The following is a 72,089-nucleotide window of genomic DNA, read 5'->3' on the forward strand; positions in this document are numbered from 1 at the left end:
TAAACAGGTTTTGTTTTTTCGCAAAAACCTGTTCAAGTAATAATATTTAAAATTGCTTACCTAAAAACAGAATAACTTGGATGTTAATACTTGACGTAGTGTTTCAATTGTCACGAAGGTGACTGGGTATAGTGCCTTTTGTTTGTGTTTGTTTGAAACTGCTTTTGAAACCCACCGAAAGTCATAGGCCCTAATGAAACAGCCAAAAAAAAAAAAGGTAAAAAAAAAGTTTATAAAAAACTATTAAATAAACTTAAGGAAAAAAAAAATTTGTGGCAACAATAAGCCTTGCATTGGAAGTCATGGTTAAAGTGTGTTGAGTACCACCCCAAAGTTTCCTTACATACACCTCACTTCCACCTCACACACCTCTACCCACCCCACCCCATAGGCCTACATGCACTGATATTACATAATAATATATAGCAGCTAGGTATACGCCTACATGTCAAATTAAAAACAAACCCGAACACAAGTCTGAAGAATTGTAATGAAAATAGCAACCCGCAATGGGGGCCGGGGGGGTAAGGTCATACAAAAATTCACCTGGAGATAGGAGAGGGACAGAAGGTGTAATCCCGTATAATAACACCCGCACTAATTTTCTAGGTTTCGACCGTGGATTTTCCATTGACCTCAAGCGTGCGTCTCTTTTAAATACGGACTAACCTAGGTAAACAAACAAACAGACAGGACAAAATGGTTTTCATAATCATGGAATCCATATAAATTGATGCAGACTATCACGGGGGCGATTTTTAAGTTACCTCATTTACCAGAAAGACCCAATTGGGGATTTGGGCTACTAAATTGTTGAGGTCAGGCAATATTTCTTTCAATGGAAAATTGCCCTGGATGACAACAATGAAAGTATCGACTATTTCTGCTGGATGCGCACAAGATAACAGCACCGAGTTTGACATTTTCAGAGCATGAAGGGAAAAAAAGGGTAAAATAAAAACGAGAATTCTGACAAAACTATAGACCTGCACGATGTGCATTACAGAATTGGGAAATATCTTTCTTTAACAAACTATATTAGTTTGAGATGCTAAAAACCCAATCTGGGTAAAAGCTCATGGGCGAACTCAAGGCCTATAAAAAAATCAAAATATCACACTAAAAGCACACAATTTGATGCACCAGGATTTTAAATATATATATATATCCAAGCACCAAGGTTTTTAACTGACATTACAAAAAGAAAAAAATATATTGCTTTAGATTTGACCGAGAAAATTAATTTCATAGCAAAAAGGTGTATCTCTGAATTGTGCTGATTTTAACATGTATCGTGGATCGACTTTAGCGCGACTAAGCATTTCTAAAGAATCAGTTGTCCAGGTGGCTGACTGATTATACTTTTGATTTATATATACCCTCTTGTGTCCCTCCCAGCACAATAGTGTTATGATTGCCAGACCAGTTCATCTCCACTTTTAATCCCTTGATTTTTTGGTTTCTGAACAAAAAGAAAACCAAAACTAATGATGACCCCGAAATGAGGGAATGTTTTACTGACCGCGACCATGCCGACCATTGCCAGTGTTGGGCCAATGTCTTGCTATCTAGGTTTAATTGTCATAAAGCAGACTCTCTTGTGTAGACCTATATGGCAACGCATAAATTGTATCAAATAGCTCAATAACGGATGAATTTGTTATGTGAATACACATACAATTTTGGACCAAATTCAAGTCAAATCATTTGATGTTATACGTTGAAAACTTAAAATGTTTTTGAACTAAAAACAGTTATGTTCCGACAAACATGTCCGTTGCATAGTTTTGTCCTCATTGAATATATATTACGGTGCTTTTATTTTTGTACAATACACAGGACGCGGTAACCACCCAGCTAGATATTCACGTACCTGGTGGCAAGAACGCGAGTCAAGACGAAGATTCGTTCTCTGTTACCCGTACTTTATATCCAAAACCCACAAGATGAGTCTACTCAACTACAACGCATATCCAGATACGGTCCATACAGAAGCATGCGCAGACGAAGGCGTTGACATCAAACTTTGCATTTGTTCATTGATCTCGACCAATCAGCAGACCAGATTACATGTCCATCCGTCATTGGCATTTAGGGTTGCCAGATGTGTTTCAGCACAACAGTACCACGAAAGCGTTGCATAATAGCAGCTGCCTATACATATTTGAAAGAAGAACACAATCGGGTATGACCTTGGAGGCCCCATCTGGAGTGCTCAAAGAGACCCTATTTCTTGGAAGTGGATGCAGGTACTCTTGATAATATTTCCATTTCGGTGCCTTTGCCGTATCGTGTAAAAGTAAACCCTGGTGATATGGTGTTCCTTTTAGTGTTTAATCAAAAAAATAAAAAAGCAGGATGGAATGTTGAATATACTGTTAATATGAATAAATACTTGAAACAAACAGTCGGTCATAAACGATTTAGTTTATAAACAAGTCACCACTTTCCTATTGTAGTAACTAAATACATAACACAATAAGGCCCCCCGAATTATGAAATCAGAAAAAGTACAATTAAAAAAAATAATAAAAAGTGGGGAAACAAACCCCCGCCGCTTTTAAGAGGCTTTCGTGATTATTGTTTTTAATAAAACGTATTTGAAAAATGCCCCACAAACAATGTATTTTTACATAATAGACTTTAAATAGTCTATTTTTTTCATTTGAGCATAATCTAGCAGTTGATGTTGTTGATGCAAAATGTGCACGCAGTAATAATACAATAATTTATTTTAAATATTTTGTTTTTCTGATGAGTTGCATGTTGCAGTTAATATATGATTTCTATTAGTGTGGTTGTAGTGGTAATGATGGTGTTGATGATGGTGATGATGATGATGATGATGATGATGATGATGATGATGATGATGATGATGATGATGATGATGATGATGATAATAATAATAATGATGATGATGATGATGATGATGATGATGATGATGATGATGATGATGATGACGATAATGATGATGATGATGATGAAGTTGGTTAATAAGGAATTCAATTAGATTTACATAACACGAATAAAAACAAGCAAACGAAAGCGTGAGTCGTGTCAGAAATAGACATGATAATTAAAGAGGTTCAACTTAAATAAACACCAACCAATAAGTAGTCCCCCTTAATAAATGACCATTATTCCAACACGGTTGATTGCATGCCAAATTTGGGATATGCAGTCAAACAAATTTTATTTTTGCGCATTGTGACACCCCATTTGTTGCAATGATCTCAATATTGATTCCGCAGCATTCATTTAAATGAGCGTATGATTTTAAAGTTGTATCGAAATCATACTGCCCTGTATTCGGTATCCATAGAAAGAAATCTCTTCAAATTGCATTTGATCATCCTTTTTGTTTCATGCATTCCGAGGGATCAAAATTATGTGATAATCGATACCAATTGTCATAATTCACATCAGTGATCATTATTCACGTAATGGCAAATGGAAACATGAAGATTTCAATATTTTTCTGACCAACAACTGCAAGTTGTCCGTTCAGTGGTAAAGCTAGATTCTCATTCATTTGCTGAAGGGCTATCAACCAATGCTCGTACTAGTCATCTCATTTCCACACACACACACACACTAGGTTTGAAGCTCATGGTAGAAATCTCCGCAATTCAAGTGCAATATCAAAATTCCAGTCAGAACATCCAGGTTTGCTAATAGTCTAGTACCATATTTTATTAATTTATTGAATCAGTAGTTATCCTTTTGCACTTGCCATTTTTAGTGGTTTTAAACAGTTTTGATGTATTCCATGTATATGCAGGTGGCATTATTTATATAATTTATATACGATATCTTTATTTGTATGTGTGAGTGGGAGCACGAGGGAGTACCAGGTGTTTTTGGAGTTTGTTTGAGTCCTGTGATATGTGTGGTGTGGCTGTGGTGTGAATTGGAGTGTGTGGGGGGGTGTGTGGGTGAGTAGGGGTGTGCAGGTGTGAGTGGCTGTTTTTCTGTGGTGGTTGGGTGTTGTATGTGTTCAGAGATGAAGGGACCATGTGTGCTGGCATGCCATTGTTTGTGCATCTGCATGCGTACGCTCATGCACCCTTCACCTATGTACCCTTTTTTCCACCCACACCGACTCCTGGAACTGACTCACATCTGCATGCTGATGTTTTATTATAGCAATATCCATTTATATGTGCAATATGTTTCATCTTTTATCTTGCATTATTTGAATTTAAATTTGTTGTTTATATATTTTGTATTTGTAATATTTTGATGTCTTTTAATGAATGTCAAACAATTGCTCAATTTGGCCTTAGGGCCACGATGCTTTTTCTAATAAAAATGAAATGAAATGAAAATCTCCTGATAGGGAGGTGTTACTCTACCGAAGTAACCCTTGGTCTTCTGCTTCTTGACGTTTTTGGTCCAGAAAACATTGAACTTGTCGTGTTTTAATATGGGATTAAGTAAACAATGGTTATCACATGTTTTGACTCCTCCCGCAAATTCACAAAACAGGAAGGATATCCCTAATGGGAGCCGAAAAATTTCCTTCCATTAATTGTTCATGATACTGAATATAAGTTAACATTGATTTTCTGCAAGTTTCAAAACGTGTCGAGTGACTTTCCTAGCAAGATGGTTGTTTCAAAGACACTGATGATTCTAATAGAAATAAAATAATTGTTGTAGCGATATATTTTTTTTATATCCCGTGCCCTTCTATTTTCATTTATTTATTTAATCAAAAGTATGGTGTCATTCACCCCGAGTGAGAAATCACTCTCCCATATCATTTCGATAAGACTAAAATCGTAACAATGGTCTTTTGTAAACAGAGGTCTTGTGCAAGACGCAAGCTGAGATTTAGTTGTAGCTTGTAGCAGTCACTCAGAGAGATAACACCTCTCTATAAAATTTCCAAGTAAGTGCGTCAAGATTTGGAAACAACCTCTTAGTCTAGAGCGAAAATAATTGTCGCTAATTATTACTATGATAATGGAGTTTGTTCTACCCCAGTTTACTTGTTAGTTTTAATATAAAGATACGAACGATATGAAAAAAGATGTAGTAAGGTAATAAATAACTTAAATATCAGTAAATTGTGGTTTGTTTGTCTTGTTGTTGGTGTGATAATATTCGTGCTTGGCTGAGTCTGAAAGCCTAAATAAGACCCTGGTCGAACCTCTAGTTCTCTATTAGCGCCCATACCAATGCCAAATCTATGATGATGAGCCGATGAACAGAACTACCAATCTGAGGGACTAGCCGAGACGAGCGGACCAAGACGCATCCACCAAGCCGTGTGATTTATCCTGGTACCTACCTCGCCGCCTAAAATATTTAGCCAGTCCTAATCCCAAAGCTCTTTATTAGATGATGTATCGTTCCCTTTTCAAATACTGAAAGATTTTTTTTTAATAAAGTCACTTTACACCTACCATACCTTGTACCTTGTACGGAATTATTTTTGAGCCTTATTGTTTCAGGCAGAATTTCAGATTAGGATTCCACATGAGCATAGGCGAACAGGGCCGACTTTAACGTTCCTCCTGGCATTGTCGTGCAGTGAGATTTAAAAATCCATAGCTTAAAGGTGGAATAGAGCCTAAAATATTTAGCCAGTCCTAATCCCAAAAGCTCTTTATTAGATGATGTATCGTTTCCTTTTCAAATACAGAAAGATTTTTGAATAAAGCCACTTTACACGTGCAGGATGTTGGGTTTTCTTTTACGGAATTCTTTTGAGCCTTATTGTTTCTGGGCAGAATTTCAGATTAGGATTCCACATGAGCATAGGCGAACAGGGCCGACTTTAACGTTCCTCCTGGCATTGTCGTGCAGTGAGATTAAAAATGATTACAGTGACAATTAAAAAATCCATGCTTAAAGCTGGTTTCATACTACCCTGCCAAGCTTACCGCTGAGCGGCGTGGCGCACGCGCATTGCAGACAAACGGACACAATCAAGGCTTGTCATTGGTTGAAACGCCCTGCCGCTTGCCGCAGCGGCAAGCGGCAGGGAAAGTATGCTGGGGCATTAAGATGGAGTAGATCCTTTCTTTCGTCACTTTCATTTCAAAAGAAAGGAGAAAGAGGAGAAAATGGGAAAGGAGAAAATTGGAAGAGAAACGTTAAATGTCACGTAATATTCAGTTCTGCTACCAATCAAGGGTACGGAGGAGTGGGTCTGGTCATGTCCAAGCACATTCACAGATGTCTTAGCCCTTTTCTATTACCCCCACAAGTAGTATACATGTATTTGAGTGGTGTAGAGGCACTAAAACTACTGCGTTGCAGTGTTATCGGTTGGGTAAAAACCAATAAGTAGCATATCATTGGCAAGCTTGGACTTTCAGCTGTTAGAAAAACAAGTTTAATAATTAATTATGTAAATTTTACGCAAACTAGCTCATGAATAATTAATGAGTAAGTATACATATATGAGTACATCAATGTGGCATTTTCATGCAGTTGTAAATATCCTAACATGTTTCTACATATAATAAAAAGAAATCCGAGTTAATTTGGACTATATTTAAAAGTTTATGGACATTTTGGGGCTAGTTTTAGGCAAAATTTGGCCTAAAAATTGTTACAATATGCAAGTTTTCAAACATTTTACATCATTTTATGATGTGTAAATTGTAATTATATTAGGGAAAAAGGTTTTTGTCGATAGAGAAGTGATAAATTATCAAAACTGTGCCATATGGCACGAAATTGATAGGGGTAATAGAATATTCCGAGAGGATAATATATGTAGCATTCCATGGTAACCCGCAGCTAAGCATCACTGTTCTATATGTATACCCACTGAGTGCTCAACATCTTCTGACAAGGAGGAATTCTATTCATCTCTATCTGACCACCTTGATGGTATGGACATGCACGCCATACATCTCATCCTTGCATATAGACGAATCCAACGAGCCAAGTGATGGTGAGAATTCATTTGGCAATTACTGGGTCCTCTCCGCACCAAACTGGTGTTGTAACTGCCCAATTGGGTAGATTATTAAAGCCGCTTAAAAATTGAAGTTATTATGTTGTAAACTTCCATCCTTATTTTGTCTACATGATTTAAGTTGGAACATGTGTAAGTATTACAAATATGTCCCACAAAAAATCGGTTTTGAAAAAAATAAAGGTATATTCTGAAAAAAGATCGTACATTAAGGCTTTAACAAATGAGGTTGATGGACACGACGTAGACCAAGCTATGGCTGCCATTGAGGTGTAGGAATGCATGAAATTGGATTCGTATATAGTTATGTGAGGCAGACACTGAAAATGGCCGTTATGTGGCCACAATGAACCGTTTTTAAACCCCTCTAAACCGGTCGCTCTTCTAAAAAAAGGTTGTAGAAATCTGTTGATATCAGACACAAAATAGTAAGTTCCCGTATTAAATGTAATCAAACAATTAGTGAACTCTGACAAATGTAGACATCTCTCACACTATTTGTCACCATCATTAAGATAATGTGGATATGTTTTTCGGGCGAAAGTTTAATGCAGTCGCTTACACAAGCCCTTAATTGATCGCCCAATCATATACATGCCCGGACGCGGAGTGCAATAGTCCTTTTGCAGCTGGCGGCTAAAAAAAAAGCAGAAATAATCAATACTAGTTGGCCAATCAAATGACAAGAAACTTTGTATGAGTTATATAAAATTCGATATGTCTGATGTGCTCTCATGTTCCAGAAAACAAATGCTACGCAAACGTTGCCATCCGAGCGGAGAGCAACGTTTGCATAGTATTTTAAAGAGCTTTAAAGCCCTATTATATACCCGTATAACCCTGTCTACAAGCGTATATGGGGTTTTTTTTATGAAAGCTTAACTAATACTAATTAGGCGTATATATACCAATACAATAGATTGGTCTTACAATAATACTTGTTTTTATATGCTTGAATCTGTAATTTATTTGTTCAATCTCCATAATGGCGCCTGGAATAATTTAGCTTTCATCAGAAGCACTCTACAGTAAGCCAAAAATTAAGGTAAGAGTTGTGTTCACCCTGTATATCCTAAATAAAGACAAATATGTCAAAATTAAAACAAGCAGCTAATGGCTGAACTCTTTAGCTCTGATTTAAGACCTTATTTGTTGAAATTAATTGAGAATTAAAGAAACGGTAGTCTTAAACCTACTGAAGAGACGAAATCAAAAGTTGCACTTTTGTGTTCTAATCAATGAAAGCATGACGCTAGTTTTGACGTGTTAATCAATGGAAGCACGGCGCTAGTTCCCTTGTTCGCAAACGCTTTGTGTACAAATCAATAGCGCATGCAATGGAAGAAACTGCAACTTTTAAATTGGCACCTTCCTTGGGGTTTTGGATCGTCGTGTCTTTATTTCTTGAACAATTTCAACGAATGAGGTCTTACATTCGAGCTAAAAGATGCAACTATTGGCTGCTGATTCCAATTATGAAATATATGTCTTGTTAGGATATACAGGGGAAACATAACTGGTACCTTAATTTTTTGGCTTACTGTATATGCTTGTAGACGGGGTTTTACGGTATATTAATTTGTTTACGTGTCTCTTTTGCAGTAAATGGGACAGGAGTTCTCAATAGGTGGCCGTGGGTCAGCTCTTGCCCGTGTACCAATGGTGTTTGGCCCTGTATACAGTAATATTAAGTAAATATGGCAAACCTCGTATATGGCCCTCAAAAAACACGCGTATATTCACGAGATTATGCATGTGGTACTGTTACTTTGGTTTTGATTTAATACATTTGACAAACGGGTTTTATATTATATTTACAATACTAACAGGCGCAAATCCTAGCACACCATTCAAACCTTCCCGGTCATCTTTTGGCTATCGAAACAATTCACAAGCACCAAGAACATGTCATCTTATCCTGATAATCATTTTGGATCGATAAACTCCAAACTCTTGCAAACAACGACATCAATGTCGACACAGAACGCCTTTTTCCCATATCTGTCTTTCACTCCCTCTCATTTTTGATTTTTTAATTTTTGAGTTTTCATTCAAACGGGTAAAATTCTAAAAGTTGGTTCAATTTGAATGAAAATTTGTATTTGTGATGTTGACATGATTCAAAATATGATGAAGGTCATTTCAAGGTCACCAGATGTCAAACAAAGGTTACATTCTGTTATTAAGTGGTTGTTATAAAACTTATACCTAGTGCATGCATTCTTCGTGAAAAGATCATTTTGACCAAGGTTATTTCAAGATCATCATTCAGAGGTGTTATAACTTGAAACTCAACCGAGATCCATTTTTTTTTTTTTTTTTTTTTTTTTTTTAATTAAAACTTCTTTTGCCTGGGTTTCACAACTCAATTATCCATCAATTATTTATAATGTTGAAAGATAGATTTCACACCATAATAGATGACCGATAGATCTCCAAGTTTCACGGGGAAAGACTCGCTGAATACACGAAGAAAAAAAGCTGGATAACAAAATTTAACTTCACAATTATCTTTAATTACGCATCACCAAATATCAACAAAGTATTCCAAAGTAGGTTATGGATTGAGTACGCTTGCGGTGTGTTTTCTTCTAGAGCTGGCTATTGACTACCAAGGATCGTAGGCGAGCGTGATTGATGAGAGAAAGACCGCGGAGCGATATATATAAATAATTACACAGCCGTGACGTTAGTCACGGCTGTGTCTTTTTTCTTACAGGTTCTTTCTTCTTCTTCTTCTTCTTCTTACACAGCCGTGACGTTAGTCACGGCTGTGTCTTTTTTCTTACAGGTTCTTTCTTTCTTTCTTTCTTCTTTCTGTCAACCATTACATTTGCTCTAGCACTCACATGCTTACATCGATTTTGACCTAACTTGGTCACAATGATCATTGACCGTGCCCCTACACGTCACATGAAACTTGTGGGGTCAAAGGTCACGCAGGGGTCATAGAGGTCAAAAACGTGATTTCAACTAAAAATGCATCTTCTCCTACAGATTACGTACGACAGTGACACCACTTGCACACATGCATTGTTATTAACCAGTGTCTATATGGTGTACACAGATTTGGGGGTCAAAGGTCATTAAGGGGTCACTTCCGGTATAAAACGAAAAACCTTCACAAATTTTTATTAGCTAAGTAAAACATAGCGCAGTAACGGTATGTTCACATATGATCTGCAGTTACCCAATGTATATGTGGTATTTTTTTTAATTGGGGTCAAAGCTCATTAAGGGGTCACTTCCGGTATAAAAATAAATACCTTTAAAATGCATCTTCTTCCACAAATTATGTGGGACAGAGATGCCACTTGCACACATGCATTGTTATTACTCAGTGTCTATGGGGTGTACACAGATTTGGGGTCAAAGGCCATTAAGGGGCCACTTCCGGTATAAATTGAAATATCTTCAAAAAAATGTATTAGCTAAGAAAAACATAGGAGAGTAATGGTATGTTCACATGAATTGTGTTTAACCAATGTATATATGATATTTTTTTTATTTGGGGTCAAAGGTCATTAAGGGGTCATTTCCGGTATAAAACGAAATACCTTTAAAATGCATCTTCTCCCACAAATTACTCAGGACAGTGATGCCACTTACACACATGCATTGTTATTACCCAGTGTTTATGGGGTGTACACAGATTTGGGGTCAAAGGTCATTAAGGGGCCACTTCCGGTATGAGACGAAAAACTTTCAAAATGCCCCTTCTGCCACAAATAACATGGCAAAATAATGCCACGTGCACGCATACATTGACATTAGCTAATGCCTATGGGGTTTTCATATATTTTGGGGTCAAAGGTCATTAAGAGGTCACAACACGGCTGTGTTCGTGGTCTTAGACCACAGCTAAGTCTAGTTCTTCTTCTTTCTTCTGTCAACCATTACATTTGCTCTAGCACTCACATGCTTACATCGATTTTGACCTAACTTGGTCACAATGATCATTGACCGTGCCCCTACATGTCACATGAAACTTGTGGGGTCAAAGGTCACGCAGAGGTCATAGAGGTCAAAACGTGATTTCAACTAAAATTGCATCTTCTCCCATAACTTACGTATGACAGCGACGCCACTTGCACACATGAATTGTTATTACCCAATGTCTATGTGGTGTACACAGATTTGGGGTCAAAGGTCATTAAGGGGTCACTTCCGGTATAAAAAGAAAAACCTTCAAAAATTTTATTAGCTAAGAAAAACATAGGACAGTAACGGTATGTTCACATATGAGTTGCAGTAATCCAGTGTATATGTGATATTTTTTATATGGGGTCAAAGGTCATTAATAAGGGTCACTTCCGGTATAAAACAAAAATACCTTTAAAATGCATCTTCTCCCACAAATTACGTGTAGGACAGTGACACCACTTGCACACATGCATTGTTATCACCCAGTGTCTATGGGGTGTACACAGATTTGGGGTCAAAGGTCATTAAGGGGTCATTTCCGGTATAAATCGAAATATATTCAAAAAATTTTATTAGCTAAGAAAAACATAGGAGAGTGATGGTATGTTCACACATGAATTGTGTTTACCCAATGTATATATGGTATTTTTTATTTGAGGTCAAAGGTCATTTCAGGGTCATTTCCGGTATAAAACGAAATACCTTTAAAATGCATCTTCTCCCACAAATTACGTAGGACAGTGATGCCACTTGCACACATGCATTGTTATTACCCAGTGTCTATGGGGTGTACAAAGATTTGGGGTCAAAGGTCATTAAGGGTCACTTCCGGTAAAAAATGAAATACCTTCAAACAATTTTATTAGCTAAGGAAAACATAGCAGAGAAGTAGCGGTATGTTCACACATGAATTGTGGTTAGTCAGTGTATATGTGATTTGTTTTTCATTTGGGGTCAAAGGTCATAAAGGGGTCACTTCCGGTCTGAGACGAAACACCTTCAAAATGCCCCTTCTGCCACAAATAACATGTCAAAGTGATGCCCACATCACACAGGCATTGACATTAGCCAATGCCTATGGGGTTTTCATATATTTTGGGGTCAAAGGTCATTAAGAGGTCACAGCACGGCTGTGTTCGTGGTCTTAGACCACAGCTAAGTCTAGTTGAAATTGTAACTGAAAAAAGAAAATAGCGCCATAATAAGAGGTCATTTCAAATGTGTTGGGTGCTCATTTAGAGGGAGCTGCACTTTTCTTCGTTTAGTTCTAGCGTACGTATGTTCGTTAATGCAAAATCACAACTGCAACAGAAACAAAAGAACTAGAAACAAACTAAGAAACAACATTTTATTCAATCTCATCAATTCATACATATATGGAAAATACCTAACAAATATATTTCATTCCTTACTTAATTCTTACTTACCATCTATCTTAACAGATGATCTATGATATAATTTATAATGGTGATCTTTATCACTGTAAATGATGATGATGTAAAATGGCAAGAAGATGTTTTCAAATTCATATATGTATATTGTAATTCATATAATACATATTCATATATTATATATAAGAATCAATACTGGTGAATATTAGTTCACGGTTTAGGATTTGTCACAGCAAATGGTGAATGAGCTACATGAAACAACATTACCTATAGGTTTATAGCACATCAAACGCAGTATACAGGCATCCGCAAGGAATACTAAGAAGATACAATAAACTGCGCCTAGTACTAGTAGTGACATTTTTGCATTTTAGGGGGAAAGAGTTTGACATCAGTTGGTCTGCAAAATTATTTGAAAGAAAAGTGTCATGAGAGAGTTGTAACAATCAACAAATAGGAAAAATATGAGCAACCATTTGAGCTATTTAAAGAGCATATCTATTGCAAAAACAAGTTTAACTCCATTCGAAGAGAATAATTATTACATTACAAGTTGACACTCGTTGCACTTAAGGCGATTTAATACCCTTATTTTCATCAGTACCCATCTTCTTTTTTTTGTTGCAAATTTATGAAGTATATAAATATGTTCATCATCTCATGTCCTGAACTTATAAAATATCTCTACATACAAAGTGGTTTTAAACCATTTTAGAAAATCATTTTAGCCCTATATATTTTTTGTTTACTGTATCCTGGTAACTGAGATGTGTGTTTCATAACAAACCATGATTTATTCTATTGAACATGTCCAAGTTAATACATGAATAGAATACATTAAATCCTTTGTTATACTATCTATAGAAATGTACTCACTGATTATAACACTGAATAAATTAAATCCTCCTAATCTCTTCCACATAGACAATTCAATACCACACCATGTATGTATCTTCTATAATATGTTGTTAGGAAAAGAGATTAAAAAAGGCTATATGGTCATCAAAGGTCAGGTTATAGGTCAATTGGTTCAGGTCAAATTCAGGCATCCATTTTGAATACATGTGATAGTCTGTGGATATCATACATGTCATAAAGAGGCATCAATTTTGATATTTTGTCTGTTACTGGATATATAATGGAAATGTGTGAGGTGGATATACTAAAATACCTTGGGATGTAAATGGTGAGTACAATTTAGATTGCCTAGTTGAGTTTGATTGGGCAAATAAATATAAAATAGTTACCAAAATCACAAAAATGAAGCTTACGGAAAACTACCTAATATGGTGGTATGGGTGACAAAAAATACAATATTTTTCAACATTGCTGTAGTGTGGTTGTGGTAACCTGTTACCTATGGCTTAATTAAGTTTCAGTGACATAGTGTCGCAAGTTCAAAATACAAAATATAGCTCGACATTGAAAATAGAAGCATTTTAACCGGTTCGTTTTTGATAGTTGTGGAGCACCAAGTTCATGAATTCATAAAAGAAATCAGGGACCACTTATTCCCATTTTACATATCAACATTATTTCCCTAATGTGTTAGCAACACATATCCAAAATTTTAACGAAATCCGTTGATAGTAAGCTTTCCAAAATGAAGTGAATTTAAATCATCAGTGATGTACCTCCTTTTGGCTTCTATCTTCAAAAGCATGTAAGCTACATTGATACCGATGCCACCAATAAAACGAGAAGATTTGCCCTTCATTTTGCATACCACTTTGTCCAATTTTTTTTGTAATTTCTTCACAAAATGCAAAAAATGCAAAAAAAATCAATGGGTGTAGTACCCCTTAAGTAAGTCAGCATTACCTCTTAAGTTACTTACCGGTAAAAGTGTATCGAACAAATACCTTATAAGTAATTATAATGTATTGATATATAACGTATTACCCATGATTAAGATTGGAACGCCATAGGGGTGTATAAATTTCAACTTGTTGATTGTTTGCCCGTTGGTTTATACTTATTAATATTAATTATGTTTGACACTATGTTTGGTTATTTTCCCAAACGTATTTGCTCGCTTATTTAATATTTGCAAACACATTCATCGTAAATCATAAACAATTGGAATATTCAAAAAGTGTATGATCAAATCAATTGCGTCAAAATAGGTAGTGAGCCACAATTACAAAATGTTCTTTAGAATTAGACTGTTCTGGTTGGCTTGCTTTGTCATGGTTTTGACACCGCAGAATGTATATACACGTATAAACATTTCTGTTCAGTTGAAATCATGACACATTATCCGTCTGATGATCGGTATACCCAATGATCGTAAGTGAGGGTATGCTGTGAAACTAAGTAGTAACGGTTAGCCTTGCCAGAGGTCTATACTTTGAATTTGTATCTTTGACGTTCTATTAACTTAAGTTTTTACTTTAAATCTGATTTTTACACAAGAATGCATTTTCTGGATTGAAAGTAAGTATTTTACATGTAAATGTCTATTGAACATATATTTTAGCAGTAACTATAATATATTGATACAAGTAAGTCGCAGTACGCAATAAATGTACGTATTAAACAAGATAAATATTGAAACGCCTTGCATCCAAAATAGGAAGTGAACCACAATTATCACAAAATATTCTTTAGAATTATGTGCATATCTTTGACAATGTATTAACTTTAAGATTTTACTTTAAATCTGGTCAACCAGACATACCTATTTATCTGACGGACGAACCGACGCTGCGACTGAAGGTTCCAGTCGCAACGTTGGTTCGTTCGTCAAAAAAATAGAAATATGATTAGTGTACAACTAAAAGCATTAACAACAATATCATAATACCCTGCAAATTAAGCTCTATGGTGTTGAACGTTCGGTCCAAAATTAACAGTCTAAATTATTGAGCATATTATAACTACTTTTGTTCAACAGTTACCTAATATTGGGTAAATGTCATCCAATTGGGCTATTTCATTTGAAATCCACACACCCCCTATGTAAGACGTGATCTTAATCTCTCACACAGGGAGTGTGAATTTCATATGGGATTCTCTGAATGTGTCTTCCATAGGGGTGTATGGATTTCAACTTGTTGACTAACTGTTTGCCCGTTGGCTTATAATTTTAATATGAATTATATATGACACAACGTTTGGTAAATATTTCCAAAAACATTCATAAACAGTTGGAATATAGAAAGAGTGTATATATTTCCTTTTCCTTTCCACGGCAATTATTATGCTATTTACACAAGAATGTCTTTTCTGAATTGAAAGTAAGAGGTCATAGGCACGGAGCAAGACAGATATAAACGTTGGGTCAAGGAGGCTATAGAGATCAGGAAGAGAAGGGGCGCCACCATGAACAGAGATGAAGGTCAATATCAGCTTTCTCACATTTTTGATGAACTGCTACATCCTGTGAAAAATCCATCAAAACATCCAACAGGAAAAATCAACTGACAACACAGTCAACAAGTCAATCACCAAAAAATCAATAGGTGATTGGATGACCAGTTCACAGTAGCAGTCTTCATTCAGTGTTGATAACGATAACCGAGTGGTTATCGAAACGTACACAGTAAGTGCAATTTATTGGATCTGAAATAAGAACCTTTTGATTGACGTTACTCTACCGATCCTGATGAATTTGTTCAACCAGGTGTCTACACAGTTACATTCTATTAAGGGGGTACTACACCCCTGTGGTAAATTTGTGACTATTTTTGCATTTTTCTCAAAAATTAATAACAAACTGGTAAAAAAAGTTATGTATATTATTGGGGCAAGGAATCCAATTACTACACTGACATTTCAGTGACTCAAGACAAGCGGTTCAGTATATATGATAGGAAATGAGGTACACCATAGCGGTACCTTTATTTCTTATCATAAATAACAAACCGCTTGTCTTGATAACTGAAATTCCAGGGTAGTAATTGGATTCCTTTGCCCCTATAATATACTTAACTTTTGTTACCAGTGTGTTATTACTTTTGAGAAAATGCAAAATAAACATAAATTTATCGAGGTGTAGTATGCCCCCTTAACGGATATTCTATTAACATTGAGGATAGCGGATAGCGTTGTAATAGTCATGAATCCTATATTTAAATCTCTTTCTCGATGTCAATAGAAACTTTACATTAAGTATTTCGACTGCTCAGTGCCACAAGTGCATAAGTGCAAAAGCTGCCATGGGTAGCGGCCATGTGTAGATGAGTACAATATACTGTGTATAAATTGCCAAATGTCCACAGGGCAGTTATTGCCCTTACCCACTTCTGGCTCTGAGCAGTCCATTTATCTTCACATCTTGCATAGAACGAACTGAAAACAGACCATTTAAACTTTGATGATAAATTGCAAGTTTTATTCAAAACTTTAAAGATGAGTTGTCTATAGGTTATCAAAGGTCACACATTTATATTGTATCATTATAATATAAAATAGTCCTACAGATTAAAATCTCACTTGATAAATTGATGATTATAATGTAAGACAATGTCCTAAAACAGAGCGAAAACAGGAGGGGTTGAACAAGAACTCCTGTTTTAGACACGCTTTTAGAGTCTATTGTGTTCATCGTTTTAGCTTGATATCCTAAAATTTATTTACATGTGTACACAATAAATGGTTGGTCCTTCTATACAAACAGGAGCGTTCGTCTTACTTATTCTTTTTTCACCATTATGCTATAATGCCTAAATCATCTACGAATAATCATCTAAATCATGTACATGACAGTGCCACTATATTTGTGTATAGATATCCATTTGTAAAAACCACACTGCAAATCGGATGGACCACATCGGGTCATAAAGCAATATGTACAAAACATTAGCGTGTCGGTATCCAAAATTTTCTCAAAACGTTAGGCGTCAGGAAGTACCATGTATGTTCATGAATTAGATTACAAATATCTGTTTCCACATTACTATTGAACATAATCCCGCGCAATTTGTTAATTCACTCAAACAAACTGCTAGCTTGTAAAGTTATGCTATAACCTGTTAACATAAACAGCCGTGGTTTCTCTCACTTCGGACCGACTTTGCAGCAGGTGTGGGTCCAAGCATAGAGGCTTTTTTCTGACCAGAAACAACATATCGCTATCAAACAGGTAATGACCTATGAAATAAAAGGACAGAACAAATGATAAATGAATATTAATGAATCATAACAAAAAATGTCTTTAAAAAAGACAACGCAGTGATTGAAAGTTAAAGGGCTGTCTTGGACATTTATTGGGAATAGCTTTAATAAGAGGCGTTACAAACTGCACTGTAAAAAGGAAAAAAGGAAGGAGAATCATAAACAAAAGACTGCATGGATCGATGAAAGCATGACGTCGTTGACATTATTAAAGTGTCACCTTGCAACGTCGAATTTGCTTTTACCATTGGGTTGTTCCATTATTTTGAAAATCACACACCCACTATGTAATGTTTTATTAGAATTCTACCAAATTCAACAGTTTAGATCATTCCAGATCCAACCATTTTCATTCATAAAAATTGTAAAGGTGTGAGAGATTTTGGAAATTGTAACAAAGTTGTATGATTTGTGCATATTACTAATTTCAAGTTTTCAAAACTAGCACAAAATACCAGCTGGATAGAACACAAACTCCAACTCGTTTTGAGATGGCAGTAAAATCATCTACATGTGTCTGTATGCAATAGCGCGTTTTAATGAGGCTCCAAAATAAACGTTGCATCAACATTAATGGTGTCCCCATATAACATTGATTCTAGAGATATGATACTGAAAAAACACCTTAATATTCTACAGACCATAAGCCTTTTAGTGGTATCACGGACATAATCCGATGGCGCTACACGAAGAGGGTAAAGTCTTTTGAATTTACCCATACTGGATACTGCCCTCTGATTATGTATGCCATACTTCAAAAAGACTAATTAGCATATGCGTGTGATTGATTCTTTTCTATCAAAACCGCTACACTGGCTAGAATATGATTGTTTCCGTAATAGGCCAAAATGTAAGATTAAAAAATACATAAATTTAGGACAAATCACCTTTGCGAAAAATCTAGACAATGACAAGCAAGTAGACAGAGAACAATAGTGGCACAAGAATGTATACATACCAATAGTATTAGCTCATATATCATTAAAAGGTTAAAATTTCTCATAACAAGCTGATTTTTTTTCAGGATAGGTCCAGGAATATGTATAGAATCAAATTCCAAAAGTCCCCGAGAATCCCCATTGTGCTTCCTTCAAAATCCAAGATGGCGTCCAAAATGGCCGCCATTTTCAGTTTTTATCATAATTTTTCCCCCAGACATGTTAAAATCACAAACAAAGCATCTAAATATATGTTTTGAGGTACAAGAAATGTTTTAAAAACATTTGCAAGAGGTTTCAATGATCCTAAGTAGCCAAAATCCAAGATGGCGTCCAAAATGGCCGCCATTTTCAGTTTTTATCATAACTTTGCACCCAGACATGTTAAAATCACAAACAAAGCATCTAAATATATATTTTGAGGTACAAGGAATGTTTGAAAAACATTTACAAGAGGTTTCAATGATCCTAAGTAGCCAAATTCCAATATGGCGGCCAAAATGGCTGCCATTTTAGTAAGTAAAATTAGTTTTCAACCAGACTTGTTAAATACATATAAAAAATATCTCACATAGGTTTGAGGTACAATGGATATATTCAAAATGTACTCGAAGGATTTCAATACCTAGATATAAAGCCAAAATACAAGATGGCGTCCAAAATGACCGCCTAAGAAGTGTTTAAGATGTGTTAATTGGCATTGCAGAAAGTTCAAAACTCATGATTTGTAAGCAGACTTATAATGCACATCATCCAAATTCACTACCATTATTACCATCATTATTTTACAATATTGATTCAGTGCTTTTACCATGTGTACAATACAATAGTTACCATTATTTTCTATTTGCCTCCAAACTAGCTGAGCTCATGCCAAGATGACTTAAGCCTATGTTCACATCGGTATCCATGTGATGTAATGCAATCAAATGGTATACCTTAAACTTAATCAACTTGCACTGTGTCTCCTGCATTAATGTTCTGCAATGTTGGTTCGGTCTCCTCCTCATTGTCCCCAACTAGTACAGGTGCTGTGTTGCTGCAAGACTGCACAGCATTTGCTGCACATCAATGTACAGAAGAATCTCAAGTTTCTTGCAGCTGCATGTCATGTTGTTGCATCTTGTTTGCATCCACATGATACCATGTTGAGCAATGTGTCTGGTGCAACAGCGAGTTCTGTTTCTACTTGAACAAGAATTCCATCTTGTGATCTCCATTCCCAGTCAGTTGGACTTAGGTTGTTCCCCATCCATTCTTGAACCGTGAGGAAAGTGCGGAATGAGTGCTGTTTTGCAGCAGCACAAGTTGGGGGTAAACTCGCGAGCTCAAATGAAGAGCTAAGGTTACTGCGACCAATTGCCCGTTTGTATACAGCGTGGCGGTATTCATTCAATGAACCATTGCTAGCCCCATACATCTTCAGGATGAAGCTCCCCTGCTCTCTGTACTCATCATGCATGCTGCTAGCATTTGTAAAGGTATCTAACAAGTCATATTCATGTTTCTTGTTCGGGGTTTGCGCTTTCCTCGACGATAAATGGCTGAGACTGTGTCACAGCCTGTAATAGCGTGAAGAGACATCAAAGCAGGTAAAAGCAGAATTGGGAAGCTCGGCCCTGATTTGGTAAAACGATCTAACTTGAAATTTGGACATTTTGAGATAAATCCATATTTTGGGTAATATGAGGGTGCTCTTTCCATTGGTGACATCTTCAAATCACCACCATGCTTCGTTTTAAAGATAGCAGAACCTATCTTGGCACTTTTTTGTCACTTTCCGTGTATTTAATATGGTAAAATGACCTATCTCAAAGTTAGATCATTTTACCGCATTAGCCAAGATCCCTAGAGCGCCAGAACACATTAATGATAATACGGCAAAACAACCTATCTCAAGATAGATCATTTTACCAAATAAATGAGTCTCGCTTTGTTTATTTTTGTTACAAGGTAAAACAGTGCAAAAGAATCTAACTCCCTAAAAATGGTTGTTATTTCAAAATTACTCAACCAAATTAGCCAAACTTTTGCAAATAAAAAGATTGTTATATTTTCTAAGATGTTAGATGTGTTTAATAATTTCTTTGATACAAAAAGAAAAACGTCAAGTGTTCAAACTTAAAAGCTCTTTTTCTCAAAACAGCGATTTTCAAGTTAGATCATTTTACCAAATCAGGGCCGAGCAGCTGTGGGTGCAATACATCAGACATGTGGCCCTTTAATATATTCGGCATTTCATTAGAGCTGAAAGAACAGGGAATTGGAAGCTCCACCTCTACTGCATAAGAGAGATGATGCCTCACTTCTACGCTGCAGGGCAGCTCCACTATGCCAAATCTGCAAGGTTGTATCTGAGACTATTATACCTGAATATAGTCTCAGGTTGTATTTACAACAGATGGAGTCTTTGGGGAAAAACATGCCCCCAGATGAGTACCAACTGTTCACAGACAAGGGATATTTCACCATCCGACGTCTAGATTTTTTCTGGGGTGGATAAACTTCTCTGACCAAACCATTGAGCAGTTTTTTGTTGTGGACTTTGAAGACATCAGGGGGAATGACACATGGTCGCGGCATCACAGACAGTACATTAACCAAGTGAATCCACGCGCTTTCTCGATGTGCCCCAGATTATGATGCTTTAGAGCAGTTCACGGGTGTTCATACGGGAACATAGGGGATCGTAAAGTTTTTGTTGGTTGGTTGAAGGCACATCCCCCTTTGCTGGGTATGGACTGGATCGTCTGGTACGTGTCAACTGGGACTGTACCAGATTCATCCGCTAACTGTGATAGAGCGGTGGAAGTTGGCACGAAGTCAGCAATAGAAAAAACGGGTACGAAGTTTACAAACATTGCCTTACGCCGAAATGACAAGGTTACTATGATTGGAGCAAAGGATAAGATGGTGCGAGTTAGGGGACAACAAGTAGAAGTGAATCCGACTCTATTATTTAATAGAATCACATATATGTGTACTGAACAACAGCTTTGAGATAGCGTCGTTCTTTACGTACGAACTAGGTCCTCAGCCACCTTCTCTCTTTGAAGATGACCTTATGCGTAAATCGCCAAAGAGTTCCCTGGGCCTTCTGTTGAAATCGTTCACTGAGCATTCCAAGCTGCCAGAGAATTGTCTCTTTGTAGTAGATGGTGGTTACCTACTTCGACATGCCATTTGGCCACATGTATTTGATGGATATGGCACTTTTCTCACGGTTCAAGAATGGATGGGGAACAACCTAAGTCCAACTGACTGGGGATGGAGATCACAAGATGGAATTCTTGTTCCAGTAGAAACAGAACTCGCTGTTGCACCAGACACATTGCTCAACATGATATCATGTGGATGCAAACAAGATGGCTGCAACAACATGACATGCAGCTGCAAGAAACTTGAGACTCTTCTGTACATTGATGTGCAGCAAATGCTGTGGTCAGTCTTGCAGCAACACAGCACCTGTACTAGTTGGAGACAATGAAAAGACTGAACCAGCATTGAAGAACATTAATGCCGAAAACACAGTGCAAGTTGATCAAGTTTAAGGTGTACCATTTGATTACATTACATCACGGGGATACCGATGTGATAGGCTTAAGCCATCTTGGTATGAGCTCAGCTCTTTTGGAGGCAAATAGAAAATAATGGTAACTATTGTATTGTACACATGATAAAAGCACTGAATCAATATTGTAAAATAATGATGGTAATAATGGTAGTGAATTTGGATGATGTGCATTACAAGGCTGCTTACAAATCATGAGTTTTGAACTTTCTCCAATGCCAATTAACACATCTTAAACACATGTCTGGTTAAAAACTAATTTTACTTACTAAAAGGCGGCCATTTTGTCCACCATATTGGAATTTGGCTACTTAGGATCATTGAAGTCTTTTGCAAATGTTTTAAAACATTCCTTGTACCTCAAAATATATATTTAGATGCTTTATTTGTGATTTTAACATGTCTGGGGGCAAAGTTATGATAAAACTGAAAATGGCGGCCATTTTGGACGCCATCTTGGATTTGAAGGAAGCACAAGCAGGATTTTCGGGGACTTTTGGAATTTGATTCTACACATGTTTCTGGACCTATCCTGAAAAAATCAGCTTGTTATGAGAAATTTTGGGGTTTTGGCTAATACTATTGGCCTACAAGTTTTTGGAAAGCGATTGTTGAACATGTTAAATAGAATATGTCAGATTACCGTGATTCAATGGTGGATATGAGTGCCTTTAATTCAATGTATCGAATACATCATGTTAAGCCTTGAGTTATCTACTCTGGTTTTGTCATAGACAAACAACGCGTCAAACAATATTTGAAGAGCTTAGTTTCAAAACCCCTTACATGCACTTGAGCAATTTGAGAACACATCAACAAATCATCAAAAAATCACTGATATAAGGGGTTTTCAACAAAAGCAGTTTTTGGCGGGATGCTCATCCTACCCAAGCATCCCACCCAAAACTCCCGCCAAAACTGCTTTTGTTACATACCCCCCATATATCAGTGGTTTTTTGATGATTTTTGATGTGTTCTCAAATTGCTCGAGTGGATGTAAGGGTTTTGAAACTAACTCTTCATTTTCTGCCGATACACGAAATGTCAGACAACAAACATTATTATGGTTCTTACAGTGTCTTTTTGTTAAGAAACTCCCCCAACGTTGCCGCCTCTACGTCTCCTATTGGATCGGGTAGGCATAGTAGTGCGAGGCCTAATCGGCGTGGTCTCTTTTCTCCTTGTCACGTCTTCCCGTTCCTGCATCATATAAAAAGTAAAAAATACATTTAGTTTTTATCATCACTTTGGTGTATGTTGATAATGCCTGCAGACTATATCAGTTCGTATCTTGCAATTTGTGGCGGTAATACCACGTGTTCAAGGCTACGTATGCTGCTATATTACATTCACCGATGTTATTAAAGCCATAATGTGCGATTTGCACCACGGTGACGCCCTCAATTATTCTTGAATTTCTACTATTGTAATGCTGAATGGTGTATTAAATACCATGTGAAGTCGGCAGTGTTTTAATTACAGCAATATTTAGAGTTTTTATAATAAAACCGAGGATCCACTGTTTTATTCATAAATTCCCCACAGGGTTCCACAGGTAAGTCGCTAAGTGGGTTTCTTTCATTATACCTCATTATTTCAATGGTCAGAAAAACTCCTTGACAGTTGTTACTAGTTTTATGTAATAATTATTTGCAAAGAACAACAAAATTTAAATTAACCGAAATCACACATTATGGCTTTTAAAAGAATGAGTATACTTAATTATAAAAAGCGATATGTGCCACCATGTACAAAGCATTATTGCTATTGTGGAGTTTTAATTGATGGTTCTGGAATATGATTGCAAACTGCATTCGAATTACAACAACACAACAACCATCCATAAAGGCTACGTGTAAATATAGTTTACATTAACATAATGACTTTGCCATCCCTATCAACACGGCCAACACCGCGAAATATTATATGTTAAATGTCAAGTTCAGTTTTACTTCAATGGAAAACGTTTCAACATTTCGCTATATAGGTATTCGCGTACTTTATGCCTTTATTGAAAACATAGAAACATTAAAAATATTTAATATATTATTAAAACTTTACTGTTTTTAACTTAACATTTACCTCTATATTCGAAGTGATGAACTCAATTATCTTCGTCACATGACAGACAGAAGCTTCTTCTGGGATTAGGTCCATCTGATTCTTGCACTGGGCAGTTGCTCCATATGATCTCATCATAACTTCCTTCAGATTTGATCCCGCTTCAGCTGTATTGCTTGATCGTAGAAACCTGAATACAAATCGGCGTATTGTTGATGCAAGTTCTGTAAGCTGTTCGACGGTACACGGCTTTATTGTCTTCCTGAAAGTCTCCATAACACCGGTCGGTAGGCTTTCTCTAAATTCATCACGCATGTTCTCTATGAAGCCATTCATAAGCAAGTCTTCAAGTATCTCGTATAGATGGAGGACGTGTTGTAATTGAACACCATCCCTAGACGCTGGTAACATGTCCACAGAGATATGTCCGGGTAGATGTGTTGACCAACGCTTGACAAAGTCCTGGAGTGAACACTCTGGATCACCACTTGTCTTCTTTAGAAGAAGCAAAATAATCTCAAGATGTTCCAACATCTCCTTTGCAAAGGTCTGGTGACGATCTTGCTCTTTCTCAATGATACTAATCAATTCTTTCAGAAGTCTTTGCTGAGGTATTGAAGTACCTAACCCGGCTAGAATGGCTGAGCATGAATGGAATAGTTCGTCTGAATAGGAAAACTGTGAGAACGCCGATCCCTCTACCAAAATAGCCTTGTTAAGAACCAATTTGCGAGCCAGCTCTCTCTCAATGACATTGAACTTGTACTCAATCACATGACCGTGCCCATACTCGTTGCCAATGTCATGATATTGCAAGATATCTTCGGACCATGTGTGATGGATTATCGACGATTTTGCAGAATTTAAAGGTATGCGTTTGATAACACCGATACCATTGTGTTCCACCAAGAAGCTCAGAGATGGACAGTGTGTGTGTAATGCAATAGCCATTGCCTCCATCAGAAATGAATTTTGTATGTCTTGAAGGATACAAATCATACGTTGTAGGCAGCTACGTGCTTCATCTCTTACCACTACGCAGTCGTTTATAGTACTCTTCGACGTCATCGTGTCAAACTCTGGTGCGTCTTCCCTAAAAGTAAACCAACCACATATGATATCATTCCACGCGTTTTGAAACTCTTTGAAGGCTTGTGAAGCTTCGGTTTTGACCTGCTCATCACGATGGTACCGGTTATCAGTGAGGAAATCTGCCACAGTATAACGCTTGGCATCATCGCGTTTGATTCTGTTGCTGAGTCTGTTCCCTACTATGCTATTCCACTTTAAAAGGCAAGGTAAATACCTAACATACTGGATCGATTCGTGGCGCAGAATATACAGCTGTAAGAATGGGAAGCTGTGTGTATTTAGCTGGCAGTGAGCTGCAGTCACAAATTGTGCTTTGAAATCTGTGAAAGACGGTTTCTTTCTAATCCGGAATAGTCTCTTCAATGTCAAATGTTGGATATCGTCAATCTCTTCTATTTCTGCTTCGATGCCATCCAACTTAATACCTTGACGTCTGAAGCATTCCCTTCTTAAGTTGGTCGTGTTGTCTGGCATTTCCTTTGTCTCTCTATCGATAATATTCGGCAACTTATTTTCAAGACTCTCTCGATCATCGGCTGACTTAGAACTGTCAAGGCTGATGTTCGCGTCATTGATAGCTCGAATAATGCAATTGATAAAAAGTGCTACACCTTCGTGATTAACCCGTATGATGTCACCTAATGCATTCCAATCCATATAAATTGCATTCATCGCGTAATCCAAAGAGATGTTTGTTCCGTCTTCAAGGTCTATTTCATCTGGCTTGTTCATAGAGGATGTACTATATGATTCATCTTCGTTGCCGCTGTCTTGAAATGACGAATCCTTATTTGACACTTGTAAACCGGTCAAGAGCCCAAAAGATTGGTTGGCTAGAAAACTGCACTCTGCCAGGATACTGATTGTGTGGTATGCGCTAGGAGACATAGACTGAAGTTGTTGGACATCTGGAGGACTGGAAGCAGATCCATCTGGGCTTATTTGGTATTGTTCGACAGCCTTTTCTGTACTTTTTCCACAAGCTGGACAGTTGCGAACAGAGCAGTTTTCCTTCTGTATTATTCTGTGTCCACATATACAGTCGAACACCTCCACTGCTTCTATGCTTGGATGTTTAAAGACGGGAGAAGTCTTTCCAGGAAGAAATGTGTGTTTCGTTGACTCTGTGAGCGTTGTCAACAGCAAATCTGTATCGTTGCTAGCATTGGACACAGTAATTGAAGTCAAATGGATGACGACAGATACTATATCAAGGGTTTCCTCGTCCGTTGATTCAGAAACTTGGAGCAAGCCATCAAAGTCGCGCAGGCCTATCAGTTGTTGTAAGAATGTCCTGAAAATCGATGTGAATCCAATGGTTTGATCAAATAACCATTTGGAGTGACACTTATCGGTGTCGCTTAGTCCGTTTGCTGTTTGAACGAAGTAGTAAACCTCAGCTACAGCTGCAAGTAGCCCTAAACGATGCTCTGGTGACGATCTTGCTTTGTTGATAAAAGCTGTTAATTTCGTTGCGTCCTTGTCCACCTGACTCTCCGAGAGAGAAGCAAGAGCTTCCGGGTAATGATTGACATAACTCAGTGGATTATGTCCTAGGCGCGTCGTAAAGAGTCTACCTTGCCAGTTCAAGCCATGTAAATTGGTCAGTGGGTTGTTCACAATATCTGTACACCACTTTTGCAGATCATATAAACTCATGTTCTCCGTAGACCCTTCAGCAAATACGCCTTCAACGGTAATTCGTCAGCTCTATCTCTTATTCTCAAAAGGCTGTTTATGACGTTTGCCAATACATAGTGGTCTCCATCTAATTGAAACGATATCGCCTTGGAATCGTGGATCAGTGCTGCGCAAGAAGTCAAAAAAGATCTCAAATATGCGGCTGCAGTAACAACTTTGAGAGAATACCCCTTCGTATTGCTGACAATGCGACAAGCCTCTGATGCTGTCTTGAGAATTTCGTTTTCGTCAGATCTTATACTGCCAATCAGGTCACGGGTAACGTATCCAAACGCTATATCTTCGACTATATCGCAACATGTAATCGGAAGATGTGATTGCTCATTGCACTCTTGCAAAATGTCATCAACCAATGTCAAATTGCCGAATTCATCATCTTGAAGAACGTTTTCAAGTATAATTTGCTCGTAGATCGATGATGCATCACTAGTTTGCGATACAAAGTCAGAATTTGTCATTTCGCTTTTCAAGAGATCAAGCAAAACCGGTCGAGCGCCAGAAAGTAGTTCGCCTGATTCTTTGGATAGTGTTTCAACGATCCGTGGAAGATATGGTGTATCTAGATTTGACGAGAGACAAAATCCGAAAAATAAGCATAGAAATTCTTCTAATTTTCTGACACGGTTTGGGTCACTTTCGTTGGTCATAAGTTCGTCCACAGTGTTGATAACGAAATCAAAAACCTCTTCAGTTTCCAATGGATCTTCTGTATCCTTTCCAGTTTCTCCTAGTAACTGTAATTGTTCATCTGTGACGTTGAACTCATAGCCAAGCATGACTGCAAAATCTCGACAAAGGCGCAAAAAGTGCAAAACGGTCGATTCCCCACTCACTCTTCCTGCCAGCAACAGAACTCTACTAGCCGTTCGCTGCCATTCCTCCATTCCACCTATGCGCACAAGAGTAGACTCTATAGGTAGTATTGATCTGCATATTTCAGTCACTAGAATTGTTTGAGGTGTTTCTAGATATGCTGCTTCAGTATCATTCACCGCTGATGTACTAAATTCTTCAGCATTTCCTGGATCCAGAGTAAGATCCGTGATAGCCTCTTTGATATCCGCGTCAAATTCGATGCTGGTGGGAACCGCAGTCGGTAGAATTGTTCCAGATGTGTCTTGAATGTTAACCTTGGCATCACTTGCATTATGTTCTGATTTACGCTGGTCACCAGTCTCAATTTCTGGAGACTTAATATCAACTCCAATTACTTCTATAGTTCTGCCATTATCTTCGTCGTGATATAGATTTTTCTCTGTGGAATCTTGCTTGGCAGTTTCCTGTAATTCTTTCCACCTATCATTGGATTCGTCTGACAGTGGATAACCATCTAATGGTACTTTGGGTCCGTACATATCTTCTGGTGTAGTCTCTTTCTCGTCTGTGGGAGCTTTCATATCATAATATTCCTTTTGGCTACACGTGCTACACTGAACTTCTTTGCCATATTCCGTAGATTTGTCAAGGCGACTAATCAATGAGTCCAGTTGGTTGTCAGAAACTTCCACGTAAATAGCTAATAGTTGCAGTTGCGCTGCCAAAATATCAGAGTTGATCCACAGTGCAGCATAAGCATGGGCAAGTATTCGAACTTCGTCTGTGTCCGAGTTGGGCGAAGGAGAAATCTGCTTAAAGAGCCACTTCATACACATAATGCGTGCTGCGTCTGTAATGTCGCAAGCGAAGTCCACTGAAAATGTGTTGAACAAGTCTTCAAGGTACTCTTGTATGTGATACTTGACGTAGTCCTCGTATTGCATCTCCTTAATGTTGTTGATGATGTCCACTAGTTTATTGGCTACGTTTTGAATCCTGTGTTCCTCTTCATAGTCCGATGTGTTGAGATCTTGGTTAAGAAGCCAATCACGATGACGAGATATTTGTCTATGGAAAACCAGAAAGAATGGAAATTTGAAGTGAAGGAATTTGCAGTCTACCAGACAGGATTCAACACCACGTGGTTCGGGTATATTCATGGAATTGATGTCGAATAGCTTTGCATTCCTGAAACAATCCTGCCAAAATGTTGCAATATTTTCGTTTCCTTCTTCTGAACAATTCGGGTCTATGGGGCTCCCGGTCCGTGCGGAGGAGCTTTCCAGGAGTATTATCGCCTTTGCTAAAGATGTTCTGACACGAGACTTAATGTAATCCATCATGGCTCCAGTTAGGGTAGAAGAGCCGTATATTTCATCAGCTTTACAAGCAATGTCGACCTGCCAGCCTTCGAATGCAAAAGGAACCACTTCAACTCGTGAGTCACGTGCCTCTACAGTACGCAGATGTTTCAATATCTGAAACTGTAGACAACTCATAAATTCGGGAGATCTCGCTATTGAATTCGACAACGTCACGGCACTGTCAAGCGGTCTGGCTTATCTTCATATTTGATACAACCAAAGCACCAAGTGAGTTGTTCTTCTATGATTGAATTCATATCAACCGGACCTGTCAATATGTCAGACAAAGGTCGCTGTATAATCTCATCAAGAGAAGGTGAAGACGGCTCAAGACTGTCCAAAGTACACTGGATCCAACCACACAGAAAATTGAACTGCCACGTATAAGATGATTGATTTGATTTCTGTCCCCGGTCAATGTGCACAACCAGGCTAACGTGTTTAACCACGTGTTCTTTGCTGGTAGACGTAAGATACTCGTGTCTGTATCGATCAATTCGACACTTTGCCAACAGCATATTCCCTGCATCAACTGATGTCATGCATTGAAGAACTAGTAGCTGAGCACTCGACTCAAACCAAAAATGGCGCATCTGATTGGCAAATGATTGCTCGGATTTGAAACTGCTAAGTTTTTCTACCTGTACGTTGGTGGTACTTTGTAAGCAGTTCTCGATGTTAGTGTGTATACTGCTATGTGTGTAGATGACAAGCCTCGAACAAAGAATTTCCATGGGTGGTGCGTTTGTGACGTCATTGTGTTGATAGAATGAAGAACCTAATAGCTCTTCTAGAAACCGCTTCAGGCCATTTTGTTGAGGTAAATCAAAGTATGACCTTTGTGCTTTCGTGACCGAAGTGCGATATTTATCAGCCAATTTTGACTTCGTTGCCCTGAGGACTGCATCTGGACATGCCACCTTTAACATATCAAGATGACACCTGCTTGCAAGCTCCTGTGATGAAGCATCGTCCTGTAAATCGGTTCTTTGGCTTCTCAAGAAGACAAGCGACGGAAGCGTATCATCGTGAATTCCAAGAAATACCTGCTCTTGTGAAAACTGATATCCTTCTATAGTGGACATATCATGCACCCACCTATCCAAGTACTTTATCGCCCTAGCCTGATTCTCCGTGAGAATATCAGAAAACCGAAGTGTCTGCTTCTCAAATCTGTTGAGAAAAGGTGGATTTTGGTAGTCTAACTTGTTTTCATCCACTAAGACAATGCATCTGAAGTTGTCGTGAACCTGACACATTGGGTTGCTGATTGGTCCAAGAGCTATACGACAGTTTCTCTTTTGCCGACCCACGTATAGTTTTGATTTAGCATATCATACAAACTGCCGTAAATACTCTCTAGGTCTCGCAAAACAAGGGTCACGCCTCTTTCCATACAGAGAATGATTTCACTCAGAATTTTGTAGTTGTACTCTTCTGAGTTGTCATTTTCAAAGCGGCTACCGAATATCATAACATGGTCTCTGGTTCGCAATGATCGCCCTAAAATGTCGAGAGCTGAGTCTCCGTTGGTAATAAGCATCAAGTGACGTGCGTGCTTATCGTTCAAATTATCCTCGATCAATTCCATCACTGAAGGTTCCTTCCCGGACTGGTGAGTGACATTCATCTTCTCAGTGAAAATATTCATGATATCTCGTGTTTCCATCTTAAGCCCTCCAAAATTTCGTAGAATTCCTTTCGCAATTATGTCGCCGGGTTCTGCATGAGAATGCCTAGAAGTTTGCATTGCAATGTGCTTCACGAGTGCATAATAATCTCGTAGTCCATGGAAGTGTTGGTGTTTTTGTTTCTTCTGATATATATTGTATGCCTCGGCTAAACCATTCAACTTGTCTTCACTGATAGGTGTACATGTATGCTTTTGAGCACTTTCGTCCCGTATTGACAATGCGGTGTTCGCTAAGTCAGGTATTGATGGTTCTGGGCGGGACAAGTGTATCGCTCTGTTCATCTTTGCAGCATCCAATGCCCAGTTTGAAATACCGACCACTGCAACAGATGGAAAACCGCCAATTGTGGGCTCGAGAAGACTATGTAAGACCTTCAGTGGATTAAAGCTCGACACCTCTGCTAGTCCGATTTCATCTAGCAGAACAACGGGCATGACACCTGGTTTGTGTTTCTTGTAGTTCACCGCCTTTTCAAATACTTTGACTATTCCCTCTGAAGTTGATGATTCCGATCCTTGGTAAGAAACTACGTATAGAGGGGGTAGTGTCTTGAAGAAGTCATCTCTTGAATCTGGTCCTTTCAATTCGCTCCGTATGAGCTGCATCGACAGTGACTTACTACACCCAGGCAATCCCACTACGAACACTGGAATTCGATTAAGTATTGATACGAGGATAACAAACACGTTTTCTCTAAGTGCTTCGTTCTTAGCAGTACCTTCGGGTAGCTGCATGCGGTTCAGAAAGTTAAGCTGCTCTGCTTCGATCATTTCTTCAATATCTCGTTCAGTGATAGTCCTATACTTCTTTTTGCGTAGAATCGAGGCTATCCTTTGTGTGTACTCCAATCTGCTTTCAGGCTTTGTTAATCTGGAATAGTAGCAATGTGCCAACGCTAATATTACACTCCTTATTCGTGCATCTTTACAGTACTGTTGATGTCTTGACAATGGTTCTGGCTTCTTTGTTTTAAACATTTCAACAAACCATTTGGTTAGGTGCTGGTATCTATTCACATCTCGCAAACTGACGCAGTATGATGTTTTGTGGGTTGTTCGCATAAACTCTTGTGACATAATCACAAGATCGACAGATGTTTCATCTCTTGTGTCTAACATTCGTCGTATGTAAGCTTCTTCGTCAGCCTTCTCAAGTGATCCATAATCCCACACATAATCCATCATTGTCTCTGGAAGTGGATGAACTCGATAAACCAGCTTTGACAGTTCGTCATGATGTTGCTTACCGTCTAAGCCAACAGATGTCGCTTCATGTTCTCGAAGGCGATACGGATTGCATGCTCCAAGAAAATACAGGTTTGGTGGAAGTGGATCTCCTTGAAGGGATCGATGACATAGGATTTCATTCAGAAGGCCAAGATGTTCACAAGTATTGATTTCATCCAAGAACCCCCAATGATCCATTTTCAGGTTACCTTCCGCTTGGTGAATAAGGCTCATAACAAACCTGATAATATCATCTTCAGTGCTACCAGCATGTAGATTAAGAACATCAAATGACACTTCACATACGCGAGCTAAATATGTGATTAGTGTTGTCTTTCCGCAGCCAGTCTCGCCCATGATAATAACTGGAATACGAGACTTCATTCGCATGTGTATTAGCACCATTTTCAGCAGATTATCAGGAGTAAGTGCGTAGCCGGTCTGCAACTCTTCCAGTTTATCTTTTTGAAACGGTTTTCGAGTTGATCTTACCACCTTTTCCAGAATGGTTTGAAGTTCATCTTGTGTCAAGTCACGGTAGTTTCGAAGATTCTTCTTCATCTGTGTTTCAAAGAGTCTGATTATGCTAGCTGGAACTTTGTTGAGAAGTCGATAGAGCGCTGAAATTGTTTGAGGGTTTTGACGATGAAAGACGAGTAAAAGATGGTTGCTTTCAGCCCATTTCACCATTCCATCAGTTCTCGCTACCATTTGTACTGCAGAGACTGCTGCCTTCGATCGATAATTATGCAACGCTTCCGATGCACCTTCTTGGGTACTGTCATCTGAAGGCTGTTGCTTCACTGTCCTGGAGGTAAAATCGCGCGAAACATCTATCAATGCCTTCACAAACCTGCTGCGAACATCGTTACTGCCGTCCCCAAGCATGTCCTTCAGGTTTTTTGTCGTGAAGTATAAAGAAGCAGACATTCGCCTCAGTTCTTGAGCTAAGATTGCAAGGAACGTATCAACTAGAGTGTAGGTCAATGCGTCGGAGTTCTCAAAATATTTACTCAAGAGACGACGGCATTCCATGGGTGGAATGGAACGGGCTTGATGTGGACCAACTAGTAAGATATCCGCGTTATCAATTGAGTTGTTAGCCAGCGCTTGAAGATAGTGACAAACAACTTGAATAGGACTATTTGGATCTTCACTAACTATGAAGTTGGAAAAGCCGCTCCATTTTAAATGTTGTCGTCTGAAAGAATTGCCTATCGGCAATGAATTGCGTAGTTTGTCTTGATGCGTGTTTGCCACTTCTATCACAATATTAGGTGTAGGCATCATGCACAGATGTGTACCGGAAACTGCCATTCCAATCACAATCATTTCAAAGAGAAATGAGTCGAAAAGCCCTGCGTCGGATAAAGGTGCCAGATCTATGTGACAAACTTCATACGGAGCCACCGTCTGAAGCTTGAATAGATTGATTAAACTATCCTTGTCGATGGGCCCGCTAATTGGTAATGTGCTTACTCCGAGGTCTAATTGAGTAGCTTTATTCTTAACATATTCAGTCTTTCCTACACCGGGCTCAGAAGATGTCACAACTTCAACATTGGGCCACCCAGTTCGCAAGCATGAATTCATTTCGGCATATGTAAACCCTTGTAGACAGTGAGTATACTGAGGGGCAAATTGATCTATGATGTGATGGTACATACCTCCCCGGCATATGAGGCATAACAAAAAGTCTTGATGAGCTTTTTGTATATTCTTTAATTCTTTCACAAGTCGAAATTGTACCTCAGTAGAAAGGAGTTCGACATTCACCATTGCGTAGAGTTTATCTGTATCAAAATATTGCGGGGCATCCACACATCTCCTTAATAGCAGCTCAATCTCTTCCCAGGATGTATTTGCATGGCAAAATACGACCTGACTTACCTCAGGCAGATACCCAGTGGTGTTGGCGTACAACCTTAATAGGACTGGAATAGACTTCGAACTTTCTTTTTCAAGTTCGGCTATGAATAGATCTCCACGAATGACTTTCGCATCTACTGTTACCTCTGATGATTTTATCTCACCAGGAATAGGCCGGCTAATCAATGCGTGATTGTCTGCGATCTTTTGCAGCGCATCCCCCACATGAAATAATCGTGCTGTAATACTATTTCTCTCATTTGGAAGAACGTAGTAGTTCTTGAAAGAATTATCAGCTTGCAGCCCTAAATCAATTAGCTTAAAGAGTAAAAATATGTCATAGGACATGTGAATCTCTCCAGCAAAAAATTGATCCAGCTGCAAAAGTTGTTTCGAGTGAAAGAAATTCAGGAAGTAGAGCTTTTCACGCGCCCCGTCGAGGGCTTGTTTCCAGTGTTGGAATTGACGCTGAAGTCTAGTACGAATTCCAATCAGCTGTTCAATGCTGTTGGCGTTCTCCTCAAAGTCTCTGAAACTGAAGTGTCCGGATTGGACTAATTTAGCACACAGGTGAATAATTTCGTTGACTGTATCAATAATTTTGATAAAATCACGATACGGAGGTGTCGATATTGCAGCTTCCGTTTCAGGATCTCGCTCAGGTCCCTGCTCTCGCGAATTTGCAATTAGAAGTGCCCTACTCCGTAAATCATTCAATTGATCTAATCCGTAGATCGCTTCCGATGTTCCTCTTTTGTATTTTAGTACCACGTGACAATGTCCAATTGCTGTTTCCATCTTGAATACGTATAGTCCACTCTGCAGAGCATTCCTCACAATCTCCTTTGTCATTTCTCCTCGATTAGCTACATTGTTATAGAGATCACGTAGACTATGTATGTTGTTTTGACACGTGTTAATCTTGGAAGGCATTTGTTTCACATCTTGCGTACAACTCCTGTTCTGTTTAATTACGTTCAAGAGATCTTTGGCACTCTTTTCTGTAAGCTTTAGCAAGGGCTCCAAGTATCGCTTGACATCGATTAAGTCAGACACGGTCGACTCATTGACGTGTTGTTCCGAGCGTTCTTCTACGGCATCGATCAGATTGCGTAGATCCTCGTCAACAAGAGAATATAAAAATGAAACTAGTTCTTGAGATTCTGCAAGCTGTTCTATGATATCCCAGTCTTCTACTTTCATATCTTTCTCGAATGACGTAATTGTTTTAAGAGCTTCGTGTAGCTGTCCCACTGTCAAATGGCATTCTTCGTCCTTCTCGAATAATATCCTGAGAACATTGATTACATTGAGTGCCTCATATATATCATCGGTAGGCCCTTGGGTGGCCTTGAATATTCTCAGCATAGACTCTAATTGCTTCAGTTTCTGACTTAACTCGGGAAATATGACTAAGCTTCGTATGGTATCGAGTTGTTTTGATGAGATATCCTTGTTGAAGAAACAGCAAAGCTTATCCAGCTCTGCACTTAACGACCTTTCGTTTACGATTCCGTTCAACATTTCCCTCAGGAGCTTGACGGGTACATCAGGATTTCCGCTGAAGATCCGGTCCTGGCAGTACCTATCAAAAGTAGGTAGACATACATCTTTTAACATCATGGCATATGATCTGGCGTCAAGTTTCTTTCCACCTCTAACAGCGTTCACGTCTTCAATGAAGTCACTCACCTTCGATTGTACTGGCTCTCCTTCCGAACTGCCGCTTGCTCCTACAATAACTGGTGGAATAGATTCCGTGTTTAGCATTTGAACAACCGATCTGCAAACGTTAATGAACGAGATCGAAGAAGCAATGGTCTGCAACTCCAAAGCAATAGGAAGCAGCGGTGTTAAGCAATCCCAGAAGGCTTCGTGCTGGGTGTCTGTCAACAATGTACCCTGATGTGTTTCAGGCTTTTGCATATGTCGCAGCATACTAGACAATTCTTTGACATTTTCCAATTGTATAGCAGGTGATAAACCATCGATACAGGTGTCAAGCAAAACACGGAGACATTCCATTCTGTGTTGAAATTGGCTGTCTAGTTCATGCAGATCTTTCAACTGACTCTGATGCTCACTGTTGTCACCGTCACAGGAAACAGATAGCAATTGAAGTAGTACTGCTTCGTTTTTGTCTTTCATTTGCCGTACAAAGTCGAGTGTAAGTCTTCCTTGCTTTAACAGTTCTTCGAAATGTTGAGTTGCTTCCATCACCTCTCTGACTCTAGCATGTTGTTTTAGAACACCGCTGAATTTTCCCTTTGATTGAAGTATTGAAATCCAAAAGTCGCCATGTTTGACTATCTTCAGCATGTTTGCTTCCGATTTTACCGGTTTGCGAATTTTGGGCAGGTCTGGCATGGTAGATTCCTGTGTATCAAGTAATGCAATCAATATTTCCTGTATTGGAATCGAATCCACGCTCAAATTTTCATCAACATGAGGTAGCTTATTCAAGATTGCCGCGACGTCTTTCCTCTCATCACTTTCATCATTTATCCGTCGCTTAATATGTTCCGATACAATACACAGCTCTTCGGCTTGCAGGGTACTTTCCTTGCGTGGACAGATAGCGTCAACTAGACTTTCGATGGGTACTTCTTTGATGATTTTGTATGCCAGGCTGTCTATTTGCTTTTTTAACTGCTCGTGGCAACATATATGGTTACAGATTCTCGTCACCAATAGCAGTTTATAAACCGTTTGTATGGCTACAGTAAGTTTTCCGGTTGACCGAAAACATGGTACAAGACCCTTCATGGCTTTTTCGAACAACTCTGTCATAATCTTTGGGCTTACAGATGTCGCTAGGTCAGGGTTTTTCATAACATCTATAAACATGCCATGAGCGTATTTCTCTTGAAAGTGGTGTATGATGTGAAACATTACATCGCTTATTTCACTAGGTGGTTTGTAGAGCCTATGATCAAGAACGACAGAACGAATTAACTCACTATCAGCAGGATCCCAATCTTCCTCAGAAAGAAATTTCATAATGTGTTGTCGAAGTACATCTGCTATTTGATTATTGCTGGTTAGTGTATCATCATTCCACAATTCCACTAAGTGATCCAATTTCTGTATGTATCGCTTTTGGATAATATCATTCAACTGACGGGCAGCTTTGGCACAGATCCTAGTAGTATTTACTTTGTAAGAGGCACACATCCTAAGCATGTCTTGGAAGACACTGTGATCCCCAATGTGCCCAATGCAACATTCAAAGAATGTTTCCATTTTCTCTGTATTGGGTCCAAGTTTTCGTAACACATCTTCCATGCCTGCTTTATTCCAGTCCCATGATTTTGCTCTCCATATGGGTGAACTGATTTCTTCGCAAGCATTAACTAGCGCTTCTTTATCCAGACATCGGCAGAAAAAGAGCCACATAGTCAGGCTCGTTCCATTGATAGTGCGAACCAGGAACACGCAAGCATTTTTGACATCATTTTTGACAGAAGTTGGAAAGTCTTCAATGGAACTGTCTTGGAGAGTTTCTATCAAGTGGTGAACAAACTTTTCAGATATATCATTCTCGCTTACATTGTATCCAGTAGATAATATCTTGCCAAAAATGACGGCAAAGAACTTACGCTGAGGCTCTGTTAGATAAGAATATCTTCCCCCTCGTCGGAAGCATCTTTTCTGTATCCAAGATAAGACATCTTTGTAGTAACTGGAGTCTCCATTGGGCATTGGGAAATTATTTTTCTCGATTTGAATCAAAGAGTGCTCTAGATTCCATTCCGATAGTCTCCAGAATAAGAAGTCTGCATAAAATAATGCTCCCTTTGATTGCACTTTGTTCTTTTCCTCTTCATGTTCGGCATCATACGGAGTTAAAAAGACATCAAAAACGCATTCAGGTGGATTAACCTCTCGGGTTATTGTTTCCTCAACATCAAAAGAGAAAGTTTTCCCGGATCCTTTAAGTGTCTTACATACCGCATAACGATACAAGCACTTTGTTTCTATTGGTAGTTTGATTCTGGCTTCAGCAAGAACCCATTCCTTCTTATTTAGGACATTTGATCGTAATCTTGATGTCTTCATTTTGATCTTTTTATGAGCTTTGCCGTCTTTACTTTGATCGCTTAAAATCAAATAAGTTTCACTTGTTGTGTTATCATTCACAAGCACTAGAAAGCGGACATCTACCTGTTTGAAATATAAATGTGAAGAGGACTAAACATGACATACGGTGCGATTAGGTCCTCAAAACTGTACGACATACATATTATATACTTTTTTGTTTTGTTCCATTTTTTGATATTGCGATATTCTTACGTGATACATTAGATGTAGGGGCGTAGTAAGTGGGTGGACCTGATTGGACGAAGTCCAGGATCCCCGATGGACCAGGGACCCTGAGCAAAAGTGTGGTTTAGGGATAGAAATAATAAAGGAGATGGTAAAAGAGCCGGCCCGCACTACTCCTTGTCTAGGGTCCCCGCGGCTCTTGCTATACGCCCCTGATTAGGTCCTTATGTTGCAATGAGCATTCGACCTTCTATTAAAAACTTTTAGCAAAGTTTATTTTATGGTTTATCCTGCCCAGTTACGTAAATTCTTGAGCGAGCGACGTAGCTACGACATATGTGGCGGTACACTACGAATGCCCCGTAAATTCGGCAAATTGTATTCTGAGTTACATAGTAAAATGTGCGTGAAGGTCGTATTCATAGGTACCTCAATTTGGTCCGACAGGTATCTCATCAAACACTGTTTAAACCAATCAATAATCCTATTGCTGAAGAGGATAATAAGCTTCTACTTATTTCTATAGAATCCTTAAATAGTTCTAGTCTTTGTTTGCTTTGGCTAAATCCTGTTCAAGTGGTGGGTAACAAAGCATTGTATTTTGTCTAGGCATGTATAACCAGCAATTAAAAATGAGAAGACATTCCTGAACCTCGATGACTTGGGGATGATTTGAAATGGCCGCCAATTATGACTGTTTGATATTTAGGTCTATTACCAGAAAAGTGGAAAAGAGACACATGTAGAACCGAGAAAAAAGTATAATTTTCTTGAAGGAACAGGGTTCAACAAACCATAACCCCGCTTCTGGATATCGTTTGAAGCATACCATTTTAAAGCTTACGATATATATTTTCTAAACACGAAATAAAACAAAATTGACTGGGGCCGACTTTACAGCTGATTCGTGGTGTCCAGTCACATGTCCTGCTGATGAGCGCCGTAAAATCACATTGCGTGAGTTACGCGCCAACTTGGCAATACCTACAACGGCCGACATAGTTTACTACGAAAGTTTACGGTAAAAGACGTACAATGTTGGTGCATGTCACTTTCGTCTGACCGACTCCGTTTATCATATCGCCTCAAGGCCTACAACCACATTCAATATTGCTTATATATAAGTAATATATAAAACACCTTGTTTTAATCAGTTCTTTAAAATTGCAAGGAAAGGGCTTTACATTTGCTCAATTTTAGTTGGACTTGCTGTTCAGATTATCGTTTTATCACAAATTAGTATATTATGTCCTTCTAGTTTGGATGATATTTACCTTAGAATCAGTGGCACTCTGTTTTACACCTATGATATCCTCTTCTTTATCGTCATGATTGGTTTCTTGTTCGTCCAGATAGTCTTCTTCTTCCGACCACGGATCCTAAAACATAAGAAAATGTTATCGTTAAATATTTTTCTATCCTTGTATATACCCATATCATTTGAACAAATTAATTTGCCATAATGGTATTTATCTGATCATTCATCATGATGTTAGAGATTTCTGACAATTAATATGTCAGTTTTGAATTCACCCTCCAATTCAGTAATAGAAAATCGGCTCTTAAACATATAATAAGGCAATTATTATGCATGTAGTGATATTTTATATCACTTTGTTAAAAAAAAACTTGTATATGTCAATTTTCGTATAGACATCCCATATCTAATTGAACAATGCATGTGCTGGATATTTATAAATACTTCATCTTTTTCAGTGCATCGCCAAAATATACTATTTTTACGCCTTAGAAAGTCCATGTATTTTAGGGGCACAAATTACTAGTACATCAGGTCCCCCATAACAGGTGTTTAGGCACCAGACACCAGAACCAAATTTGTTCGATATTTGGATTGACCGTCGATGCTGCTTCGATGCTTGTTATTAATGAACTATCAACTAATTAACCGGAATTAATACTAAATTTATATTGGTCAAATCAAATACAGGCAAAGATTCATATGTTATCAAAATTAACAATAGTAAATTAATTGATTTCATAAATAATAAGGATCGACCAAGCATCGATGGTCGGTCGAAAGATCAAACTAATTTGTTTCTATTGCCTAAAAGGTCATAACTTACATCAACGTTTTCTTCAGCTCTACTGATCGCCTCATTATCAGCCGTCTCCGATAACCGTTGCCCACTTGCCGCTAATTCAGGAGCTGACACAATCCTGGTTGTCTTCAGCTGAAAGGATAGTTGTGCTTCAGGCACTGTGAGTTTCTGAATAAGTTTTGTTACTTTTACCGCGTTGTCTGAGGTCTCATATATCTTTCCAATCTCGTGCAAGATAACATGCGCTTCGTCTTCAACATATCCTTCCAATATTCTGGGAATTAAGACCTTTTCAACAAATTCAGGGTGAGGTTGAGAATCATTTAACTCAGATCGTAACTCCAAAACTCTGCTAAGTTCGAACACCAAAGGAAAGTATGCGGCGGCACAAACCCAGTGATTTCTGTCAATGGCCTCAAGTACGTTTAATGCTGTTAACTGAAGACTTGGAATACAACAGCTTGGCAACTGGTCGCGCTTTATATTGGCAAAGGCCTTCGGAATAGATTTACATGTATGTTGTTTAACAACCGCACTTAGTTTCAACGCATATAGTTCTGTCAGTTTCCCGTAAAACACACACAAAAGTATAAGTTGGAATGGCTTTTGAGAACAAGTATGCAAGCTATCTTTCGCCCATTGGCAGAGCTCAGTTTTCACTTTTGGATTGTCCAAAAATTCTTTGTCGAGTGATCGCCATGTGTGTTCCATTTGCAAAAGAACCTGTGTTACGGAATGGGTTGTTTTGCCGTCAAGAAGTGCTTGAAAATGTGCGCGAAGTCCACTTATAACTGATTCTGGGTCTTGGATTTTGCCACGTGGATTGTATATATCAAGGCAATGCAGAATAGTGTCAGGAAGTTGTCTTAAACCTTGTTCTTCGGAGAATGTAGCAGGTTCAGAGATGAAGAAACGTTTTAGCGTCTTCGTAATTGAGAAATCGCTTTTAGATTCAATCCTATATCTGTAATACAGCGTCTTCGATGGAAGGGTAACAGAGCCTGACGTTGACCACATTCCGAATATTCTATGGTAATCACATTGTACTTCTTCTATTGGTTCATCAGGGATACCTGGATCATAGACACATACTTTAACACTCTGTACCTTGTCATGTCCAACACACACTCGAAAATCAACCTATTTGGAAGTAAACACAATTAAATTACGTAATAAGAAGAGTTTAGAAGAGTAAGAAGGGTCAAGGTAATAGTAGATAGCATTGCAAGTAAGTAAGTGTTAAAGTAAAGCAACTGAACGAGCAAAACATCTGGTTCAAGTTTACTCCATAGGCGTTTTCATAAACAAACTTCAATGTGCGAAAATGTGACAATGAGAGTTTTTAGTCCTTTAAATAGACAACTGTCTTTGAATTGACGTCTCGACCCCTCCCCGACATTGTCATGTTTTACATATATACTAGATTAAAGCCTTAATGTACGATTTTCGGCAAATTTTAATTTTGTTGCTGTCCATTTTAAGTTAAAATAACAAAGTAAAGTGAAAGAAACCCCACTAGTTAGTTTGGCCATTTAACATGCAGTTCTATGGGAGGACATATTATCATTATTTTTTATGATATTATGATAATATGTCGAACTTTGCTCTGTTGACCTACAAAGACAACAAATTTGGCCGATTCCATTTAGGTGCAAGTTGGGACATATGTAAACATTACAAATATGCAACAAAAAAAATCAGGTTTGAAAAAAAAACAATTATTTCATATTATAAGAATGTACATTAAGGCTTGAAAAAAAACCCAATTATTTCATATTATAAGAATGTACATTAAGGCTTTAAGAGACGCAATAGGCTTTGTCCCGGGGGCTATAGGAGATGTGCAAATTGCCAATGTACATAGTACATGTATAGTTTTAGTGTTTAATAAATCTTCATCTGTAGGTGTTTTTAAATGTTGTGAACACAAAATGCACGGCCTTGCGCTTTGAATTCGACCTCTTTTGCACCTCGCATCTTTGTCAAGCATAGCTGGCAGACCAAATTAGCTGTCGCATGCGTGATGCCTTTATTCATGTACATTAATATGACTTTAATCTTCAGCAATGTTACCATACAAATAGCTGCCCATTAAACCTCACTAGGCAACAGTTTTCTACGGAGCTAGACTTATTGTAAGCTATTGCACCAGAGTGCAAACTATTGCGCAATAGCAAAATGTGAGCCAAAATATGAATGCTGACCTGGATATTTTATGGAGCGTCACTCACATCGGGGATCATACCATACCTTGTTTAAACCTAAAAAACTAATATTGACCTGGGTCGTGTGATGAGTGTCACCCCCGGTGAGTAAATAGTTTTGTTATATTCTTTAATTTTTTTCTCTCTTTCATCTGACCACACTCTGGGCCATACCTTCCTGACATTTCGATATTTGTTCATTTTCGACCAACAGATTATTCGGTAAGTAAGTAAGCATAAATCAAGTACGTAAGATACACTTTTTTCTTTAGGTTGCACTCCCAGGTGTAGCGTGTACTGTTAATTTGTCACGATTGAAAGAGTCAGCAACAAATTGATTTTATTTCTAAATCTTTCTGTATAGTTTTTTGTCCCTACCTTTAATTTCTCATCAGATTTGAGCATTTCAGAAAATGTATCACATGATTAGAGCCTATTAAGGTTACGTACAGGGTGTCCCCAAACAAAAGAGGCCCCTCGTTGCGCCCTCTTTTTCTCCTATTTCTAACAAGTTGATTAAATATATTTTGGTATGTAAAGAAACCTTTAACGGATAGCAAACAGAGTGGTTGGGATGGCTCATGCAGTGGAGTGGCCTGCACGATCACCATACCTCACACCACATGATTTTTTTTCCTTTGTGGCAAAATCCAAGATCTTCGCAAACGTATTACTGAATGCATTCGCAAGTATCCGGCGCACAAGGATGGTACGCAACGCAATTGATGCAATGAGGACCAGGGCTGAAACCTGTATTCGCCAAGGAGGCAACCAGGTAGAGGGCAGAGCAGCACAGTAAACTTACTTCAGAAGAACCAAAGACAAACCAAACAGCCTTTTAGGGCTACCTTTTATCCTAAAAAGAGAAATGACTTATGTGGTAAAAAAAAAAAAGCAAGAAACAACAAAGTAAAAAAGTAAGAAACATAATAAAACAAAAAGGCCAAGAAAAAATAAGTAATTGCAAGTAAAGCAAAAGAAGTCCCATTCGGAATCCATTTTACCCACAAATTATTGACACTATTAACAAAATCCATTGCCCATAAATCCACCGGTAAAGCCCATTCCATAAAATATTATTAAAAAGTTATTTTATAAAGTTATCATTGAGGAATGCTTGATATTCATGCATGGTATGCGTACTCCTTTTCAATCTTTGAAGTAGCCAAACCTTCTCCGGGGACAGAGTGAAAAACGGGTACATTTCTTTAAAAGAGCATATCTTCAAAAGTTGTGAGCCGATTGATATAATTGTTTTGGTTTATTAAAGCTAACGACTCAAGGTTTCTTTACATACCCAAATATATTTGATCAACTTTTCAGAAATAGGAGAAAAAGAGGGCGTAATGAGGTGCCTCTTTTTTTGGGACACCCTGTAGTATGAAGTATATGTATATATTAAACATCTCAGAGATGTAGATTGAAAAAAAAAAAATTAAAGACAGTTCTTGTTTTAAGGGACACTACACTAAATCCTTCCGCATTTGGTGTAACTCAAGGAAGAAAGAGACGGTGTGAGGGGCTATCATTTTCTTTGGAAGGGGGAATCCCAAATATACATGGGGGGCCCGTGGGTTAGATTTTAAAAGTTATGCCAACATTCTCCCTCCCCTGCTCTCGGCCAGCCTAAATTTGCCAATATGCAAACTTTAAATGGCCTAGATATTATGATGCAAGCAGGAAATTCTTTGCAGATTTGAATGTTTCTGTAGTGTTTCCTAAGCCTTATAAAGATGCACTGTAAATGTTTGCCAAAAACTTCTACCGTTCTACCCTCCCCCAGGACTCATAATTATTGCACCTGGTTACTTTCTTGTATTTTCACATGTATTTCAATGGGACATTTATTTAGTGATGTGCCCTTTATAGTGATTATTTTTTCATGTGTTGCCAGTGCATGAACTGGCAACCCTATCATTTTCATTTGATTTCTAAAATCACTGAAGCATGAGCACAGTGGAGCATGAGTATTCAACCAGTACTATTCGCCACTTGCACGGTTCCGCCATTATGCACTATATGCGGGAGAGCCTCGAACTGGCAGCATACATGAAAGGAAGAATTACGTAACCTTACACAGAATGTTATATGACTGGTTCAATTCCCATTCATGTATGCTGCCAGTTCGAGGCTCTCCCGCACATAGTGCATAATGGCGGAACCGTGCAAGTGGCGAATACTAGACAAAATCTTTAAAATAAGATGATATTAATATCACCTTGGCCCTGGCAACTCTAACGAGCATTATAAACAACTTTGCACATGGTTTAAACATGATATCGATAGTGTGGAAGTTTTGGCAGAAATTTGTCAATTTCTGCAAGTTTTGTGCAAATCAATTAATACTTCCCATGCAGTAAGGATTATCAGTAGTAGTACAGGAGCACTGCACCTAGACTATTATGGGATTGTGAATTGATACTGTGAAATAGCAGAAAATGTGAGTACTTGAAACTAAATTTGTGCATATCTCAAAACTCCATTTTGGACCATTTGGCCTAATATGCTGAGATAAAATAAATTATTTTTAATGTTTCCCTTTAACTGATTCATAAAATTTTGATATGCATGTATTAGCTGATACTTCAAAGAAATAATGTAGGGAATAATTGTGTCGATATAGTGGCACACTAAATTAATATTGTCGTTGCAAAAAAAGACGACATTTACCCTATCATTTTCATTGATTTCTGTGAACATGTAAGCTTACTGTTACAAATCAGGACGACCTATCGAAAGAATAAATAGGTACATTATTTCATTGGTTTGTTTGTAACACATATCCAAAATCGCAATGAAATCGTTCCCTCTCCCCATACAAAAATTGAAACACTTACAAAGTACATTTGTGTATGAGCTATGACATTAAAAGTATTACAATAAATATCATTAGAGTGTCAACTTTAAGATGAAGTATGATTTTAGGCCTACCATGTTTATTTTTTGAAAAACAAAATATACGCTACGTGCAGCCAATTTGCCTACACAAAATTTCAAAATCTTGTATAACCTTAAGAATACAGACACAGTTTACACACAAATTAACACAGAGTTCAATTCAATTCCACCACTTCCGCCTCTACCAACTCGCTTAATTTTACCAGTATGTACCAAATATACAGTTATCTTAACGCAGTTGTAGCTTATGTTTTTCTCAAGTTGTGCGAACTTAATTAATTACCAAACGATGCAAAAAGGCGAAACATCAACACCTGTTTTGGATGGCGAGTTAAAAATACATGGTCATATTTATTTTTAAAATTGTTTAAACACGATTAAATTTAAAGCAGATAAATGGTTGATAAAATAGGATATTGCGACATAAACAACCGCGGTCGAGTTCATGCAATGTCAATTGTATTGAATCAGTCATATGTGATATATTGATTCCCTGGTATTGACTACCTCTACGTGGACAACACAGGCAATTATATACTTCGAGTGTCAATTGCACACGCCAGTACAACGCCGCAGTATGTGGCCCTCACGGACTTAGCGAGCGCGTAGCGCGATGAACCGAGAGCGTAGCGCGAGACGTTCATTCGAGCGCGTCAGCGCGAGGGCCACAGCAATTTCACAACTTTCTCCCTAGCTTTTGCTAGGGGAGGTTCCAAATCTATTCAGCTCCTTTAGTACATTACATGATGCAGTCATGTCTACAGTAGAATTCATCTCGACCTTTGCAGGACTTAACCCCATTAAAAGCTATTAAACCAAGATAACACTCATTGAAACAGCTCAACTGATTAAATCGGATCTTCTCTGGTTGTGCACAAGTGACTGTTTTCATGTGCGATATCGCAATAAAGCTGGTATTCATAGCTTCAGTTGGGTAACCGATTATAAAGGAAACGAAAGGAAACAATGTTATGTGTGGCTTTGTTCACGAAATCAGACATTGGCGTGCTTTTTGTAAACCAGCATTCTTGAAAATGAGCAACATAATGATTTTTGACTTAACACGGTTTGGAAATAATTTCTTCATATTTTTGGTGTTATCTGTCGTTTACATGTCCTTCCTAAAACACAAAAGTACGACCCTCTCCAAACACCTAAATTAGCTAAAAATTTAGGACATGTTACAAAACTATATTGTCTAGAATTTTAGAAGAGTACTTTTAATATTGGCCGGTTATTTTTCACACAGCGACGTTAACTAGGCAATGTACTATTACCTATAACATTAACTAAAACACCAAAGTACGAATATTTCCAAACATCTAAATTAGCTAAAATTTAGGACATGTTAAAAACTATATTTTCTAGAACTTTAGAAGAGTACTTTTAATATTGGCCGGTTATTTTTCACACAGCGACGTTAACTAGTCATATCCCCATACTGTTAACGTAGGGCTATTTGTAAAGGTCACGCGTCAATGGGAAAGAGCACTGTGTATTGTGTATAGGAAAACGGACAGTAACTGCAGTATGACTAAAGCACACAAATCTTTGTGTGTATATCTATGGACCTTGAAGCACATGGGAGCCAGCCAACTGATGCTAAATTGCAGTAAGTGTGCCTGGATTAACCATCTGTGGTGTCAATCATGAGTGAAATCAGTGACCAATAGCCAATCACAGGCAAGAGCTGGACCATTTTGAAAATTAGTTGACTGTTTATCTGACAACAACCCTAATACTGACGCAACCTCTCTGGATAGTATACTAATAGCAACAGAGCCCGAAAGTGGTGCTAGCCAGTACACAGTGGTACACGCGAAATTAACGGAATGAATGAAGAATGAAATTAATAAATTAATAGATGATAATTACACACATATACTAAGGTTACCAACAAATCCACGAATAACTCGTAAACTTGTTGTTTGTTATTCATCTTACAATTCTGAAAAAAATGGAAAACATGCAACGAATCACCCCCAAAATCTATTACTATTTTTATGCCATGGATTGAGTCAGAAAAGTGTAAACCATTCAAACAAGAAGAAACATGACCACATTGGTGATTTTCAATGCTTTATAAGATTTCCAACATTGAACCCTTAATAGAATCCATGATTCCTTACTTAAATTAGAGTTAATAATTAATTTGATAGTGTTTAGCTTAATATAAGAACAATCAAGCATGATTGAATTGATATATGTGACTGGACGCGGCGAATCAGCCGTAAAGTCGGCCCGGTCAATTTTGTTTTATTTCGTGTTTAGAAAATATACACCATAAGCTTTAACATGGTATATCATTTGACTTCAAACGATATCCAAAAGCGGGGTTATGATTTTGTTGAACTCTATTCCTTCGACAAAATTGTATTTTTTATCGGTTGTACATGTGTCTCTTTTTCTACATTTCTGGTAATAAATATCCAACAGTCATAATTGGCGGTCATTTCAAATAATACCCAAGTCAACGAGGTTCAGAAATATCCTCTCATTGTTCATTGTTGATTATACATACCTAGATAAAAATACAATGCTTTGTTATCTACCACTTGAACAGGATTTAGCCAAAGCAAACAAAGACAAGAACTATTCTATAGAAATAGGTAGAAGCTTATTATCCTCTTCAGCAGTAGTATTATTGATTGATTTAAACAGCGTTTGATAAGATACTTGTCGCAACGAATTGATACACCTATGAATACGACCTTCACATACATTTGACACTTTAACTCAAAATACAATTTGCCGAGTTTACGGCTGATTCGCCGCGTCCACTCACATATATAGTTTCACCCATAAAATACAGAAGCGTCAGTATTAGGCCAAAACATGTTTCACGTCCGGGGTTTTGAAAAAAGGAGGAAGAGGGGCTTTTTATTTTTATTTTTATCGCAAAATCGGTGTAAATTCCCATAATTAGAGCTGTTTTAGCGTATACAATAATGCCTGGAAAAAGGAGGAGGCCTCTTTTTATTTGTTGTTCTGAGAGATAGGCCCCCTGTTACTATCACAAAACCTTACAAAAGTGTTTCTTGTATATTAGCAAGGCTATAGAAAGCATCTCTACTTCCTAGACATATTTTTAATAAAATTGAAGAAACCTCAAAAAGGAAGCGGGAGGGGACGTGAAACATGTTTTATTTTTTATTTGGCCTTAAGTCATGTTAAATTATTTTTTGGTTCCCGTCCGGAGGATTTTAAATTGGCGAGGGAAGAGGTGTTGTTGTTTTTTCTTCTTCTTATGTAAAATTAGCGTTGGCGTTAGTTTTCGGTCTTTTCCCACGGTGCTCAATATTTTTCGATTAATTTCGAGTAATTCTGAGGGGAAATCTAATAATAGAGTACCACAATGAGCCTTGTTCTCAAATAAACTTATTTATCTGTATAAAAGTTTTCCTGAAGCATTCCAAAGCATAATCTAAAACTAGAGCGGTTACTGAACCATAGGTGAACCATGCAGCTTCAGCATATAATATTGTGATATACCACTACCACCGATGTGGGGGTGGCTAGGGGACATAGCTTCTTGGGATTCCAAGATATACCCAAAATGATAATATTGACCCGAGTCTTATGAGAAATTATTTGTATTATTTTTGTTAACTTTTTCTCTTTCATTTGACACCGTTCGGGGGAACACCATTTTGGTATTTCAACATATGAAAAGGACCCAGGAGTTATTAGGAGTGTTGCCCCCCCCCCCCCAGGGAAATTATTTTTATTATATTCTTTACTCTTTTCTCTTTCATTTGACACCACTCGGGTGGTCATACCATCTTAGCATTTCGAGATTATGCAAAGGACCCAATATTGACCCAGGTCTTATTAGGGGTGGTGCAATAATTATGTGTACCCCCGGGGTGGTGAATTATAAGGGGGGCAAAGATTTTTGTCAGGCCAAAAGGGAAGGGCAAGCATTTTTGGCAGGTCGAAAGGGGGTCAAGCAATTTTGGCAGGTCGAAAGGGGGGCACGCAATTTTGGCACATATATTTTGGGCACCGTTGCTATATTACGCCCTAAAAAGGAACACGTTCAAATATGCAAAATTTCCTGCTCGCTGCACTCGCATTGTATCAATTTAAGGAATCAAATTCAGGTTCCCCACAATTTTGCATGTGTAAGGGGGAGGCAAAGGTTTTTTTGGCACATCAAAAGGGGGAAAGGGGGGGGGGGGCAAAGGTTTTTTGGCACGGCCAAAGGGGGGGGCAAGCGTTTTTTTGGCAGACCATTTTGAGAATTCACCACCCCGGGGTACACATAATTATTGCACCACCCCTTACGAGTGTCACCCCCGGTGGGGAAATTATTCTTATTATATTCTTAACTTTCTTAACTTTGACACCATAAGGGGTCATACCTTCCTGGCATTTTGAAATATGAAAAGGACCTAAAAATGATATAGACTCAGGTCTTATGAGGAGCGTACCCCGGTGGGGAAACTATTTTTATTCTATTCTTTACTTTTGTCTCTTTCATTTGAAACCACTCAAGGAGTCATACCTACAATTGAATATACATTGAAGCTACATTGAATTTTGACTTTGAAGTTTACATATAGGGCCTACAAATTCGATTACAAATGTTACATACATTTTTGGTCACTAATTATACTTACAACTTACCTGTCTGGTTTGTTCAGCTGCCGCCATGTTTAGCTGCTAATTTAAAATTCGAGTTTCCAGTCACAGACAAGAGTTCTCATAGTATTGTCAATTGACCATTGTATCTTCATATAAACTGCTAGTCTCGCTTACATATACTTAACAAATACGTTATTTCAAATTCGCATAATTCGCATAATGTTGTAGAGAAACGAAGTGCGCTCTTGGTTTACACAATGAATAAGGAGTGGTAACCAAAGCATTGAACTGAATGACGGTAATGTCATGTGCCAACTGCATGGTTCGTTATTCAACGGACCTGGTGTTTTGTGATATTGCGTGTTTCCTTTATCTGCTTCGGTGCTTGCAAAAACAATTCATGCAATAGTCATGTACAAGGTCACACGCATAAAGATCTAGTCATTTTTAAGTGAGGGGGTTTATGAGTGATATAGTAGTACTAAAATAGTATTATATGACAATATTGCGTATATTGTGATATTGCGTGTTTCCTTTAGGCCGTATAAAATTAATGTTTTGGTTCTCGTCCAGAGGATTTTCATGAATTGATGAGGAGGGAGGTGTTTTTTTTTTTTTTTTTTTTTTCAATGTAAAATTAGCATTGTCAGTAGTTTTCGGTCTTCTCCAACAGTGCTCGAGGAAACGATGAGGCCCTTTTTTTTTTTCTAATGTGAGATTCTGAGGGATAATCTCCCTAGAGTACCACAAAAAGACTTGGAAGTGATACTTGTTCTCTAATAAACTTATTTATATGTATGAAGATTTCATAAATCATTCCAAAGTCTAAAAAATTGAAAAATCTAAAAAAAAAAAAAAAAAAACAAATCCCAGAAATTGAGGAGGAGGGACGAGAACCAAAATATTAATTTTACACGTCCTTATCGGTGCTTGCACAAACAATTCATGCAATAGTCATGTACAAGGTCACACGCATAAAGATCTAGTCTTTTTTTTTAATTGAAGGGGGTTCTATGACTTAAGTGTACGTTAATACTATGATGAAAATAATCATACAAAAGTCCCTGCTTGCTGTGGCATAGTAAGGATATTTCAAGAGGGGCGCAAAAATCCATAGAGTTGAAATATATTACCTTTAGTCGCCCAGTACCCCATAAGGGCAAAAAGGAGATATTCCAGGGGGAGCTGCCCTCGCCTACTGCTCACTTGTTTTTTAGCTTTGTGCAATGAACAGGAAATTGGTTTTAATAAAATTTGGTGCGATTCGAAAAGTTTAGTGTAACATGATACGCTTTAATTTTAATGGGTATCAATCGTGCATAACGCGCTCTCAACCTAAAACGTCCAATAGAAAACCAATTTTAATATAGAAGTCGCCGAGGTGTATATTATATTTTTGAACACTCCCTAACCGTCGCTAGCAATCTGCCACAGCACAAAAACGTATACGCTTCGGAAGTCATACTTAATCATACGATGTTCATAGTGAGTGCATGGGGGTCAAGTTGTGTTGCAATGTAATTCATGTTTTTGATAGTTTTAGTCTTTGTTTTCCCTGTTGTTTCCAAACTATTATCACATACATGTGCTTTAACTACAGAATCACTGAAAGCACTACTATAAAATAGCACGATGAGATGTAAGAAATGTGGTGTCGACAAACTCTCCAGAGAATTTCCACCGTTTACGTTGTCCGTGGACTGCTATCATCCGCCATTGCACTGTTTACGGGTAAGTAAATTGTAGTAGGCCTATTTAAGCTTATTTTAGAAGGTGAAAATTTTAAATGGTGAAATCATTATGCAATTTACAGGAAAAGCAATAATTGGCACAGAATGTAACACCTGATGCGTAATAATAAGCATCTAACAATGTCTCTAGTTTAATAGGCCTATAAGGATTTAGAAAAAGTATAGTTTGACCTGTCTGTGACGTACGGTTCTCGAGTTATAAGGAAAAGGGTGAAATGTCATATTTTGATTTTAACCGAAATGGTCTCAAATTGATTCTCTTGCATAAACACGTCAAATAAAGAATAGTTTGCACCGGCTTGGATGTTTGGTTACATAGGTTTCATCATAGAATAGGTCGCGGTCAATAGAAAAATGGGAAATTACCCTGTTACCTAAGTAACGGAACATTTGAGTCTGGTAAGACTATTCTTTAAGAGTAGGCTATTTCAAAAGATTAACCCCCTGTGGAGGTCAAAATATGACCTTTGACCTTTTTGCTTATAACTCTAAAATCACAGATAGGTCAGAGCAAGATAATCTTGGACAATACTTGTTTTAGAAACACTGGCCACAATATCCGACATTTCAAATTGAAAAACATCTCCTGCGCCATCTGACCCAGAGAGAGAAAGAGAGTGAGAAATACATTACTGTACAGCATTCATAAAATTTTTAATTATTTTGATGGAAAGATCAATATCAAGGCTATATAGAGGCTATAGAGCGCTCTAATATTTAAATGAAGATCGTAAACAAAAAAATGACCAAAAAAAAACACCTATATTGAATTAAATGCATATTAGTTTGTATAAATACAAATCTGCCTCACCCCCCCCCCTATTCTGCCAACAAAACACAAAGATTGCGTTTACTACACAAGAGCTATCTGGTTTTACATCTGTTCAACCTAAGATAATTGTGCACCTAAAATGCAGTACATTACAAGCCTCGAGACTAGTTGTAGGAAACCTACCATAATCCGTAGTCTCCTCCGCAGCTAGTTTGGTTACGCTCCCTCCACACAAACAGTCTGCCAATGGCCACTTATAACGCCGTTTCTGATTGGCTACACGTTTGTAGCCGTAGAGCTGTACATACGGGAACTTGATTGACCTCAGTCTAGCTGGCGAGATGGCGGGTCAAACTTGCTCATGAATAATAAAGTAGCCGTCTAGCCGATCGACCAATTGAAAGCTTTGTTTGACGTCAAGCTGGATGACGTCGGCAGAAAACCGTTAGCGAATCAAAAAGGACCAGTTCGTGACCATTGGCAGACTGTTTGTGTGGAGGGAGCGGAACCAAACTGGCTGCTGTGGAGACTACCATAATCCGCAGCCCAACCCCAACCAACAGGCCCAGGAGGACCCAGTAATACGCGTTGATCTGGTGTGGGTAGATGACGTAATAATCGGATTAACTACCATAGCAATGATATAATTTTTGAATAGATGGCCCTGCACTAGAACGCTCACGTGGTACGCGTGAAATGAACCATAAATGTCAAAGAAAGACTGATCACTCGCACCTGAAAAAGAGCGGTATTGTATTCAATATATGTTTGCAGACATACGCAGGTGATAAGTGCAATCAATCTGCTGGTAGTCTGCCGGGCGATCTATTCAAAAGGTGTATTCATGTATTGCTATGGTAGTTAATCCGATTATTACGTCACTTCAACGGCGAATTACGTAAATATATATTCTATGGTATATTAAGAGAGTTATCTTCTTGTCTAGGTAACGTCCACTGTGCTAAATTTACCTTTTAACTATTTACATAATTATTCATGATTATTTTGATAACAATGAAATAAGGAGTGAATAAGTCTCTAGAGTGGAATGGGACCACTAGTGGATTGACTAGATTAGGTTATATTTGTCACTAAATTCAAACACAGGGCACATTGGAAGAATATTACACTGTTTCGAGGTAATTTTTCGAAAAAACGTCAACTGTTACAAAATAATAAGTTGTCTTTTGAATAATGTAAAAAACATAACAACAAACTGAATTTCTTTTGGCTCGCCGTATTATGTAAGACAAGCGGTTGAGAATAGACCATTACCAGAAATAATCGGTGTCTTGTTGAGGTATGGTAAGCATGTTAGTCGCTCGGAGGGCGAGACTCCGAATTTTAATGGTCTCTATCTAATACTTACCTCGTTGGTCCTGATTAAGCACCCAACCCCTTGACAGCCCTTTCCCCTTCCTTACTGATGCATCTAATAGTGTGTCCAACAATTTATGTTAACAGTGTGTCATGTCTTATTGGAATCTACATCAGCAGTGCTCTCAATGCAACCTTGATGTACCAGAAACATCTTTAACTCTAAGGAAGTGCCGAAGTATTATTGAAGCGTTATTTCCAGAAGTACATCCTACAACGGACACCGAAGGCGAACCAGACACTACCAGTAAGGGGTCACAGACAATCACAGTTACCAGGCTTGATGGAGAAGCTACTGAAGTGGCATATAATCCTACCAAAACGGTTATCAGAGTCAAAGAATCAATTCAACAGGTTATGAAAATTGCCATCAGCAAGCAGCGCCTGGTATACAACGGAGACGAACTTGAGGTAAGGGCACTGCTGTTTAGTCAATGTAGAAATGGTAATTTCTTTAAGGGATCTGGAATGAGCATTTTGAGCGTTTCGACAGTGTTTTTTGTGGGACATGAGAGCACATCAGACATATCGAATTGCATTCTGAATATGGAGAATGTCTTTCTGATATCAAATCATTTTCATTTTTTGAAATTCACGATTTAATACAAATTTTATGACAAATTATTAAAATTTGATGGAGGAAAAGCCGACGATCAATTGAAAATTTTGCCCGTTCATATTGAAGATATGGATTTTTTCCCAAAAATTACCTTTTTTTTGGTGTTTTGGGGAAAAAATCCATATCTTCAATACGAAAGGTCAAAATTTTCAATTGATCGTCTTCCCACCTACATACACTTTAAGTATAAATCATCAGATTTACAAAGTTTACTTCGAGTACTGTTAACTATCAAAAATATAAATTTTAAATCATTTGCCATAAAATGTGTATTACATTGCGAATTTCAAAAAATCATACCCCATCCCTTAACTAATTGAAAATTTTGAGGCCGCTATTTATTTTACGCCTTTGTTGCATATTACCAGAGATAAATATACTCCTACTCTGCCGATTAAAAATGAAAAATCAAATGAATAACATAAGAACAAGTATAAATGGCAACATTAAACAAATAAATAACTACGAGAAACCTACTTTAAATAAATGAGCGCCCTCGCTATTTAGAAAATATAATAATGTGTATAGATAAATAGAAATATGCAACTTCTGCCCGGGATTTCTGCTCATGATTCATTTTAACGTCTTTTAAAAAACGTCTTCTTGTAATTACAGGAATTTTCATTCAACAACACTGCAAACACATTGTCAACTTACGGCATCAAACCTGGGGCAACCATTCATCTCATAGTGTTGTTGTATGCTGTACCTTCCACGCTGAACAATGTTGTCTTTGATCTCTATTGGGGTTTCCCATCCGATGGTCTGGATTATCTCGACGCATCTGCTCTCATTTACAACGGTTTAAACTATTGCGACGTTGCTGATTGGGAAAACAGTTGCAAAGCACGTGGAGCTATTTTCCACTCGGGTGATATGATAGATGAGACAAATAATACCGGACACCATATAATCAAAGTACATTTAAACAGTCTGCCTGATTACGTTACGCATGTGTTCTTTGCGCTCAGTGCGTGGGATTCACCGTCTATATCACGTTTCAAGAATCCAAGTTTGCGATTTTACGAGGAATCGAACCCGAGAGATATGCTATGTAAGGATGAAACAAAGAAAGCTGGTCACAGACAAGCCATTATTATGTGTTCTCTGACCAAACGTGGCGGTCAATGGTTCGTGCATGAAAATGGAAAACTCTCCAATGGGAATGCTAGATACTATTCACCTCTCAGGAAAACTGCGCGTGCTATAGTCGCAACCATGGGACACTGATGTTGAATTCTACCATCTCATGCCATACCGTAGAATTCTGTCTACAAGCATACTCGTATATGCCTCTAGACGAGGTTATTTTTTTTACGAAAGAGACGAAAGGCAAATACCCTCTACAAACACATTACAATAGATTGATCTTACAATAATATGTGTTTGTACAGCCGTCTGTATCAGTAATACAGTTGCTCAAACTCCAAATAATGTTTTTGTGGAGTGTGCTTGCCTCTCGTTTCTTTCGTCAAAAAAGCCTCGTTTAGAGGCATATGTGCCTGTAGACAAGGTTTTGCAGTATGCCGTATCTGCTTTGTAATATTACAAACAGATGCTGCATTTCACTTTGGGAGAAGACTGATTCAAATAAAAACGCGGTATTTGCTACTTAAGGAGGTTGGGCAATAATGTGTACCCTCGGGGTGATTCCTAATTTTATCTTTCAAAATTGCCCCCTCCCCCTTGATGTACCAAAATCTTTGATACCCTTTCGAAGGGCTAAAAAATTCTTCGCGCCTCCCAAATTTTGCATTATTGCAATCATTTCTCACTAATATCACAAGAAGCCCCAAACTTACATCTGTACCAAAAATACACATAATGATTGCATAAGCCCTATATATATATTGCATTTCACTTTATTACCAAACTGATTATAAAACACCAGTCTCCAAAGCAGAAACGCCGTATTAGATAGTATACACATACGACATGGTTTGAAGCAAAATAAGGGAAACTATTTTTCCCGTACAGACTACAAGCCTACCACGCAGAACCCGTAGGGTGAGTAGTAAAAAGGCCTGCAGCCAGTACCGAGTGGAAAATAGTGACCTATTTCCTTGAAAATACCATGTAGTATTTATTTATGATGGAATGGAACCAATTCATAACATATGATAATATGCGCTCGTGTTGTTTGCGATTGACCAATGAAGGAGCATGATTTGTTCAAGAATATTTATGAGATGTAATAAATATACATTTTGTAGATACTGCGTTTTCTTTCTGGGAGGCCCAGACAGACTGACGGTGAATGTTCTAATTATTGATACATACTAATTCTCATATCTCGTACCGTAAATTTATACTACTATATACACTGTATGTATATATCAGTGATCCCGCGAGAGACTAAATAGTTGTCTGTAAGGTATAGCTTAAAAGTTAAAAATAGATACTTATAGATAAATTTAGATATAAGTCGAAATTAAAGATTGACAAAAAGAAAACTGTGACGCTCCGTTTTATATCGTGTTGTCGTAAGTATCCATGTACAGAAACCAATAACATGTCCAAAATAACATTTTGCTTTCGGGCTTTACACTAACTGCAAAGCAAGTTAGCACATCTACAGTCATGGACAAAAGTAGATTGCATATCCCTATTTTTAAAATGGATCACGGGTGTCTGGCAAGATCTTAGGTACCATTCCATATCACACAATACGTAATGTAGGACAATGGCTTCTTATGCCTGACCAATGAACCATCGGGCATTCTTTTTGCAGTTATTTTAGCGATATGATTCATAATGTTACATTGGCTTTTGCATTACCGTGTGAAAAAAACAGCTTTATTTTATTGCATCTGTCTGAGATTGTATAAGATATTTCTGATCATGGGGTGCGAGTTGAGCGCAGATTTATACGCCCGTGTTATTGACTTACGTAATCGCGGCTACAAACAGGAAGGATATTGGTGCCACTTTAGGAATTACATAAGGTGCAGTTTCTAAAATTTTGAAGAGACATCGAGAGACCGGAACTACTACACATAGACCAAGGTCAGATCAGCCCCGAAAGACAACCGCCTGAAACTGCAATGGCCGCCCGAAGCCTGCATCTCGACTACGAACAGAATGGCTGAGGTCCATAAACGCGCCTGTTACCAGGAAACTAGTTAAGAATAGACTGGTTAGTGCATGTTTTCTTGACAAGACGATCAATAAGAAAACTGATACTTCTGCAAAGACATCGGTATGCGCGCTTTTTTTTAGTCACAGAGACATAGGAATTTGACAGTAGGCCACTGGCGTAATGTTGTCTTCAGTGACGAGACTGGTTCCTCCTCTACAGACAAGACTGCCGATTCAAGGTCCGAAGACAGGTTGGTCAAGACCTGCTTGAGGATTGTATGCTGCCTAGGGTCCAGGGAGTTGGTGGTGGAATCACAGTATGGGGAGTATTTCACAGTAGGTCAAATTCACACCTCTACATGCTAAAAGGACTCATGAACCAGGACCAATACCTGCATGTTCTTGATGCAGTTATGCTTCAGTTTGCAAGAAGAGACTTCGGAAACAATTTCGCGATCGTAGATGACAACACCACGGCGTGTAGAGCCCTACGCGTGAGGGAATTCCTTGAAAATGAGAATGTGTAGAACATCTGGACTGGTCGGCTTTGAGCTCAGATATGAACCCTATGGAGAGCTTGTGGGCAGACGTATCCCGCAGGTTAGGTTACATGGACAACCAACCAATCACACTGCAGGAACTTTGACACGCCCTCGTTGCTTGCTGGCGAGATATTCCACAAGGAACCTTGGTAAACCTGGTCGAGGGAATGTCACGTCGCGTACATGACCTTGAGATGGTAAGGGGTGGACACACCAAATATTGAGTTGTGTTTTCTCAAGCAAGAGACTTATCTGAACATGTCACAGGGAGAGTTTAAGTTTTTGTTTAAACAATAAAGTTTGCTAGTGTCTTTAATCTCATTTTGTGATACAAAGAGACCGCCAAAAAGTGTTGCGATTGTGTGATCCTTCCATTATAATGCGCTTCCTCCGGCAATTGAGTGTCCCAGTATAAGAACGGCCCATGGCACATTTCCGAATTTGAAAAAAAAGTGACTTTTGCAATCTTGAATTCTTAGGGAAATATGTGTTTTCTTTTGCTTCTAGCAATAACTTTGGAGTGTTTACATCAACTTAGTAACTTCAGTGGCAGGTAAATAGAGGGCAGTATGGCACTTTCACCTGAAAATCTACATTTTTGCAAAAATGTGCCATGGGCCGTTCTTATACTGAGACACTCAATTCTTTGTTTAATTGACAAACTATGTGATGTAAACATCAAAGGACATATGTATCGTTCAATTAAATTCAACCTAGCACTACTCCAGAACAATAAACATGTTCCTAATATGATTGAAAACTGCATTTGATACAAAAAATAAAAATATTCCAAACATTTGTCCATGCCTGATTATGCAAACTTCTCACGAAAATACAAACATCTAATTTATACATGTATCCATTTTTTTGGTTTATATTTCTAATTAGCAAAATAACTAATAGTGTCTGTATAATATAAATATAACACTTCAGTCAGAAGAACACAAGAATAAGAAGGAAATAAAATATATATTTAAAAAAAAACATGAATGGACCAAATGTCAAGGATCTTCTTGTCCTTATTGTAGCTTTGGGCATACTTTCTAATATACTCGTACCACATCAGGTAGCTAGAAAAACACATGTGCATATTAAAACAACACGGGTCGTGAAGACCTCTTCGATATTCTCTGGTCCACGTCCGTTGTCCATGCACGATCCAGTCATGCATTTTTGTCTCAACCTTTGCCATTCTTTCATTCAAACATCAAGAAGTCCCAGGTCTTCCATGTTTGTGTCTTTTGTTATTATTAGATAATCGTTGCAATCAGCACTTGAAAGACTGTTATTCGATCTAAAACTGATTGATATCACAGCTTGCATACAGCTAAAAGTTTTCATTTTAATTGTCTAATTTTTACAAAGTTTTTCTTTGATCAGTTTAGAGTCGTGTATCTTGCCCGCCAGGGGAAACTGGCACTGCTTTTGGTTCCCTACCTTTCAACAATACTTTACGACAAAATGTTTGCAAGAACGCTTGACGGTACCTGGAATTGGCCGCTGTGTATATGATGGGGTTCACCGATGCATTAACCCCTTCTAACAAACGCGCTGTCCATGCTAAAGTGTTGGCCTGTTCTGTTGTGAGGAAAGCCCCACCACTGTATGTGTAGATATTGTACATCTGAAATGGTACTTGACACAAAAAGAACACCAAACCGTTAACCATCACCATTCTCGAAACCTTGTTTCTAATAATTGATCTTGCTCTCAATTGTAGCGTGTTGTCGGCACTTTTAAATGTTTCTCTTTTTCTCAATTTATAGATGATCATAATATAAAACACAGTGGTTGCGCCAAAAGATAAAACGAAATAGATACATTCAATTAAAGCGTGTATTTCTGTAAACCCTGGCGCCAAACTATCACAATATGAAAATATATCATAAGTTCCATTAGTATCCCAAATTAAACAGAATTTGGTGACTTTCCACCATGTAGGTGATATGACAAATGTTGCTATTAATGCAATTACCCAATTAATGGCAACATACTTTAGAGCGCGATTCTTGCTATTAATTCCGCGATACTTTATTGGACAACAAACAACCAAGAATCGCTCTAAACTGACCAGCGCAACAAACCCAAAAGAGGCAAAGAAAAAAATATGAGCTACGGTTTTATCAAGAACACATAATATGTTGCTTTCTATATTTTCAACAATAATAAATCCATGTGATGCATAATATTGCCGAATATATCGTACCAATGTTAACAAAAGTACCAACAAATCAGACACGGCAAGATTTCCTAAGTAAAAGTTGGTTATCGTTCGCATCTCCCGAATATTGACAATGACAATGAGGAGTGCCGTATTTCCAGTCAGTCCAAACACAGCGATAATAGGATACAAGATGGTAATAACTATAATGTGCCATGAGGAATAGAACCATTCATTTCGCTGATCGTTAGGAATTAAATACACAAATAGTGTCTCATTGGTAAAGCATTCAGCTGGTAACTCATCAGAGGTATTTACGATCATTATAATGTGTTTGGTCTTTCCTCTTGAAATGTTACAGTATTTGTGATTTACAAAAGCTGAAGTACAAGATTCCGAGTCCGACACTCCAGGAATCAACACTTATTCCCAGATATGTGAAGGAAGCTTGTCAATAGGTGTTTCCCCTTCTTTTCTTTTGGTGTTGAAGGCTACAGATGAACCTATATATTTATAAAACAAAATTAAGCAGTCTCGTTTCTCGCGAGGTACTTCTTTGGTGTCGTTATTTTTTATCTACTTGAAATCATACCCTCCAAGGTTATCTCTTTCACAAAGTGTAACACTTTCGAAGCATGACAAAAGCAGTTACAGTTGTTATTGTTGATAACCGTACACGTAGATCGAATGTGTTTCAGTGATACGTGTCCTTGTATATATGGTATACGTGGTGTACTTTTGACCAAGTAAGTAAAACTTCCAAAATTGTGCAGTTAAAAGTTTATATAAGTACTCCTCTGAATCTAACATGCACTGGGACATTGATTAATATCATGTGCTCACGCCAACGTGTACGCTTTCTTTATATAAAGGCTTTTTGTTCGAAACGTTCTGTTAATAACAAGCCTTGAAATGACTGCTCGAATGATGCGTTTGGTACATGCTTCATTATTAATTTTAATAGTAATGACGCACAGTGTCATCGCTCCGATATCTTCATGGCAGAAATCGCCATGGTAGGTTGAATCCACCGCCACGCATGGCCATTTTGTTCCGACCAGTTTAATAGTTTTGAGACGCATAATGGGCCGAAGGACATCTGGCTAAGGCTACTGACAATAGCCCGGTGACTGACCTCGCTGTGTGTAAGTGAGCATGGTATACGCCATAGGTCATCTGCTTTTAGACTACCTCCACGATTGGCCTACACTGCGCTATTATAGTTCGGCACATATAAAATCTGAATTTTCGTCAGTTTTTGAGTTCAAGACGCAAGCTTCTTTCTCAAGACGCAAGCTAACGACTATCATATCCGTTCAACACATATATTCAAGTGCAAGAAACAAAATCTGGCTTCTTTAGACTAAATAAATTACGGGAGATATTCCTCATCCAAATATTTTCGTCTGAATATCAAATCGTGCATAGCACATTCACGTGTATCGATCCCGGGTACTGATTGAATTATTAGCCAGGCGATATCGGTGTGTGACGGACCCCGTACGTGGAGTGCAGACTAATGATTATCATTTTGCTTTTTCATTTTGCCTTTCTTAGCGTGTCGTTAGTTGGAAATGCATTCAAACAGTATTCCTTTAACACATTTAAATTTATATAAGCCTTGGTTCATTTAATTTTACAAGCCTTTCTGTTCCTACCATTGCAACCATACAGTAGTATGTATAGATGTTATTTGAGTATTAAACTAGACAATTGAAAATCCTTCAAAAGGGTTTTAAAAAAATAACCTTAAACGCGTTTTTTTATAGGAATACGGGTTATCTTTACATATTCAAAACTATTTCCATTAACAATCAATAAAATGAACTTGGTGATTAAGCTCCCCTTTGTTCAGATATTCAATTGCATGAATTGGATTTTTATTAGTTCTTATATTATTATAAAGAAGTTTTTAAATCGGGACTTTTTATGAGTTTACAATGCCAATATGAGCTCAAAGCGAGATTTCACTTAAGAACGTCGCACCAAATCATAAATAAATTATTTTCTGCCGTAACAAATAAACCTGACAAAACGAGTATACATGTATGGACACGTATATCGGGATCGTGTATGGCTTAATAAATTGAGTCAAGAAATTTTAGTTCCACTTTGGTCAGAAATTCAATTGCATTGGTCGAAATTGTATTGGTTCTTTTAACTTAAAAATATATAATAAAACACGACCCATCGGTATTATTATTCCTTTTTATCTCTGTTTACCAAATACTTATAACAAACTGTTCATACTGAGCTTCAAAGGCCAATATTAAATTGAAACGTGCGCATACTTAAGAACCCCACATCAATAAATCATACAAAATTAATTTCTTTCGTAACAGATAATCAGGACGAAGTGATACAAACTTTAGTGGTAGTTTATGGGCACGGCAAAATGGTACAAACAACTGAAACCAGATTATGGCATTTGAATGTGACAAAGATGTAGTAAGGCTCAACGTACGATTTGATCCGATAGTGTTATCGGTGGCCGCTTGGTACCGATAGCTTTTTATATCGTGCATATCGTGCATTGTTTTTAGAGGTAACTACGTACAAAGGACAAACACTTGTTTCAGGTATCAGTACCCTACCGATAACTACATCAAACCGCAAAGAGATTGACAACGGCTTATCCACTTCACACTTACTTACAATAGTTCAGTAATACAAATCGATTCTTTCTCGCTCTCTCTCTCTCTCTCTCTCTCTCCATACTGCAGTTACTGTTCATTTTCCTACACACAATACACAGTGTAAATCGAATGCAACTTTTAGTGACTATCACTCACTTGTAGACCGCTCTCTTCCGAAGGGCATTAAAGCTAAACCACTTGACGGATATTTTTTTGTACTTGCTGTCAATCAAGAATAATGTATACATTACAATGCACGATATTAAACATTTTTATTAAACAAGATTCATCAGGATCGGTATAGAAAACTCATTAACAAAGGTCCTGGTATATGATCCAAAATCCTCACGTACTTGTGTATCAGATGCCAAGAACTTTGTTTATGACATTTTATTTAACTATAAATTAAGAAATCTAAGAAACCGCAATATTCTATAACTTCTTCATACATATTTCGTTTTTACTTTTATTGAAATAGATCCACAGGTTGATTAAGGGATTCAATTATGTTTCACCGTTGTTCATCGCCGATTAACAACAATGCGTTCGCGTCGTCTGCGTGGTTTACTTTGCGAAGTAAACCACGCAGACGCGGCGGACGCGAGTTGTTAATGGCTGATAAACAATGCTAAAACATGATTGAATCCTTTTCAACAACGAAAACAAGCTAAAGATCGTCTAATTTACATGATTCGTTCATTCGGGATGTCCGTTGTCATTGCCACTCTACCTTACATGAAGGTTGGTGATTAATAAAGCGGTGATGTTTAGCTACTACCTCCGACATAATACAGTGTTTACGCATAAGTTCCAGGCATGACAAATTTAACTCGCCCATACGTAACGCGTACGCGTACCTTGCATTCGCGTATACGCTACTGCATGGACTGTGGATTCATCACCAATTAACAACACTTGGCTCCTGTACAAAGGTATAGGAAGAGTTGTTAAAATCCCGAATGAATAGTTACCATGTTATTTTTTAAACTGTGTGCATATTATAAAGTAAGCCTAAAACATTCTAATTAAAAATCATACTCAAAGTAGAAGGCAACATTTAAACAACTGAATACTAAAATAATAGTAAATGTTAAGTAGTCGTACCAGAATCAACAGGTTTTGCACATAATTAAATGCAACTTTTTCATTTTATTAAAGAAGCTGGGTAGTATGCAAGTTTAAAACTAGCACTGCAAATTTTGAACATATCAATATACAGCGGGAAAGAACCACACATTATATTTTAACATGAAATAACAATCGGACTTAAAATGCATAGGCAGATAAGCCAGAGAAGAACCTCCGGGCATACTTGCCTGTGCGGGGTTATGAACGCTAGACCTTTGGACGGCGAGTCCAAATTTGTAACCACTGATCTTCAGTATGTCATATTTTACTCTAATTGTCATATTTCATAGTTACCCCAAGGGCTGTAGCCATTCTTGAATTGTTTGTAAACTGTTTTGTCATATAAAATACATCTTTAAAACATTTTGTGTGCATTTATCTTATTTTTGTCTCTTTCTACTAATTACAAGTAATCCGAAAATATTACAAAGTAGTATTCAATCAAGATCAATCGACATTATCATGTCCCTGCTGGTTTAATTAATTATTAATTAGCGTCACCACTTTTCCCAATCGAACTCTTCATAAACAGTATACATGACATCGACGTCAGTGAAAGAAGGCCGAACCTCATTACGTATGCATGCTACCTGCTATATATTCATATAAGAAATAAATATTCATTGCGGACCAATCAGAACACTTTTGTGCAAATCACAGTCTTGCTGGTTTTGAATGCGTAATTAGTGTTTGGTCTCTTAAATTTATATAAGCATTTCATGATTTGTTCAAACATCACACGTAAATCGATAAAGTGGCGGCGTTTCATGATTTGTTCTGTTTATGTTGTTTAAATGTCATTGCGTGAATCGGAAAGTGGTGGTGCTTCGGAAATGGTAATGATAACACTATTAAAGATGATAATTTACGGTAAAATGAACAATATTTTATGAAATCTTCCAATTTTTAATTTATTAAAACATCATACAGAGTAAAATAAATCAGACAAACTCACACATAATATTTGTTAAAGACGTACTTTATTTCACACATTGTACAAACATCACAAACAATACAAGAATGCATACAGCTCTTGGTTACCCATACCACCTTGCAAGTGTGCTTATATTTCATAGTAATACTAGTACCACCAGACAAGTGTACACTATTAACTATTATCAGTATACATGTACCAATCACGGTAATACCAGCACCAGATAAGGCTGTAAATATTTTCAGTATATTTTATATAGGTGCACCAGTACAAGGTAATTGTGTACCATCACAGGTTTTTTTTTTAATTTTGTCTACTGTGTGTTTCAGGCCTCATGTTAAATAAGTAACTTACAAGTATGCACTATTCAAATTTTTTTTTAAATATTTTACTTAAAGCATAAAGCACAAGTACCGGGTAAGTAAATGTATATATTCACTAAAGGCTTTTAGTATGTTATAATCACATGATCTAACAATTAAAAGTAGCTTATAAAAAGTTATCAGAATACTGCCAGTAAACTTTAGTAGGCAGGCTCACATCATACACTATTGGTGGCGTTATTCGTCCATAGGGAAGTGGAATGTGCATGTACCGTCCAAAAATGGCTTTACTGTGGGGCTCAATGGAGAAAATCACTAAAAATTAATTTTTGACAACCAAAACCTAAGTGATGTTGACTTACGTTGTGGCATAATACTGGGTTCATGAACTCATGATGCAGTCATGTCTACAGTAGAATTCATCTCGACCTTTGCAGGACTTAACCCCATTAAAAGCTATTAAACCAAGATAACACTCATTGAAACAGCTCAACTGATTAAATCGGATCTTCTCTGGTTGTGCACAAGTGTCTGTTTTCATGTGCGATATCGCAATAAAGCTGGTATTCATAGCTTCAGTTGGGTAACCGATTATAAAGGAAACGAAAGGAAACAATGGTATGTGTGGCTTTGTTAACGAAATGAGACAATGGCGTGCTTTTTGTAAACCAGCATTCTTGAAAATGAGCAACATAATGATTGTTGACTTAGGTAAGCTGACAATATTATTTATAAAGCCTACCCAGTCGCACTGCAGTTTTTAGCGGGATCCCGCAAATGGGGCGTACCTCATCCCATTTTTTCACACTTCTGTAAGTAGCAATTAGCACCTCTTGAATTTTCCGATAACATCAAGGATCATTAATAGTAGTGGCACCAGTCGCGGTACACCGCAGTACGACGGACTTCTGCACTGGTGCGCATTGAATAAACAATGTTCATTGTTTACTCTGGTTTAAATCATGGGTCATTATAACTATAAACAGATTCTAGGGAGTGTGTGTGAATGTGTGATAATGGATGAATATAACTGTTTACTGTTACAGTATTAACCAGCTATTGTTGATGGTATCGGTAGCTAGTGATTTTTGCTTTACGGGCGGCACTAGTATTGTGTTAGCATGGTGCTGTGTGCGATGTATTAAATTCGTGTTTGAGCTCTGTTTTGGCATGTTTGGGTGTTTATAAGATATGTCCGAAAATTGGGTTTGATACTTTGATTTACCGATTGTATTAATAATACTAATACCGCTGCACGTCGATCTTTTTTACGGGTAAGGCATATACAGCTACAATCTACACTTCATGTCAAAGTTTCACAAAAAAAGAAACACACAGGATGTTATTTCCTCATAGGCCTATTTTGTTGAACGGATCACCGTCATTCCTCTCATACCGGGGGGTAGGCGATCTTCAACCACAAGTAAGTAGCAATTAGCACCTCTTGAGTTGTCCGATAAAATCCATGGTCACTACTAGTAGTGGCACCAGTCGCGGTACACCGCAGTACGACGGACTTCTGCACTAGCCTGGTCAGAGATATCTGCCTGCCCAGACCTGGCCCTTGGTCCGATTAATATTTTGGAGAAGTTTCACTACCAGGTGCTTCATAAAACAACTTTACATGATCATCGGAAAAAACATGTTGAAAATTTGAAAACATGTCTCTGGGAACGCGAGAATATGTACCGGGCTATTTACTTCCTTGCCATCTAGGCCAATTAAATTTTGTAGCCTACCATGGCAACAGTTGATATATATTATTTCTGGAATATTGCCAACATACCCTTTACCTCGAGACTAGTATACCAAGACATCTAGTTGTAACCATGGTAACACGGGACGACGGTCTTTGTGGTCAATGTCTGGTATACGTACGTACAACCAATCACAGCGCTAGCTGGAATCAAGTTCACCTTATTATAATTTTATGAATGGGCTGTTGTCAACATGTTACTCGATCCCGGGGTACTCGATTCATGAATACTGTGTCTTATTGACCAGCTTATTGGAGTGCCGGGTTGGGGTCCCGGGGGTTGGGTGTCAGGCTTATAAATAAATAATTACGGGGGTCATAGGCAGCCACGTTGTTTCATAATTATAGTTTCCGCCAATGTTCCTGGCAAATAATGGGGTTGTCATTTTCTTCGGAAAGGGGGGGGGGTGTTGTCACAAATATATGGGGGTCATAATTTTTGGAAAGATGACCAAAATTAATGGAGGGAGTCACAAAAAGACTGGTTTCAATACAATTTTAACCTGTTAACATGGTTATTGGGGTAAGGTGTAGGCCTATCGGTGCTGGTGGGTGGGGTCGTTTTGCCGAAATAGGGGGGGCGTAATTGTATTGACCCCCCGAAGAAAATGATAGCCCCTTATATATGGGCTGGACAATAATAATTATGAGCCCGAGGGGGATTTCCAAACGGCTTGCCAAAAATCAACCCCCCCCCCCCCTCGGCCTGCCCAAAAATGCTTGTCTTTCCTCTCCAATTCCAATTTATTTTGCATCTATTTACTTTCTCAATAATAATTTCAATTTGTATGGGCCTTATAAATGATAAAGATCTGATAATTAATCATTATTTACAGATATCGGCACGTGCATGCATCTCCCGAATTTTATATACGCGCATGACCGTTATCACAGATTTATCAATATTCAGTTTCTTCTTGTTTATTTTTTGTAAAATTTTTCCTGCTTGTCTCACAATATCTCCAATATCATATAACCAATAGGCCAACCAATATCTAGAGCATTCAAATATGTTGATTGGAATTAAAATTTGGACCATAAAAAAGAAAATTTCGAAAGTTAACGTGACTTTCTTATAATACATATTCTGCGGGAAATGGTGCCGGCAGGCATGATTAATAATTAATGAGCTCTGAAACTTCTAATCACTACGCAATAACATCGCGCTATGAGTTTATTTTCTCTCATTCATTCATCAAAATTGACCACGTGACCATTAATACGCCGTGCTGCCGTGATCTCGTGTTGGAAGCATGTTTTGGGCGGGGCCTGATGTAGTTGGCCCCTGGATTTTTTAAAAAATAATATACGAACAGGTGAAACTTTTTTCTGTCTGAAGTAAATACTAGTAAATAGGTCTAAGGAATCAAACTGTGCTTCTCAAGCATGCGTTTTAAATAAAGGCTCTGACATATTTCGATAATAAAATCAATTTTAGAAACAAAATGAAATTAAACTAGTAAAAATTTTATCATGTCCACGACACTGCATTCATGGATTTTGAATTATTGGAAAAAAAATTGCACATTTATGCAACGGTTATTTTGGTTCCTTTCCCTCCTCTTTCTAGGCAGCAACCCAGAACTGTTTTAACAGCCAGTAGGGGGGGGGTACACGGGACAGGAGGGCAGAGTGCCCCCTGACCAAAAAATTGACATTCACGGGTCAGATGCATCAAGATGATATAATCCTGTCCGGTTCACAGATGGTCCTGATTCCTGAAGTGTGTGTGTGTATGTGGGGGGGGGGAGTTAGGGTCAGGCAGAACTTCTTCTCTTTTTTCTTTTGCCGCCTTTGGGGGCAATTTTTTTTTTCGGCGAATTGTTTTTTTTTTCAATTTAAATGCATTCCTTCACAGAGCTGGGTAGGATTTTTTTAAATCTAGGGCAACGGATTAATTTAATTTCAATTCTGGATTTTAAATCTTGCTAGTGTAGGCCATCGGCTTTGGATTCATAATCTTGGGATGTTGGTGTTGCATTTGGTTATTTCATCAGGAGCTTCCGGGCTGGGGTCTACCCAATCACAAGGCTGGCAATCTTGGGCTTCGGTGCACTTGGATCCAGACCAGGGCTGTCAACTCTCAAGCATTGGCCGTGAGTCTCACGCATTGGGTCACTTTCTCACGGTCTCACGCCAAGGTAATATAATCTCACGCCTAGGTAGTAAATCTCACGCAAAAAGCTGGAAAATGAGTAAAATCTCACTCATCGTCATGAATAATTTGTTGCTGCCCCCCCCCCGCTTTTCACATTCTCGAGCGCCGTGGCTCAAATAATCATGGTACAAAATGAACATTGGAGTCGGCAAATCCCGGTACGCCTCTGTCTCACGCCAAGCAATTCCAAAAAGTTGACAGCCCTGATCCAGACTTGAATGTACATGATTTATTATTAAATGATGCAATTTGCAGTTTTTCGTACTGCGCTGCAACGATAAGTCGAAAGGAAACCGGCCGGGCAAGCACTATAAAAAGTATAAGGAATATATTGAGATGAAATAAGTTAATATAAATATATAAATATAATTGATCATACAGCACCGGGGGGGGGGGTGCACCCATGCGCATTTCTGTGGGGGGGGGGGCAGGCTAAAGGCAAGCGGCGGCAAAATAGAAGGGGCGACAGAAGATGAAGAGGTGCACGTGTATTAAACGGGCAAAAATAACCAGTAGGGTTTCTTTCACTTGAATACCTTGTTCAACTCAAAATGGACAGAAACCCTTCCTGATAATTATTATTAGTATTATTTCAGCATTTTGAGTATATAATAACACGTTTAGAATTAGAAGGAGGCGGGTAGAATAATTATTAATGAAAAATAACGGAAAATTTTTTGTGCACCAACAGGGCGTAGGCGGTGCTGATATTGGGGGCGTGTAACACCTCAAATACTTTACAAAACCAAAAATTTGTTGAAAAAAATTTAGCCTAGCTGCTACCCCCTCCCCCAACACTTTTTAGATTTTCGAGAGTCGTCCTGGCTGGAAAAAATTCGGGCTTTGCTGCAAGGGCGGCAAAATCCCCCCCCCCCCCCCCTCCGTAGGAGCGGCCACGGTACGCCACGGGGATGTGCGGTCACATTGACCCGCATTTTCAACTCCCTCTGACCCAATGACCCCCCTTTCTTGTTTTACTGAACTCCTTCTCACCCAATGACCCCCTTTTTGTTTTCCTTTCACCAAAAGACCCCCTTTTTTTTTTTTTTTTTTGGGAAAATTTCTGATAATCTCTCACTGGATGACCCCATTTTTTCATTATTTTTCTTCAAATTTTTTGAAAGTTTTGTATCAACTTTTATATCTTGACCAAAAATTGTTCCCAGTCTCACTGAATGACCCCCTTTGTTGGTCAGAATCTTTTTTGGGACCTTCTCACTGAAAGACCACCTTTTTTGGTGTCTAGACTCTCACCGAAAGACACCTATAGTTTCGAACTGCTGTCCGCAGATTCCCGTCACTTCCAAAGTCGAGTGCCCCCGGGCCTACAGCTATAATGAGAACTGACGAAGGTCGAGTTATCAAACACACTGAGCAGCAATTTTGTCACGGGAAATAATATTAAAAGTACAGTCTTTCTAAAATTTTGGGGTTTTTTTAACGGTAATTTTGTTGTATAAAAACGTATTTGTGGTCAATTAGAATGCAAAAACTTGAAAAATGTGAAAAATGTTTCTTGATTTTTATAAATTAAGGTTGGTATTCTTAATTTGTACACCTTTTCCCAAAATTAGCAGATTAGGGCGGTCGATTGCGGCCAAATATAATAATGTCATCGAAAGAAAATCGAATTGGCCAAAATACTGCAGATTGTAGGCTAAATGTTTTTGATTTGAACTGGCCGGCAAAACGAAAATCGAAGTGGCAAACGCAATGCAGATTATTATAATATTATTGACTTGTGGCTGCCAAATCCCATGTGTGAACTGCCAAATCCCATGCAATTGATTTAATCTGGCAATTAGGGTAGAGTTGTAAACACGGCTGCAATGTGTGAACTGCCAAATCCCATGTAATTGATTTAATCTCGCAATTAGGATAGAGTTGTAAACACGGTCCCGTTCCCGGTCAATCGAGAACAATTCACACACTTCAGTGGTAAACAGAATTAACAGATTAACTCATTATACCATTGGATGCTCAAACAATGTTAATTGGGGAGGCGATTCAATCAGGAGGTGTATCGGCGATCAGATCATGACAACCTACGAAATGGCTAATTTGAATTTGTCGAAAAAATACTGGAAACAAGGAAATACTGTACATTGTCACAAACGTTTTCAGGACTATAATTATTTTTATTAATGGTTGGTTGATCATATACATGAACTTGATACGACTCGATTAAAAAAAGTAAGACTTTGAAGCATGTTTTAGATCGCCCAATGTTTTCATTTATCATGTAAAGGGGGAAACCCCGACTCTGTGCGAAGCGTTTTTCAAATATACTAATTAAAATGTTTGTACATTTTAAGGAGTTTAAGCTCATTAAAATTATATAAAAATCAGATTTTTTCTCTCTTGGGAAGATTTATTATAAATATGGACTATACTTTTCAGCATAACCTTTGATTCTGATATCGTAGAAAAAAATATGCAGGGAATGCTTGCACCCTCCTTTCTAGAAATACCACGTGTATGAGAACACAAGGCGATTGTGCAGATTTTTAATGCGGAAAAGGTGATTGCCATCATGCCGTGTATTGCATGCGACGAGCGACTGATGTTTTCAGGACAGTTATCTGAAGTTTTCGCGGTATAAAAACAGTTCTATAGTATAACCCATGTAACATTACCATGAGGAATGTTATAATTATGTTACTGTTAGGCTTATTTATTGGTGTGTTAAAATCGAAAACCTTTCTAGGTTATACCCAGGGTCTATTGTTAAACCATTTTTACAAATTTACCAGCGATTTTAAAATAAGTCCTATTTTCAGGGTCATTTTTAAAAAGCTTTTAAAAAGCTACAATCCAAAAGCTTCAAACCCGCCTTGCCATTTCCCCTAGCAGTTATATGTTAATTAACAATGTAAACATGATTTAAGATAAGAGTTTCAAATCAGTGACTTTAGGTAGGCCTATGTAAATAGATCGGTGCTGGAAGCTTACCGCGGTAAGCTTCGTATTGAGTTGATGCGATGGTGTTTATTGATCAGTCTCACACTTTTCGGTGATAAAACAGATTAGCTGATAACAACTAATTGTGTCGGCGGCCTGCGGTATAAAAAACAATAGATGCGGCGCGTCCGTTCTACTGCAGGAAACCTTATAAATAATATTGTCAGCTTACCTTA

The 72,089-nt window shown here is 38.0% G+C and overlaps 3 protein-coding genes across 3 annotated transcripts in view; 2 read left to right on the forward strand and 1 right to left on the reverse strand.

The window, feature by feature from the left end:
• The window catches only part of LOC140164135 (uncharacterized), a 64,715-nt gene extending 62,765 nt beyond the window's left edge, over positions 1-1,950 (forward strand). Inside the window, exon 5 of the mRNA XM_072187379.1 lies at positions 1,840-1,950. Within this exon, the coding sequence (XP_072043480.1) occupies positions 1,840-1,950 (111 nt within the window). The remainder of the gene's footprint in view (positions 1-1,839) is intronic.
• Positions 1,951-16,559: 14,609 nt separating this feature from the next.
• On the reverse strand, positions 16,560-50,034 carry LOC140164768 (uncharacterized). Its single transcript, XM_072188139.1, is given in 9 exon segments — positions 16,560-17,346; positions 22,954-23,079; positions 23,962-26,691; positions 26,694-29,107; positions 29,110-30,216; positions 30,219-37,866; positions 39,243-39,347; positions 40,053-41,168; positions 49,760-50,034. Coding segments are annotated over 8 exon segments (15,261 nt in total). The 5' UTR covers positions 49,787-50,034; the 3' UTR covers positions 16,560-17,346; positions 22,954-22,965.
• A 1,150-nt stretch (positions 50,035-51,184) lies between these two features.
• Positions 51,185-58,784, forward strand: LOC140164769 (uncharacterized). The gene is made up of 3 exons (XM_072188140.1): positions 51,185-51,448; positions 53,705-54,028; positions 54,852-58,784. Exons 1-3 carry the CDS (start codon positions 51,350-51,352, stop codon positions 55,464-55,466), a joined length of 1,038 nt encoding a protein of 345 aa, XP_072044241.1. The 5' UTR covers positions 51,185-51,349; the 3' UTR covers positions 55,467-58,784.
• Positions 58,785-72,089: the final 13,305 nt, after the last annotated feature.

This window comes from Amphiura filiformis, chromosome 11, assembly GCF_039555335.1.
Source record: "Amphiura filiformis chromosome 11, Afil_fr2py, whole genome shotgun sequence".
Lineage (NCBI taxonomy): Eukaryota > Metazoa > Echinodermata > Ophiuroidea > Amphilepidida > Amphiuridae > Amphiura > Amphiura filiformis.

Coding starts and splice junctions, on each gene's coding strand:
- LOC140164769 (XM_072188140.1), top strand. CDS start 51,350: ATGAGATGTAAGAAATGTGGTGTCGACAAACTCTCCAGAGAATTTCCA. Junction 51,449..53,704: donor CGCCATTGCACTGTTTACGG/GTAAGTAAATTG, acceptor TTATGTTAACAG/TGTGTCATGTCTTATTGGAA. Junction 54,029..54,851: donor ACAACGGAGACGAACTTGAG/GTAAGGGCACTG, acceptor TTGTAATTACAG/GAATTTTCATTCAACAACAC.